At 42.5% G+C, this 72,089-nt stretch overlaps 1 protein-coding gene across 1 annotated transcript; it reads left to right on the top strand.

Moving 5' to 3' along the window:
- Positions 1-15,370: 15,370 nt before the first annotated feature.
- Positions 15,371-70,195, top strand: LOC120918614 (protein-glutamine gamma-glutamyltransferase E-like). Its single transcript, XM_040330288.1, has 13 exons — positions 15,371-15,648; positions 26,773-26,913; positions 28,445-28,687; positions 31,689-31,807; positions 33,484-33,612; positions 36,369-36,546; positions 44,811-44,946; positions 47,205-47,308; positions 51,915-52,157; positions 55,358-56,551; positions 63,023-63,180; positions 66,929-67,062; positions 69,399-70,195. Exons 1-13 carry the CDS (start codon positions 15,642-15,644, stop codon positions 69,544-69,546), a joined length of 2,934 nt encoding a protein of 977 aa, XP_040186222.1. The 5' UTR covers positions 15,371-15,641; the 3' UTR covers positions 69,547-70,195.
- The last annotated feature ends 1,894 nt before the right edge of the window (positions 70,196-72,089 follow it).

The following is a 72,089-nucleotide window of genomic DNA, read 5'->3' as shown; positions in this document are numbered from 1 at the left end:
TTATTCTGAGCATGTGCGGGTTTTTAAGCATTCACACGAACGTGTTTCTCGTCGTAAACCAGCCCAACGAGAACCACAACAAGAAAATTGAGACTCCCTAAGGCCCCGTACACACGACCGAGTTTCTCGGCAGAATTCAGCCAGAAACTCGGTTCAGAGCTGAATTCTGCCGAGAAACCCGGCCGTGTGTACACTTTCGGCCGAGGAAGCCGACGAGGACCTCGGCGAGGAAATAGAGAACATGTTCTCTATTTCCTCGTTGTTCTATGGGAGAACTCGGCCCGCCGAGCTCCTCGGCGGCTCCAGGACTGAACACGCCGAGGAACTCGATGTGTTTGGCACGTCGAGTTCCTCGGCTGTGTGTACGGGGCCTTAGAGAAAAAGGAGAGCATGTTCTCTTTTTTTTCTCGTCGAGATCCACGACAGTTTTCTCGACGAGAAACATACACACGACCGTTTTCCTCGACAAAAAAACTCTGCCAGCAGAGTGTGTACGAGGCATTAGTCAATATGATTTTTGCATTTTGAAAAAAAAAATGTATAGTTTGAAAGGTCTAGTGAATTGTTAAAGCGGGGGTTCACCCTATCGACGAAAAAAAAAAAAATTTTTTTTCTTTTACCATAAAATCAGGCATTGTAGCGCGAGCTACAGTATGCCTGTCCCGAATTTTTTACCCCCGTACTCACCTTGTACGCGTAGATCGAAGATACCGGGGAATGGGCGTGCCTATGGAGACGGAGGATGATTGACGGCCGGCTCTGGCGCGTCACGCTTCTCCGGAAATAGCCGAAATAGGCTTGGTCTTCACGACGCGTGCGCATAGCCTGTGCGCAGGCGCCGTGAAGAGCCGAGACCTACTCCGGCTGTCTTCGGGGAGAGTGACGTGCCAGGGCCGGCCGTCAATCATCCTCCCTCTCCATAGGCACGCCCATTCCCCGCGGGAGCCGAAAAATACGATCTCCGATTACAAGGTGAGTCCGGGGTTAAAAAAATCGGGACAGGCATACTGTAGCTCACGCTACAATGCCTGTCTCAATGGTAAAATCGTGTCGGGGGGGGGGTGAACTACCGCTTTAAGTTCATGTAGTTTTTATTGCTGTATGAGGAAAATAGAAACTATAGTTTGGCCATGTAAGGGACAACAAGTGAGACAGCCTCTGGCAAAAGTATGGTTACAAAAAGGGTCCAGTGCCATTAAAGGAGTGGTCGTGTTGTGTAATAGAATCTACATGCAAGGACTGAGTAGGATAGAATAATCCTAGCTGTACTGAACTAGCTTTATATTGTGTTAAGTGACTCAAAATCATGCATGTATTTTGCCAAGCTCACAATAGTCTGATAATCTCAAAATTCACTGCTGACAGAGTCACAGTGCTCCACCTACCGCATAGATCTAATCTGTCAGTGCTAAATAGTTTATCTCTGTGTGCAACCTGCTAGTGCTAAAACATGACTCTAAGGCCGAGTACTCACGACCAAACATGTTCGCTCGAAATGTCCGACGGGCTGTTTCCGGCGTACAAGGCTGTTTTTTCATTTGGCCCGCTGGCTTGTACACACCAGCGGACCATATTTCCCTGCGGACCTGAACGCGTGCACGTAATCCACGTTTGACGTCACTATAAAGGGAAAGGCCAAAGTCAATGGCGACGCCCTCTGTTCCGCTTTTGCTAGTTACGGCTTTGCTCGTGTTAGTGAAGGTTTGGTTAGAGCTGATTCGCGCTTCTCGGTCTCCAGGCTTTAGCAGGTAGTATTTTCTCGTTCAGTGCGTGTGCTTGTGGGTACGTAGTTGGCATTCGGGTACAGGCGTGCAGTTCGTTCTGCTTTGCAGATTCGTACTGTGCGTTCGTATCTGTGTGTCGTGCGTTCTTTGCAGGTACCGCTGGATTTGATTGTGCTTTCTGTTGGAGTGTGTTCTTGACTGACCAGCCGGCCGGTTTGAAGCCATGATGGAGCAGCAGCGTCAATTTTCGCGAGTTGGTGCTGTTTATGGGATGGCTGCTGGATATGTTCATTATTCCAGTACTTTGGCCAGAAACAGGGGGCGGAGGCGTTTCTGGACCAAGAATTGGTTGCGCCAGCGTGACCAGTTCTCTCATATGCCTCTGCTTAGGGAAATCCAGGAGAATAATCCTAATGACTATAGGAATTTTCTCCGCATGACGGACCCCGTATTCAACAGTCTGCTGGATCTTCTGTCCCCCTATATCACGAGGCAGGACACTGTGATGCGCCAAGCCATCACGGCCGAGCAGAGGCTTATTGCCACGTTGCGGTACCTGGCGACTGGGAGGAGCCTGCAGGACCTCAAGTTCTCGACAGGCATCTCTCCGCAGGCGCTTGGGGTCATCATACCGGACACGTGTGCTGCCATCATCAAAGTTCTGCACGAGGAGTATATTAAGGTAAGTTACCTCATTTGAACCTCACAATGTGTCTTTAATAATGTGGCAAACTCACTTTTTATTTTATTTCCCAGATATGCTGTGTGTTTAACTAACGTTCCCTTTTCTCCCTATGCATGTTGATATCAGCTTTTACATGTTCTTTTTATTTTGGCCTACCTGCATATTTTGATCTTACCCAATATTAACCTGTCCAGCATGCTATCTTCGGGCCAACCCCCACCTTGCCACTTTTTTTTGTTTTTTTTTGTTTTCTAAAAACAGTTTAAACACCCCCCACCCCCCCTTCAAAGTGTTTTTGTCCCCATCAGAGGGCTGTGGAGTCTCTTATTAATTAAGTGGGCCTATATATTTGTGCCCCGAAATTCTCCCTTCATAATTTGAAAATGCTATTTTAAAAATGTAAAGTTGCACAAGGATGCTTGTAGGATTATGTTTGCAATGTTTATGTGCCAAAGTACTAAATCTCTTTTTTTGTTTGTCCCCACAGCTACCCTCCACACCACAGGAATGGCAGTCTGTGGCTTCCCAATTTGCCGAGCGGTGGGATTTTCCTAACTGCGGTGGAGCAATAGATGGGAAACACGTCCGCATAGTGCCCCCACCCCACTCGGGGTCCTACTATTATAATTACAAGGGTTATCATAGTATCGTGTTGATGGCGGTGGTGTCGGCACAGTATGAGTTTCTATATGTGGACGTGGGGAAGAACGGCCGGATGTCAGATGGGGGAGTGTTCTCACGGACTGATTTCTATGATCGTCTCCAAACTGGTGGTCTGGCATTGCCACCAGATGAAGATAATGTGGAAGGACTTCCGTTTGTGTTCCTAGCGGACGAGGCTTTCGGCCTTGGACCTCACCTAATGCGGCCTTTTCCCCAGAGGACCCTCACCTTAGAGAGGAAGGTGTTCAATTTTCGGTTGTCCAGGGCTCGGAGGGTAGTCGAGAATGCCTTTGGGATCCTCAGCAACCGGTTCCGCCTGTTCCTGACATCGATACATTTGGCGGAATATAAATTGAACACCATTATATTTGCCTGCTGCATTTTGCACAATTTTCTACGCAGGCACTCCCAGACGTACCTAGCCTCCATGGGCTCTGAGGCAGGACTACCCTCAGAGAACATTCCTGGCCTGGACACTGGTCGCGCTGGCTTGGCCCCCCAATCTGCTCGTGAGGTACGCGACAAATATGTTGAGTACTTCATGGGTCGGGGGGCCATTGCTATGCCAGATCATATTTCTTTCTAATTCGGCCCCCCAAAGAAAGGAATATTCTCACAACTAATAAATAATTAGACCATTGGACTTTATACAGTTGTTTGTCATTACTGCTTTTTCTCTATTTTTCTGTCTTCCAGGTTCTCTCCAAAAATAGTGCACTTCTAGTGCCAAATTTACTTACTCAGATGTATTAACTAACCACATTTGCACATTATTCACTCATCTACTAACTGGGTATTCAGTCTAGAAATAAGAAGCCACTCATTTTGCTGCTTTTGATGTCACAATTAAATTTTTTTATTTTAGTCATTTTTCAACAAGAAATGTGTATTTTTTTGCTGAAAACATTTCCTGCAAATATTTGGTACAAAATATTGGCTTTGAATTATTTATTTTTTTGTCTTTATTGACAGTGATTAGCAATAATACTGATCGAAACACAATGTAAGAATAATTTCACTGAAACTATACGCCAGAATTTTTGGGCTTGTCTCCTATATATCTATCTCTAGAGATAGATATAGATATATATATATATATATATATATATATATATATATATATATATATATATATATATATATACACACTTCTAAACAGAAGTTTTTTAGACTTTGGTTCAAAATTAAAGTTATTATTTAGTTTGGTTTTCAATAACCCAGAATAATTTATGTAGAAATTTTTTTGGTTATTTTTTAATGTTTTTTATTTTTTTTTTTGTATTTGTTTCGAAGACATTTATTTACATTTAGAAATGTTTGGGTATTGTTTTTATACAAAACATTTTTTGGCTTTGTATTTGTTTGTGTATAATTTTTTCAACAAGATTTTAACACAACAAAATTTTTTTTTTTTTTTTAAAGAAAATTCGTTAACTTATTTCTTTAGGTGAGATTTCTTGTTCGTTTTGTGATCTGAAACTGTAAACATTTACAAACCAAAAAAGATCAACACCAAACAAAAATTTAAAAAAAGAACAGCAGTCAGTCATGGATGGTGTGCTTTCACACTGGAACACGCCAAAATTTCTAAATGCACACATTCAGTGAAAACTCGCCAAATGTCATTGGTTAAACAGACAAATGGCCACATGTGCTATCTGACATCATGGGTGATCAATGTCTGTGTTTTGTGGGAGCAAACCCTTCTTCCTCTCAACTACTTGAGGATCGAGGAGGGGTTTGTACCCACAAAGCACAGACAATAGATAGTCTGTGATGGCAGATAGCACATATTGGCACACTGTGTGTGCATTTAGAAATTTTGGCGTATTATAAAGTACAAAAATTAAAAAGGGTTTTGTGGGCGGGGGATGGGCGGGGGATGGGCTTCTGTGGTTCAGTCTTTGACACGGCCCATCATGTCAATGATATTTTTGTAATTCTGTTCGATGACTAGCATCCTTTGGCGCATGTTGTCCATTTCCGTGCTACACTCTGAAATGACATTTCGCACATTCTGCTCCATGACTAGCATCCTTTCCCGCATATTGTCCATTTCCGTGCTGCACTCCATTACTTGCTGTACAATTATAGAAGCACTTGCACGTGAAAAATGTGCTACACCATCTTCATCCCCTAAAAAGAAACAAATTGGCATTCAAAATATGTAAATAGTTTCCAGCCTATCTGCATATGTTTGGCCCTATTAATATAGGGGTGACACTGACCTGATGGCCTGATAATTTTCACATCCCCAATTTCTTCATCTTCTATCACTCCTCCTTCTTCCACCACCTCCCCATCATCTTCTATCACTCCTCCTTCTTCCACCACCTCCCCATCATCTTCGACTCCTCCTTCATCCATCAATCCACCTTCTTTCAATTCGCCAAATTGTTCTTCCGCCACTTGCCCTTCATCTGCTATAAATTCTAAGTCCAAAATTACTTCTTCCTCCTCTCTTCCTTCCTCCTTTCTTCCTTCCTCTTCTCCTTCCACATCCTCTTCTCCTTCCACATCCTCTTCTCCTTCCACATCCTCTTCTCCTTCCACATCCTCTTCTCCTTCCACATCCTCCTCTCTTCCTTCCACAGCCTCCTCCTCCTCAACATGTGGAGGTGTTTGATTTTGCGGGTGTCTGGCCCTCTCTGCCTCCTCCAATTGCTGGCGTCTTCTTTCCCCTATAAGAAATAAGGAAAAACAAAAGGTATACTCATCAGCACACAGATATTGGATATCATAAATCGCACACATTGCATAGACGATACATTTATGATGATTTTTGTTTGTTTATTCTTTCAGCAATCCTCCATTTTTGGCATAGTTCTAGGCCAAGCTCTGATCCTGCCCCTTTTTTGCAAAGAAGTGACACACATGGATGTCCCCCCAAAACGTTAATTCTCGTCGACCCTCCAAATAAATATACTTTGATTATTGAGACACAGGTGGTTTGCATTTCCAGATGTTAAAACATCAGCTTTATTTGCATTTTGGAGAATGAATCTTGTTTGCCTGTCACATGCACTCAATTTAATTTCTGTGATTTTGCTATTCAACAATGTTGGAAAACCAAGTTTGGGGCCAGTCAGCCATGTCCAGGTGTGTTGTTCCTGGAGTAACGTCGCATTTTTGCTAAACAATGTCATATTACGCGTGTTTACTATTTCACGAAATTTGGTAAGGGTTGTTATTTGACATAAACACAATACAGTATCTACACGTGTTCAAAAGTACAAGCAGGCCAAGGAGGCAGATGTGAAAAAATACATGTCAACACATTATTGCAGACATTCCCCCCCCCCTTAAATAATATGGACTTACTTTTACGCAGAATTTTGAGGATCTTCTTCATGTGATGTGGCTCCCTCAATTTTAAATCGGACCAACGCTTCCGGAGTTGCTCCTTGGACCTGGTGACACCAAACATTCTCCTCATTCTCCTTGCCACCTTGTCCATTATGTGTGACTTTCTACGGTTCGGTGTTTTGTAGGGCCCACATTCACCATCATAATCCTTCCTCCTCATGATGTAAACCAACTCCACCATTTCTTCAAACGCCATATTAGTGGCTTTATATCTTTTAGGCCTGGATCGGGACGGTCCTGCCTCTGTCCCTTCACTTGCGCCATGAGAGCTCCGTGCCCGCTCTTGTGACATCGCCATCTTTCCTTCCCACAGAGATTAGGGGCGTGGAAACGAGGAAATGTCCCGTCAGGGGCGGAGATGAGGGCGGGGATTCTTGCATATGCGGAGTGTCGCGAATGCCAACAACGTATTGACGTAGGTTACGCGGAGAATATTCGCGCGATTCCAGAACCTACACAGTTAACGCCATATTTACTTTTTCAATTGATTAGGGGCATGGCAAAGGTGACGAGGGCGGCGTTTCATACATACGCGGAGTGGATAAAAGGCGCTTGACGTGATTACGTAGGTTACGTGTTAATTCAGCGAGCGTAACAAACGAGGATTTTGAGAGAGGCAGGTAAGAAATTTAAACATGGGATCAGCAGCGGGCTATAAAATGTAGAGCCATGGGATGGGGGTTTGGTCTGTTGGTTGCACAGTTTTATTAAGCTATTATGTCTCTTGGATACCAGAATGTGATTTTCGTACCCAAATGCTTTTGTAGACATCACAAAATAGAGAGGTCAAAAATGCTGTGACTCATTATCAATTATGTAGGGTGTATTCAGATCAGGCCAAGTATTGTTCTGTGTTGGTTGGACAGAGGTCATTAGGAAGTTTCTTTCATGTAATCAATGCTGAGGGGCAGGATATCTACACATGCAATAGTGCCTTGATGAATGCTGTCATTTGTAATAATTGTGTATGGTTCTAGATTTCAATTATTTACTGCAATGTAACCAAAGGGGCGGCATTTATAAAAATAATGTTAGCTACAACCAACCAATGGGGCCAAGCTGGCCAGCATTTTCTAAACAAGAGACACTGTGTTTGTATTTCTATATAGGTACTACTTTTTAAACAACATATTCTATCAATGTAAATGCTGAGGCTTTTTTTAATTGTGTTTTTGGTTTCTTTTTATTTTTTCAATCTAGAATAAAAATCACTAAATCATCATTTCCCAATGGATCTCCTGCAGACCCAAGAGATTATCCAGCACTTGCTGGATAAATTTAGGGAAATGCCCATCCTGTGGGATTCAAAGCAGCCCACCTACCACAACAAGGACGTACGAGCGGCAGCACTTGAACAGCTAGCAGCATACATGAGGACATGGGTGCCAGAATGCAGTGCCAACATGGTGAAGGATAAACTTGCCAACCTCAGGGGCACATATAGGAGAGCGTACAAAGCTCACCAAAAGCAGCTAAGATCTGGAGCAGCAGCAAGACCACCAAAGGAACCAAAGCTGTGGTATTACAGCCAGATGTCATTTTTGCGGGATCAACTGGAAGGCAGGCCATCAATGTCAAGTCTGAATCCCAACCTTCCCTCCACGCTACCTTCCAGCGGGACTTCCCCAGATCACAACAGCCCTGCAGAGTCGGATGAAGAGGGCCTGGCTGACAGAGAGGCAGATCTGCGCCTCTACGATGATGAGGTATAGTAGTTTCATAACTATTTATGTAATAATATTAATTATTGTTTGATTCTTGACTTGATATTGGTTAATAAAATACAAGCTGGGAAGTAAAAATCTAAAGTCGTGGGCAAACAAATAGGTGTCAGGGATGACAACTGCAGGGGTCAGAGGGTGAGTCTGTTTTCAAGTTTAAATTCAAGGCAAAAAATAAGATTCAAGCATGAAAATGTGAGTGATTATATTCCTAAATATATTACAACATGTCCCTTTTTTGTACACAGGAAGAAGAGACCAGCCAGGAGGTGGCAGATCCTCTCCTCACTGACAGCCAGGCCGAAGGGGTCAGTGGCAGCCAGGAGGAGGCCGGGCCCAGTGGCGTTGAGCAGCTCCCCAGGACAAGCACCACCAGCCAGGCTCCTCCCCTTTATATTAGGCCACCAGGCCGTAAGAAGAAATTGGGGGCAGTGGAGGAAGCCAGCCTCCAAATGATTAGGGAGGCAAGTGCCATCATGAGGGCCCCCCTCAACCCCACTGAGGCCTACAGTGCCTCCGTGGCACATGATCTCAATAAAGGCACGGAGGAGCAGAGGCAATTGGCCAAGGGCATCATCAACCAGGCCCTTTGGTGGATGCAGAGGGAGCTGCTGACCCCAGACACTGGGCTATGTGACCCGGCCCGGCTTGCTGAACATCATACTCCTGCTGCCACATCATCCCCACCTGCAAGGGCCCAGGGAAGACCCGCTGTAAGGCAGCCTGGAAGGAAGGTTGCAAGGAAGAGGAGACGTTGATGCCCTGCCTTCCATTCGATCCCCCACAAATGGCATCTTGTTTGGACTACCACAGCTTGGGTTCCTTTGGTTATGTGCTGCTGCTTCAGATTTTAGTTTGTGTGCCTCCTGAGGTTGGCTAGTTTAGCCTTCACCATGTTTGAAATGCAAGTTTGCATGTATGTTGCTAGCTGTTCAAGTGCTGCCATTCTGTTTTTGTTCCTTTTTATCATTTGCTAAAATAAAAGCCTTTTTGTTGATTTGAAAAACGTGCCTATTGTTTGTAATACTGTGGGTATTATTTTAGGCATCAAACATTACAAACAAATAAAATGTTTAATCTAAAATATTCACTAACTCATGGGGGGGGGGGGGGCATTTGGTGTGCCAACATGGTAGACAATTTAAACAACCTTCAAAATAATCCAGTTAAATATACAAACAAAAGCAAAATCAAAACTATTTCCTATTAAAATATTCTAAATGGTGACATAACTATAAACACATAAATAAAGTGGGAAATATAAACATTAAACATTAAAAGCAAAAAATTAGACATGTGGAGGACCACTAAAAATATGATACGTCGGGCCAAGAAAAGATTGCTAAAATCTTACTACATCACAGCTAACAAATGTCACTTTTCAGTATGGAACAATTCAGTTGAAATAACATGAGCTAAATAACTGATTATTTATAGCAAGAGAAGAATGAATAAAACGACGGCATCAAGCGTTGTTTATTGTGTGGTTTGCTTCAGTGTTCTATTGCTAGAATTAATCTTTCTATTGACGAATGTGCCATATCCCAAACAAACGTGAGTTTTACCTGAACGAGCGCTCCCGTGGCCTCATTTAGTCTGAGCATGCGCGGGGTTTTTGTACGTTGGTTTTGTGTACTCACCACCAAACATGTCCGTCCGGACAGGATTTGAGCGGACGGTTTTAAAACAAGTTTGCAAATAAATGTCTGCTGAAAAACGGCCCGGCGGGCAAATGTACGGTGAAATTCTGTACGCTCGTAACTACACACGACCAAACATGTCTGCTGAAACTGGTCCGCGGGCATGTTTGGTCGTGAGTATGGGGCCTAAGGCGTACACACGACCGTTTTCCTTGGCAAAATCCATCAATAAAATTGCTGGCAGAGCATTTTTGCCGAGAAAAACAATCGTGTGTATGTTTTTCGTCGAGAAAACTGTCGTGGATCTCGACGAGAAAAAAAGAGAACATGCACTCTTTTTTCTCGTCGGGAGTCTCAATTTCCTCGTCGTGTTTCTCGTCGGGCTGGTTTACGATGAGAAACATGTTCGTGTGCATGCTCAGAATAAGGTATGAGACGGGAGCGCACCTTCGGTAAAAGTAGCGTTCGTAATGGAGATAGCACATTCATCACGCTGTAACAGACTGAAAAGCGCGAATCGTCTCTCACCAAACTTCTACTTAACACACAGTAACATGAGATTAGCAAAAGCAGCCCCAAGGGTGGCGCCAATGGAATTGAACTTCCCCTTTATAGTGCCGTCGTACGTGTTGTACGTCACCACGTTTGAGAATGACGAGATTTTGTCTTGACAGTGTGTACGCAAGGAAAGCTTGACAAGATAATCGACAAGCCTGTCAAGAAACTCGTCGACGAAAACAACGTTTCTTTTACAAAGAGATTCTCGGTCGTGTGTACGAGGCCTAATGCTCAGCAGTCCTGTGCTAGTCTTAAACCCAGCCGCAGTGTCAGAATACTCCACTGTTGTCAGTATGTGATAATGGCAATGTAAGCCTCGCCCTCCATAGTTTGCCGGACAACAATCTAAGCGCCAGAAGACTGAGAGTGACTGAGATGGTCTGTTAACTCTACAGTAAAAGCTTTACACACACAATAGTTGCTACCCTGTGTTTTATCAGATACACGCTGTCTCGTCAGACAGGTTTATGAAAGAGATTAAGACAAAGTAGCACTATTTAACGTGTTTCCAAAGGCTCAGGTTTTTTAAAATAATAAATATGTTATACTTGTAAGGTTAGGGTGGTAGTTGTTTGTCACATACTCAATGTTTTCCTCCTTGTTGGGTGCCAAGCAAGGGTCACATGAGAGCCCTACCCCGTGGTGGGTTCTTCTGGGCTACGCTAGGCACTTTGTACAGGGTCACCTTAACTACACATGGGGTACCGTTACTCAGTCTTGTGCCATTTTCATCAATGTCCTGGGACAAGGCTGAGGCTGCCATGAGAGAATACTCAACTATAAGGCGGAGCTTTACTCTCAGAGATGAATGTACACCATGTACACTTGAACTGATAGACCCCTTTCACACTGGGGCAGATCAGTAATAATCTGCCCCGTGAACCTCCGCTTGCTCAGCGGGGATCGCTCCGTTGATCCCCGCTGAGCCGGCGGATGACAGGGCGGTCCCCGCACACTGTGCAGGGACCGCCCTGTCTTTTCTCCGCTCTCCCCTATGGGGGGATCGGATGAACACGGACCCTATGTCCGTGTTTTCCCGATCCGATCCGCCAGGCGGATGGAAAAGTAGGTTTTTCCTCCGTCACACTTAGGCGGATCGGATGTCAGCGGGCATGTCACCGCTGACATCCGTTGCTCCTTAGAGGAGCACGGAGCGCCCGTTCAGGTCCGCCTAAAAAACTGGCAGGTGGACCTGAACGGTCGCCCGTGTGAAAGAGCCCTAACTGTTCTCTAGTTAACCTGCCTAGCGTTATTCTCGAGTCAGGCCCGGGTAAGGAATTTCAGTATATTAGCGGTATCCCCAAGCCAGACTCGGGATCGCATTGCAGGATCTAGGAATAGTTACTTACCTTGTTCCCTGTATCCTGCAATGTCTCCCCGCTGTGTGAGCAAGCTGTCTCCTCGCTCGATTCACACAGTGCCCGTGTGCCGCCGAGCTCTGTTCCCTGCGACGTTGGAGGCAGAGAAGGTTTCAAATAAAAAAAAAGTAAAAACACACAATACATACAGTATACCGTAATCTTACAGATTACAGTACTGTATAAAATAATTACACACCCCCTTTGTCCCTAGTGGTCTGTCCAGTGTCCTGCATGCACTTTTATATAATAAAGACTGTTTCTTCTGCCTGGAAACTGGAGATTGTCCATAGCAACCAAAAAGTTTCCCTTTATGTCAAAAGTGGTTTTAGACCAGCTAGAAAACAGAGATAATAAATTAGAATCACTTGTAGAATTGAGCGATAGTGATTTGTGGGGAAATTCGTCTTCAGACACTGAAAGTAATGACAGCGACACTTCTGCAATTGAGCAAATTTCAGTGTTTTTGATTTGATTACATTATTATTTTTTTATTATTATTATATTATTATTTGTTATAATTATTTATAGTTATTTATTATATTATAATTTATGATTTTGTGGTTCAAACTTTATCATACCAGGGATGTCTACTAGACTCTTGTTTGGACAGATTTAAGTGAGTTATTCCTAAGAATTACAGGCCTACAATATAAAACGTAAAATTTCCATGCAAAATAATGGTACCGCTTTCAGCACCTAAAATCTGACATAATCATACCGCCAGGGAGGTTAACTCTTGTGTCCCCGTGACAATGTACACCTTCTCTGTCACTTGCATTTAGAAGTAACACGCTGAGCTCTGTCCACATTCACCTGTCCCGATTTTTCCACTACTATTTCCAGTAGCGGAGTAGGTCCTGCCGTGCACCCTGCGCGGGCACCGCATGTGTACAGGGGAGCTGTGCGGTGCAAAACTGCTACCATTGCTCTGGGAGACAGACTATTGGCAGAAGGAGTGCTGACAACATCTCTCTTCCTGCTAGAGGCCATTCCACCCATGGTAATGAGTTGCGTCTTTAAACTACTACTCTACACCGATGTCTTCATACCCCAATGTGTTTAAGACCCACTCAGTAGGCTATGTGTGCCAGTAACTTGCATTACACCCCTTTCAATAACGTCAGACCAGGCAGGGACAATGTTCAAACGCTTTACTTGGAAAAGTGCAGAGTCCAGAGCACAAGGTAATTATTGTGAATTACATTCACAGACAGAATCTTCCCTAATTCCCACAGGCTGTGTGCTGCCCTGGCTTATCTGCAAAGGTATTGTTCATGCAATACAAAGTCCAGCAAAGGCATTCCTCCAGGGCTGGTGTCTTCAGGGTGAACCCCAGGTTATGATGATGTCACATCCAAAGGGTGATAAGCAACATCCTTTTGCTCCTCGTGGGTGTCATTCACCATCTCCCTTGCGGGCCTCGGTCTTAACTCTCCATTAGGCCTTTGTCAGGATTATGCTGCTGACCTTAGCCGACTCTTTTAGGGCTAAGGCCCACACTTGGGAGCAAGTAAGTTTTATGTACCGGACCACTGTCCAATTTTATATCACAGGCTTAGTAGGCTGGACCCAGAGAAGAACCCACCATCCCCTGCATCCAAGATGGCCACCCAAATTTCACAGGATTTCACCTTTAAATAAGAGCTGCTGGCCTTCCAAGGCTGGCCCAACAGAGCCCATGCCAGGGGACTACTTAGTCCCCTATGGAACCTGACAAACCCGATAGAACAGTGTAGTGTCACCTTTGTCAAACAGTGCCGTATAGGAAGCGATTAAAACCTTTGTCAGTTTTTTTTGCTGTCTGTGTGCCTGCTGGTTAGATTCAACCTCTTTATTTATCCTGATGACTACTGTGACTACATTATGATAGTAAGTGATGGAAAATCCTAATTTTGACAGTTTTCACTGGAAGAACTGTAAAGGTTTTCCTGTACTTTCTGGTGTGCTTTAAGACCAAAAATGAAGAGAAATCTCTCCTACAAGGCAAAGACAAAATAAGGGTTTAAACCGTTTCCGATTCTGTATATAAAGATAAACTTTATTGGCTTACCGTATTTTCCGGCGTATAAGACGACTTTCTAACCCCTTAAAATCTTCTTAAAAGTCGGGGGTCGTCTTATACGCCAGTAACCTAACATCCTTACCTTATCCTAAGACATGTAGAATCGCGGCCGTACGTTTTTTCAAAAGCCGCGCCTCCTACGTCTTCTGTTCCGTGATAGGCAGAATACTCAGCTTCCCAGGAGACACTGTGTTTAGTGTCCGCCTATCACGGAGGCCCTCTCGTCCTGTGTTTAGTGTCCGCCTATCACGGAGGCCCTCTCGTCCTCGGACGAGAGGGCCTCCGTGATAGGTAAACACTGAACACAGTGCCTCCTGGAAAGCTGACTGTTCCCGCCTATCACGGAACAGAAGACGTAGGAGGCGCGGCTTTTGAAAAAACGTACAGTACGGCCGCGATTGTGCATTTCTTAGGATAAGGTAAGAGCACAGCAAGTCTGGCATGTAATGGGGCACAGTCTGGCATGTAATGGGGCACAGTCTGGCATGTAATGGGGCACAGTCTGGCATGTAATGGGGCACAGTCTGGCATGTAATGGGGTATAGTCTGGCATGTAATGGGGCACAGTCTGACATGTAATTGGGTACATTCTGGCATGTAATGGGGCACAGTCTGGCATGTAGTGGGGCATAGTCTGGCATGTAATGGGGCACAGTCTGGCATGTAGTGGGGCACAGTCTGGCATGTAATGGGGCACAGTCTGGCATGTAATGGGGCACAGTCTGGCATGTAGTGGCACAGTCTGGCATGTAATCGTGGCACCGTGAGGCGAGGCATGACTAGTAGGAAGGGGTTAGTCTTATACGGCGAGTATATCCCAAAACCAACATTTTGGCTGGAAAATTAGGGGGTCATCTTATACGCCCAGTCGTCTTATACGCCGGCAAATACGGTACTTAAATTATCAAGTAAAGTATATCTCTTTTTACCAATTTTACCAAATTTCCCACAATTATGCCATATCAAAGTGGAAACTCACTGGGGTCAATTTACTGAAGGATGGAAATTTTCACTTTAAAGGGGAATTTTAACTTAACTTTGTGAATGTGGTGAAAAATCACTGGGAGGGAAATACCTAATAAAGCGCAAATAAAATGTAAAAAAAATTGGATGAGGGAAGTCAACACAGCTTCACTTTATTCACTAAGCTAAGCAGAAATTCCCTTACAAATTCCCTCTACTCTACTTTATTAAATCAACCCGTATTTTTAACTAAATGTCAGTTACAGTAAATTAATTCAGCTTTGGCTAACAAATTCAGCCAAACCTAGAAGACACCGTGATGTACAGGTTTTGAGCAGCTAGATAAACTTTAACAGCAACATTTGTGTCTGCAATACAACATGCCTTTGCACCACCCTAATAATTTTAGTGTAAAACAAACTGCACAGCATGTCCCCAGCTGTAAAAATTAGCTGGGACATGTGCAAAAACTAGGCCAGGCATGTTTGAGGGTTTAATCTGAACTGTCTGCAAGAGCTTGTAAACATATGATTTACATCATGGAGCAGTTCATACTGATAGACGGGTTCCCAGTCACAAGATAAGCATTTACATAGGAACGTTCCAGACAGATTTCATTTGTGGATGTTGAAGTGCGTGCCTAGGAGATGGTAGACTGGCACATTCTTCAGTTTGGCACTTCTGGATCTCATGTGTGCACTGCACTAGACCAGGAAGAGAGTGTACAGTGTAAGCATTAAGGCATGTCCCATTAACACTCTCATAAAAACATTCAGTCACTGGAATTTTAATAGTAAGGGCAGTGAGTGATACAAATAATGGTTGATTCACATTCATTCAGTAGTTTGTCCCGGCACTATCTAAACCACAAAGCAGACAGAGAGGACATCAAAGCACCATGGACGGTAAGTTAACTGATTATTTTCTGACTTTGCTATTTAGTTTTATTTTTTAAAACCATGTTACAAAGATGAATTTAATATTCTATGGTAATATAAAGCCAAAGGCAGATTATTGCTTTAAAAAAAAAAAAAATTTTTGTACTGCTTTATTGAAGCAAAGTTTCAGCTTCTAATTGAGTGTCTTTTTATAACTGAAACCACAGTGTAAATACAATATACCATAGTATTTAATTAACAGCCATACAAAATACAATGCAGTACATAGTATTACAATAAAGCAGTACAAAACACAATACAAACCTTAATATAAACTTCAGTAAAGCAATATACTTTGTACAGTGATTCCAAGGAATCGGTCTTATTTTAGGTGAAATCACATGTTTAGTTATTAAAGTGTATGCAAAGCCAAAATGTTTTATTTTTTGGTAACATTTTGGAATGTGTAAGGGACAGAATCTCAGGTCTGATTTTTATTGCTGTCTGGATCTGCACTGGGGATATTCATTTTCCCCATTGAACCTGGCGACCATGTCTTTGAAAGTAATTGGAAGTCCAATAATTTGAAATTGTTACAGGTACAGGAGGTGCCCAAAGGGCAAACCTGTTATAAGGAAGGGGCTTACCTACTGCTGTGAAGGGGAAAAAATTGGACATAGGCCCTTAACCATTCACTACTCTACTATATATATATATATATATATATATATATATATATATATATATATATATATATATATATATATATAAAATCAATTGTTTTACATACACTGTAACACGTAAAAGAACCCCTCTAACAATTGCACCTACAAAGAGGACATTTGCACTTCAGGTTAACGGGAATTATTTGGTAAAGCTGTAAGAAAACTTTAAATATTTTAATCTTTATTTTATCTTTAATCTATGAATTACCCCAATGTTTTGAACTATTTATACAAACCACTACTGTGCTCTATAAAATTGCAAAAATAATTGCAAATTAAGAAACAGAGTACCGTATATATTATATGTATGTGGCCATATTGAATGTAATGCTTCAGGCCAGCCCCATCCCCATATACAAACGCTTCATTATGGATCTTTAAAATACATTTTTAACATTTTTAAGCTTTTGCAATGTCTCCAAGCATATACAGCTTCAAAAGGGAGCAGTAAACTTTGGAATGTTGCAGAAGTCTATTTTTTAAGAGTTTTAAAGAAAAGGTGTTTGTAGTATGAATGTTAAAGGACATTAATAAAGAAGTGCTTTTTTTTTATTGATGGTGCCGGTCTGAAGTATTGTAAAATGAAGGCCACCCATCAAGTGTTGATGTGGGTACTTGGACCATAGCAGAGCCTGCAACTGCTTTGATCCCTTTGCATAATATATTCCAAACTTAAAGTGGAATTATATGTGTGCATGTGTCTTGTTGGGGGGTGTGGATGTGTGAGCATTTGCCATAATGTGCACGTAATGGAGCGACTTACCTCTTATATTTCCCTCATCCAGAGCCCAACACATTCTCAGCCATTGGACAGCCACTGATGATGGTTTTACTGTGCATATGTTTGCTATAGAAAAAAAAGTGGAGCTTGTTGGCAAAAGAGACTTACAAAGTCTTTTCTACCAAAAAAAAAAAAAGAAAAAACTCTGCCAATAAGCATATTTATTTTTTAACTTTCACTTCACTTACATAAAGTTACATTGAATGTAGACTGCTCACAGTGTAGAATTCAGTAAGATGACCCAAAGCTAACATTTTCAAAAAATTGTATGAAAATGACTATACTTAGCATCTATATTATACACAGAAATAACGTGTCGCTAAACCCAAAAACAAACATGTATATATGTCACAACTTACCGGTACCTAGACATGGTGACTGCATTCATTTTTATCAGACTTTTTACATTTATTTTTGCCTGGTGATGCTGCCAGTAGCACATTTAGAAATATGCTACCGCTACAGAGCCTCCATCCCTTCTACTTATTTCGAATAACATAAGAATTTCAGTTGAAAAATCAGCATTAACAGCAATAGGGAATAATTGGCTTCATAATATTTGCCAATCCACTTTTAGACTGTGTGCACTGCTAGGCCCCACCAAGACCCTTTTTGGCCAAAATTCAGAGCAAGAATGTTGGAAACTTTTCCAACAATTGTCTGACGATAACAGACTCATCCAGTGCTTGTTTTTCAGTTATTTACTGCATGACTGTGGCAATAAATGCCCAATTTGGTCATATTACTTGTGAAGATTGGCCCACATATGTACTACCTGAAATGGGTATTCTACACAAAAGAGAGAGAAAAGAACTGTAGAAGTGTTTGTAGAAGCAAAGAGTAGTCAAAAATTAGGCTGATTAACTGATTGCCATATGCATCATTTCCACATTTCCACTTTTTTCAATCCATTAATCGGGGAGAGGATAAAATTGATAACAAATACAAAACATGGGACTGAAAATGCATGGAAAATTCATAGTCAGCTAATAATCCTAGTATACAAAGAAATTAGCGTTCCTATGCAATACTCAGGCCATTAGACATACATTTCATGTGTCTGATTAGTCGCAATAATTATCTGTTGGTAATATAATTACAATACATTGTATTCTTAAGAAAACAGAAAACAGTTCATAAACAGTTCATGAAAACAGAACTTCTTAACTCCATGTCCTTTCTTTTTTTGTGACAATAGTACCTTAGCTAGTGATTTTAATCCCAAAGTGCTAAGTGGCCATGTAGGGCCAAAAGTACACATCGGCTTCAGGAAATCCTGACCATAAAAAAGTCTGTTCAGCAGTCTATTGAAACCATGTGTTTCTTGTTTTGGTTGTTTCCTCCAGCTTGTTGGAACCCCTGTTATGTTTTTATTGCTGTGTCCTTACTGTTTTTTATGGTGTTTTTCCTGATAACCATTGTCATTGGGATAGAAAGTGATAGAAAAAGAAAATTTTTACAGTTGTCACTAAAGCAGAAAATGTGTTTCCATTGGTTCTGGTAACAGATGTCTAAAGGCCTATACACACGATCGGATATTCCGACAACAATTGTCAGATGGACGTGTTTTGTTGGACAATCCGACCATCTGATTGCTCCATTGGAAATTTTTTGTTGGAATTTCCGACAACAAATGTTGGCTGTGCATGCTCTCAAATTGTCAGACGAAACATGTGTTTCGTCGGATCATCCGATCGTGTGTACACAAATGCATCAATGCTAAACATCAGACAACAACAAGCAGGAGTTGCCCAAAGGGTGCCGGTAAAGAGCTGAAAAACCACGTGGTTTGGTGTATGTTGGCTGAAAATATTCTGCTGTGTGTATGCATACCAAGTTCACGGCCAACGCCCCTTCGCACAAAAATACACGGATTTGTCCAATCGTGTGTACCAGGCTTAAGAAAGGAATTTCTCTTAACTTTAGCTATCCAAACACTTTCTGCTGTGGCTTAGGAATTATAATGTAAATCCTCCCAAAAGACCAAGATCATGCAAACCAACACACACATCTACCAAACAACAGTTTTTAACAGAGTTTTCAACCTTTCCCTGCTCTACACAAAATGTTAAAAGGTTTTGACTTTCGATGTATATTTGTTTCATTTTGGATAGAGCAAGGGACTGTTATAACCCCTGTCAATTTTTTTTTCCTAATCTGTTTTCTATTTTGGAAATGTTCATTCACTTCCTGTCTCATAGGCAAAAGGAAAGTGAGTGGATATCCCTGCAAATAGGGAATACCTTGGGGCTAAAACAGAAAGTGAGAGGAAATCCATCCAAAGTAGGTGAATTCCTGGTTGTCGCCAGAATCACCAGAACTGGTGCCCCCAATGGAAGATTTCTTCTCTATTACAGCTCTGGGGACAACCCTAAATTTGGCATTTGTAATGGAGAAAGCACATTTGTCACGCTGTAACAGACTTAAAAGCACGAAGACTGAAAAGTGCGAATTGTCTTTCACCAAACTTTTACTAACACACGGTAACACGAAATTAGCAAAAGCAGCCCAAAGGGTGGCGCCATTCGAATGGAGTTTCCCCTTTATAGTGCCGTCGTACGTGTTGTCGTACGTGTTGTACGTCACAGCGCTTTGATCGGGCATTTTTTTTCACAAACGTGTGTATGCAAGGCAGTCTTGAGAGGAATCACGACAAATCACGTTGAGAAAAGCGTTGTTTTTTTTGCATGACATGAATAACGGTCGTGTGTACGCGGCATTAGACTTTGGTGGATCACCCTTTTAATGTGGCTTGTAACCACAACTTGGAAATCTGCTTTATACCTTTTTCCCAAGCCAACGGTTATCTAATACAGTTTATGTTGTGGTTTTCAAGGAATGAAGAAACTGTAAAAATAGAAAGAGTAGATCAATATCTCTCAACCAGGTATCCTTCAGAAGTTTATAAGAGTTTCCTAAGCAGTGAGAAGTGATTGATTAAAGACCTAATGGTGTTTTCATAATTCTGGGGAAAATGTCTCTCTACAGAATTAGTGGTATGGCACCAGTGAAGCATCTCATATTTCAGATAAAAAAACCCTGACCACCAATGATCACCAGTCTTCCTACCACTATCAACCAATATTAGTGGGCCCTCCTTACACTGGCCACCAGTGTAGCGTAGGCCCTTACGCTACGGATTAAGGGGGCAGTTCTCTACTGACCCCCAATATAAGTAGAGCCCTTATCCTCTGACATCCAATGTAAAAGGGCACTTCTCCACTGACTTTCAAAGTAAGGAAGGCCCTTCTCCATTGACCACCAATGAAAGAGGCATTTCTTTCTATCATGATTATTACTGAAAATATTTTGTAGTATACAGCAAGGGTGGCATTAAACGTGATCTGGATTTGCGTGTCAAATTCTCTCTTTACAACCTACTGATCATTCTAGTGTACCTTGAACTGTAGATATAATCATTTTTAGTGGGTGGTTCGCTGACACATACAAATTATTTTAAGGGTTCTTCAACCACTTAACCCCCGGACCATATTGCTGCCCAAAGACCAGAGAACTTTTTGCGATTCGGCACTGCGTCGCTTTAACTGACAATTGCACGGTCGTGCGATGTGGCTCCCAAACAAAAATGGCTTTTTCCCCACAAATATAGCTTTCTTTTGGTGGTATTTGATCACCTCTGCGGTTTTTAGTTTTTGCGCTATAAACAAAAATAGAGCGACAATTTTGAAAAAAATGAATATTTTTTACTTTTTGCTATAATAAATATCCCCCAAAAATATATAAAAAAACGTTTTTTTTCCCTCAGTTTAGGTCGATACGTATTCTTCTACATATTTTTCGTAAAAAAAAAAAAAATGGCAATAAGCATTTATTGATTGGTTTGCGCAAAAGTTATAGCGTTTACAAAATAGGGGGTATTGTTATGGCATTTTTATTAATATTTTTTTTTACTAGTAATGGCGGCGATCAGCGTTTTTTTACGGTACTGCTACATTATGGCGGACACTTCGGACACTTTAGACACATTTTTGGGACCATTGGCATTTTAATAGCGATCAGTGCTTTAAAAATGCATTGGATTACTATAAAAATGCCACTGGCAGTGAAGGGGGCGGGGAAGGGGTTAAGTATGTTCCCTGGGTGTGTTCTAATTGTAGGGGGGGTGGCCTCACTAGGGGAAATGACTGATCTCCTGTTCATACATTGTATGAACAGAGGATCAGCATTTCTCCCCCTGACAGGAGCGGAAGCTGTGTGTTTACACACACAGCTCCCGGTCCCCGCTCTGTAACGAGCGATCGCGTGTGCCCGGCGGCAATCACGCCCACCGAGCACGCGCAGGGAGTCGGGGGCATGCGCCCCTAGTGGCCTGCGGCGAGAGCCGACGTTATATTACATGCTCTCGTGCAGGGGAGCCGACTTGCCGCCGTAAAACGACGACGGCTGGTCGGCATGTGGTTAATGGATCTATTGGGGGTTATTTCCGAAAGGCAAATCCACTTTGCACTACAAGTGCACTTGGAAATGCAGTCGCTGTAGATCTGAGAGGGAAATGCAAGGAAAATAAAAAACATAATTTTAGCTTGCACATGATTGGATGATAAAACCAGCAGAGCTTCCCCTCATTTCAGATCTTCCCCTTAGATCTACAGTGCCTGCACTTCCAAGTGCATTTGTAGTGCAAAGTGGATTTGCCTTTCGTAAATAACCCCCATAGTGTATGGTTAGCTTAAGGTACATTTTCACTTTACACTGCTTAGAAACTGACTGGAAATACCCAATGCTATGAGATATTCAGTGGCCCACACCTTACGCCAACAAGCAAAAATCCTATCCCTATTAGGAGTGATCTACCTTTACTATTTGCACCCAATGCCAATTGATCTAGTGTGATTTTTCCCACATATTTCAGCTTTATAATATTGGAAAATTCCATGAAATGACAGTAATGTGCTGGAACTGGTTACACAATAATTGCACGGCTGTAACATTTCCAATAAAAACAGCCTCAGTAATTTGTATATAGATTGTACAATTCAGCAGCATGGCAATCAACGGGATGGCATATAACACAAGATTTATATGATTACCTAATTTTTAAGATTGCAACTATAAAAATTCCTGCTAAAATAATCTGGGCAACATGAATGATCGAACATAAAATAATTATAGGGCACATAATGATTAAAAAATATTTGGAGGCAGTGCAAACAAACCTAGCAATTATGTAAAAGAAGTCCATGTGGTAACCCTTTGGATGTTAGACATGTATAGTAGCAGGACTTTTATGATATGGTTTCACAATGATTTGATGTTTTAACTGGAGCACTGGATTTATTGTGATTACGCATACAAGTTTTTAGATGTTTTTTGTGTGCGTATTCTGGTAACCATATTAATAATCTGTAATGATAGCATTCAGCATATGAATTCCTTTTTTATTTCACATGCCATTATTTATATCAGACCCCCACCTTTGCATTCACTGGGACAGACCAAATTTCCCTATTGGAAGAGCTTACAATGATCAGTTTTTATATAGGAATCCAAACTTGAATATGCTTTTTTTTTAACCAGAATTTAGTGACGCTTTAAAGCAGCCTTTCTCAACTTTTTTACCCTCTAGGAACCCTGTAAAATATTAGGTTTAAGGTAATGTCTATTAACCGCTTCAGCCCCGAACCATTTTGGTGGTTAAAGACAGGGCCACTTTTTGCGATTCGGCACTGCGTGGTTTGAACTGACAATTGCGTGGTCGTGCGACGTGGCTCCCAAACAAAATTGACGTCCTTTTTTTTCCCACAAATAGAGCTTTCTTTTGGTGGTATTTGATCACCTCTGCAATTAAATTTGTTTGCGCTATAAACAAAAAAAGAGTAACAATTTTGAAAAAAATTCTATATTTTTAACTTTTTGCTATAATAAATATATTCAAAAAATATATAAAATATTTTTTCCACAGTTTAGGCTGATACGTATTCTTCTAAATATTTTTGGTAAAAAAAAAAAACGCAATAAGCGTTTATTGATTGGTTTGCGCAAAAGTTATAGCTTCTACAAAATAGGGGACTGTTTTATGGCTTTTTTAGTAATACATTTTTTTTACTAGTTGTGGCAGCGATTTTTATTGGGACTATGACATTTTGGCGGACACATCGGACACTTTTGACACCATTTTGGGACCATTGTCATCTTTACAGCGATCAGTGCTATAAAAATGCACCGATTACTGTAAAAATGACACTGGCAGTGAAGGGGTTAAGCACTAGGTGGTGCTGCAGGGGTTAAGTGTTCCCTAGGAAGTGATTCTTACTATTAGGGGGCGTGGCTACACGTGACACGTCACTGATGGCCGTTCCCGTTCACGGGAAATGGTCATCAGTGACACTGTCACTAGGCAGAATAGGGGAATGCCTTGTTTACAAAGGCATTCCCCTGTTCTGCTTGCGAGGCACGTGGCGGGCGTGCGCGGGACCGCTGGGTGGCAGATTTAAATGGACCTACCTGTACGCCAATCTGCCTGCCCGTGCCATTCTGTCAACGTAAATAGGCGTGCGGCGGTCGGCAAGTGGTTAAAACTAATTTATAAGGCGACAATGGCAAAAATGTTCCTTACATTCATGGGCAGTGGAAAAAATTACCTTATTATAGTGGTAGTCAAAAAGCCACCCCCTCCAGACAACTAAAATGATTATTGGTGTCATGCCACTGGCTCTTTCAAGTGGTTTTAGCTTCAGAACTATCTAGGCACCATCAAATGGGAGATGAATCAAGGAATCTCTAGCAACCTCTGAAGAAACCCTAGGGTTCCACTGAATTCTGGTTGAGAAAAACTGCATTAAAGTGTAGTAATCCATACCAACCAATCAACTATCTCCCTTTATCAGTATAGGGCAGCCAGAACAGAAACGATTGGTTATATATACCTAGATTCAGGTAGGTCGCCACATCTTTAAGGCGGCGTAGCGTATCGTATTTACGCTACGCCGCCTTAAGTCAGAGAGGCAAGTACTGTATTCACAAAGTACTTGCCTCCTAACTTACGGCGGCGTAGCGTAAATGCGGCCGGCGTAAGCGCGCCTAATTCAAATGAAGATGGGGGGTGTGTTTTATGTTAATTACTCGTGACCCAACGTGATTGACGTTTTTTACGAACGGCGCATGCGCCGTCCGTGTACATATCCCAGTGTGCATTGCTCCAAAGTACGCCGCAAGGACGTATTGGTTTTGACGTGAAGCCTCATTCACGGAAGACTTACGCAAACGCCGTAAAATGTTCAAATTTTGACGCGGCAACGACGGCCATACTTAACATTGACTACTCCTCCTAGGGGCAGCTTTATCTTTACGCGGCTTATCTCTTACGGAAACGGCGTATCTTTACTGCGATGGGCAAGCGTATGTTCGTGAATCGGCGTATCTAGTCATTTACATATTCTACGCTGAACTCAACGGAAGCGCCACCTGGCGGCCAGCCTAAAAATTACACTTTAAGATACGACGGCGTAGGAGACCTACGCCGCTCGTATCTTAGCCTAATTTTAAGCATATCTGGTTTCCAGAATACGCCTAAATTAACGCCGGCGTAGATTCAAAGTTACGACGGCGTATCTACTGATACGCTGGCGTAACTCACTCTGAATCTGCCTAATATTCTCTATTTACATTATTATTATGTAATAAGCCTCTTTCTAAGAACATCTGTAATGAATTTAGCATGTGAAGGCTGCATAACTTGTGACATAACCAAGGCCAGCATGATAACACTGTCACGCTGCACAATGGCGTCACTGTGTACTTACGGGATTTAAACGTATTTTTGTTCATGCAGTGTGTACCAACCACATGTAAATAGATAATGTTTTCATTGTGATAAAACTTCCCTTTTAAGTGAGTGTGCTTGTACACCTCGTCTCTGCCATGTGTTCAGCAGGCCTGGCTGATCGTACTCATCCAAAAATATTATTCTTGTGACATCAGCAAGATCCTTAATAATAGTTTTCCATTTAGAGGAATGACTTGGGCATGTACATACAATCACATTAAAATGAGACAGATTAACATGTGAGTAATGTAACATTATGAGCACGGGCCGATTGGTACAGGATATTACCCACATCATTATATACATTCAAGTTTGTTAGTTGATTTAAACATACTGTATGTTCATGATCCAACGGCATTCCTCACATCACACAGTTCAAAGTGACCTGTCATCTTCCCAGATGAAAGAAGCAGTAAAACCTATTTTAGGAAAAAGCTGTATCTTGCTGTGTCAATCACCGTGGAATAATGGACGTTTAATCACAGGTGGAAGTAGAACTACTCAGTTTGGTTGGACAGCCATAAACCAATCATGAAATTCACGAAAGAGTCAGATGGACCCCTCCCCAATAATGATATACTGATTACATTGTAAAAGACAAGTTTCTGCTGGAAATGAACCTGCCAAGTCCTACTTCTTAGACCCCATACACATTATACAACTTTTGTTTTCTGATTTCCTTTAGATTTACCAAAACCATGTAGCGCAGGGGCCTGCCTGATTGCATACAAATTGAAACTCTCAGGCCTTGTACACACGACCGGTTTCCTCGGCAAAAACCAGCAAGAAACTTGCTGGGAGATATTTTTTTGCCGAGGAAACCGGTCGTGTGTACATTTTCGTCGAGGAAACTGTCGAGAAACTCGACGAGCCAAAAAGAGAGCATGTTCTCTATTTCCTTGACAGGAATGGAGAAATTGGCTTGCCGAGTTTCTCGATCGTGTGTACGAGGCCTCAAAGGGGTTGTAAAAGTAAATGTTTTTTCACCTTAATGCATCCTATGCATTAAAGCGGGAGTTCACCCGAAAAACAATTTTTAACATTAGATTGAGGCTCATTTTGTCTAGGGGAATCGGGTGTTTTTTTTTAAATCGAAGCAGTACTTACCGTTTTAGAGAGCGATCTTCTCCGCCGCTTCCGGGTATGGTCTTCGGGACTGGGCGTTGCTATTTGATCGACAGGCTTCCGACGGTCGCAAAACCATAGGACAATGCATACCCGGATTATACTACCGTTCCTTGACGCAAGTCTCGACATGACACTGGGCGACACTATGATAATACATAGTAAATACATCTTCATAAAATTTCCACAAAACCCCTGACCCTGGGGGAGACTTTGTTGTCTCCCACACTGGGAGGGGTCTCTAAACTAAAAGCTGGGAGCTCTGAGCAATTCTCAGACCCCTTTATACCTGTGTAGTCAGCCAGGTTGCAGGCATCTAGCAAAACCTACAGAATCCGGGTGGAATTTCTGGGTAGGGTGGAGAAAGCCAAAGACAAAGCTTTCTCCACTCAGAAATTATAGTTCTGAACCACACATTAACCCTTAATGCGAATCTTGTGTCACATTTCCTATGTACTTACAATGATAATGCGTCCCTCTGTCACAATATATATATATATATATATATATATATATATATATATATATATATATATATATATATATTGCACTTTAAGGGGGTGGTACATATCTTATATTTATTTACACAATGACAATGGTCATTGGACCATGCTATTTATTTATTTGTTCTATTGGTTAAACAAGATGGACATTTTTTAACCTAAGTATGTAAATATGTAATTTCCTTTTGTTCCCTTTCCTGCTTTTAATTCACTTCTTTCTTATTTCTGCAGAATCCAATAAAAAAGCCCACCATACGGATATGTTTAACAGCTCTGAACTGATACTGCGTAGAGGGCAATCCTGTAGATTAACTCTGGAATTCAACAAACCACTACGTGACTGGCAAAGCATAGTGTTTGTCGCACGCACAGGTATCTTTCACTGGCATCTCCTGTCATTGGTGCTATGTTTGCTCTAATTCATAGTATAGGGTTGGAGTTGTACTGTTCAGATTGATGGGAAGACACTCAAAATCTTGAACTGAGAACCTGGATATTTTCTTGTGTTTGTAGGTTGTTTTTCATTGGCATCAGAAGAAGGCAAAGGCATCAAGGTCCCTGAATACATATTAGAAAAAAAACACATTTAATTTATAGCTTTACAAAAGAAAACCCCCAAAACACAGACCTGAGGACATTTTGACCATAACCACCTCAAATCCAACATGGACACCAATTTTGAACGTAGCTAAATAACATCATGCATGAGATGGTTGTTCTATCCCCATTACACCTTATTAAATAATAGCCTTCAAAGAAATAATAAAATCATATTTAAAAACAAAATACACCCCCCCCCCCTCTTCTCAAGGGACTGGATAACTGTGCACTTGAACTTTAATATAGTATTAAGAATAGTCCAATCTGTTATGTAAGCATCAAAAAAATGATCAACATGATGCTTTGAGTGGTAAACATGCCTGCACAGTTGCAAAACCATCATATATTAGAAATAGGAAACACAATAATATATACACTGTATATGCAAAACCATCAGAAGTGTGTAATTATCCAGGACATCTCATCCAACAGGAGCAAACACAAGAGTTGTCAACAACTAAGTTGTTGAAAATGACTAAATGGGCATCCGAATCATGAGCAAATTAACAGTATGGCTGTCCAGTAGTATTGCACAGCAAGGGTTATGCTCTTGGGAGGCATTAAAAATTCTTGGTAGGTGGATCTTAGTCTGAAGGAGTTGGTGATCCTAGGTTACATTTACATGTAGCCCCAGGTATCAGCTAAAGTTGATGCTGGTCCTCCATGATTGAAAGAACTGAAATCCAATAAATTAAAGTGGTGGGTCATGGAAAGTAAGGCTGTGGAGGTAAGGACTATATGATGCTGACCAGGAAAGAAGGGAACTTGCAATGTAAAAGCTCACAGTGTGCAGTGAAATCAGAGTAAGCACTTTCAGTACAGGCGAGGATCATGTACAACTTGGCAAGACTCAAGGTAATGCTGGAATTCAATTCTAACAAAAAATGTTGTACCATCCATCCAACCACCTATCATTTGAGTTGTTATTTGGAACACCATATGAAAGAAAAGTAGTGATGAGAGAAGCACTTTTATTTATGAGTTTTTCTAATTATCTTTGCATATTATTTCTTCATGGGTTGTTTAACTAGGGATGTAGCAGGACAGCGTCCTTTACCCTACATACTTTGTACTAAACCTTGTCTCTCTCTCATCTCGGAAAGTTTGAGGATACGAAAAAGACACTTTGGTATACCGTTATTTTCCAGTGAATAACTGATTCAGAATATTTTAATGACAATATAGTTTTGAATAAATACTTTTCTTGTGATTTCTACATCTATCCTGGTAAAATATGCTTATATGTTTCCCTCTCAGATTGCATACTAATGCATTTTTTTTGTCTTTTGTGTGTCCTTGAAAGGTCCACCAAACTCAGGATATGCCAACACAAATGTGGAGTTTCCTCTTTCCAGCTCATGGAGCAGTGGCATGTGGAGTGCAGTCCTAGAGTCCAGCCCTGGCAATTCCCTGAAGATAATCATGTCTAGTCCTGCCACAGCGGTCATAGGGAGATATGACCTCAGTGTTCGGATTGCTGTGATGGGTCAAACAGTTACATATTCCCTTGGCAAATTCATTCTGCTTTTCAACCCCTGGTGTCTAGGTAAGGTCTAACTGACTGAAGCACTGACAACAATCTGTTTACTATATAGCAATTTACATTTTCAACAATTTATGTGAACATTGGTATACTCATCCGAGGAGGAGTTAGGAGACATCAGTATTACTGACCTTAACAGTTTTTTTTTACAAGGATCTCTACGTCTATGAGTCTCATGTGATTAACAATGAGTATTTTAAAGCAGTGACAATCCTTTGCAGCAGTCAGAAAACTCTAACAGACAATTTTTACTGGCTGTAAATTTGAGGACACTGAAATACTTTTTCAAGATTAAAACATCCCCTGACGAAACATGTCAGGACAATCACTCCAATGCTATTGTTGAGTGATCAATTTTTCCATCTGTTTTGAATTCTAGATATTTTCCCGTACATGTGCACATAAATTAAAGGCCAATTTTTTAACTATGTTTTGTATGTATGTAATAACATCTCTGTTATTTTATATTCTGGAGTATTAAAATTACCTCTTTTTGCTGGCATCCCCAAAAATCCCCTAAAAAAACCTCCCTTGTCTACACTGAAATACTTTGTTAAAACTAAACTCTAGTCATCCTCACTTGTTCCCTGTTCACTCCACCAGCAAAAAGAATATTCTACTCACACTGTGTTGTTTTGATATATAGAATATTTTTGTCTCAGTCACATCATCAGTGTGTCGCTTCACCTCTGCCACCCGCTGGAGCTGGTGGAAGGGGCTGGCAGGGTTACAGGTGTCAGTCACGATAAGGAGGCATTCCTAGCATGTAGATCGCCAATGATTACACCCACTCAGAGGGACAAGGACTGGATAATGCTGATTGTCATCCACTGACACAGGGGTCATAGGGAAGTGGACAGCTTCTAATGTACACTATGAGCTTTTCAGAGTGTGCAAGATACAATAGTAAAGCAAAGGTAGCTAGATATACATTGGCCACAGATTTTAGTTCTGAGCTTCAAAGAAGGAATGAGTTATAAAAATGAATAGACATGTGCACACTGAAATATTTTGTTTCGGAATTTTGTTTTTCGTCCGAAAAATAAATGTATTTAGTTACTCCCGAAATTCGTTTTTATTTGTTTTGTTTCGTTAAAAAATGCATTAGTCCGAAAATCCAAATTAAGGTCGAATCTGTCAATGGAAGCTTATGGTGTCTGTCGAATGTTCTAAGAAGATTCGAAGAAGCAGCTAAACTGTACGACACTGCAATTGTACATGTTTGGTCGAATGCTCCGCCCACAAGCTATAGTATAATTGTAATGTTTTATGAATAGTAATAATTATATTTATTAATTATTATTACTAGTCAACCAACATTAGAATTCTTCTATAGCCTATTGGCGGAGCATTTGACCATAAATGTCTGCTCGCGGCGACTGCTTCGTCGAATCTTCATGTCAAATCTTTTCTCTCTGTGTTGAATAATCTTGGACTAATAGAGTTAGAGCAAGTTCGATAGACACAGATTGCTATTGTCACCGCCATGTCAAATCTTCTATCTATATCGAACTGTTGTCGCAATGAAACGAAAATAAAGCATTATTTTTTACGGATCTTTCGGATTTCGGATTCTGTGCGTTCGTTATCGCTTGTTAAAACGAACGTGAAAATCCCAGAAATTCAGACAAAAATGCATTCGGACGAAAACGAATGCACACGTCTAAAAATGTATATTTAAAATACATGACCTTTAACATTCACACAATTTCTATGTATTGCATAGCATTTTTTTTTAGAGGGGGGTAGATTTAAACTTCCTACACCCCATGTCCAACTGTCTTGACACTCTTCTTCCCTATTGTAATCAACTAACTAGCCATAGTACACTGTCAAGTTTAAAGCATATATGAAATAAAGAAAATAAATCATTTGGCAAATAATTGAATATGTTAGAAAGTAACATATACAAGATACTGTATAAAGTGTGTCAAACTGCTTATCAAAGTAGGTATGTAAAGTATGTATTCTGTAAATAAAATATGGGAAAGAAAATCTAGGTTTCTAAAATCATGAAAAATAAAAAGTGACTGTATTAGCACTTACCAATCTCCCCTTTTTCTAGCATGATAGAAGGAAAACTTAAAGCCCAACATAAATCACACAAATAGATATGTAGTTAGATAGATTTTGTACCAACCATTTCCAATTTTCAGGATTAAATAGAGATTAAAAAAGTGTGAGACTTCAACTGGACTCTAAGGCCCAGATTCTCGTAGGAGATACGACGGCGTATCTCCAGAAACGCCGTCGTATCTCTGAGTCTGAGCCGTCGTATCTTGGCGCCTGATTCAAAGAATCAGATACGCCAGAATTTGAATAAGATACGACCAGCGTAAGTCTCCTACGCCATCGTATCTTAACTGCATATTTACGCTGGCCGCTAGGGGCGTGTATGCTGATTTACGCATAGAAATATGTAAATCAGCTAGATACGCCGATTCACGAACGTACGCCCGGCCGTCCCAGTCCAGGTACGCTGTTTACGTAAGGCTTTTTCCGGCGTAAAGTTACCCCTGCTCTATGAGGCGTAGATGAGGCGTTTTCACGTTTTACATCTTTGCGTAAGTCGTTCGCGAACAGGGCTGGGCGTCATTTACGTTCATTTCGAAAGCATTGACTATTGCGGCATAATTTGGAGCATGCGCACTGGGATACTTTCACGGACGGCGCATGCACCGTTCATAAAAAGCGTCATTTACGTGGGGTCACATCAAATTTACATAACACACGCCCACATCTTTCACATTTGAATTAGGCGGGCTTACGCCGTCCTATTTATGCTACGCCGCTGCAACTTTGCTTTGAGAATACAGCACTTGCCTGTCAAAGTTGCGGAGGCGTAACGTAAATAGGATATGTTACGCCCGCACAAAGATGCGCCCTCCTACGTGAATCTGGGCCATAATACATATATTGTATGCTTAGCTAAATGTTGCTATTCCAGATATGTTCCATAACTAAGCTTTCAATGAAGATTCTGTTTTTAACTTCTTTCCAATAGATGATGATGTGTACATGGCCAATGAAGAAGAAAGGAAAGAATATATCCTAAATGACCATGGTGTCGTTTTCATGGGAAATGAGAAACATGTAACAGGGATGGGATGGAACTATGGTCAGGTAAATTCCTCAGACATTCATATATATAAAGCAGAGTGTATTTCACCAATGTCATATTTATTTATGATTTAATATCCAGTCCTTTTAAATGCGTCTATCAACAACCACTTATAAATATATGCAGCAGAAAATTCCCAAATTTTAGGCTCATATTGTCATGGTTGTTATTATGTAACCAATAAAGGAGCGAATACACATAACGGTAATATGAGGCAGAACTAAAGCTGACCATAGATGAATTAAAAATCGGCCGGTTCAGAGGGGAGCGGTAGATTTTCTATCCATCTATTGGGTTCCCATTCCAGAGAAGTCAATCCAATGATTGTTTTCTCTTGAATGGGAATGTTGGAAAATGTTCACTTGATCTGCTAATCAGAGTATTTTGACAGCTGAGGAGTCCCCCCCCCCCTATTTTGACTCCTCAGTGGAGTCAAAATACAATAGCATAGTTTGGAGGATTCCCTCTTCCACCTCACTTGTGTTGATGGGGGAATCCTTTTGTTTTTGTTTGTTTTTTGATCAGCCCACCACTGTTAAAAAAAAAAAAATATGAATCTATGGCCAGCTTTAGTTACCCTATCTGCTTACAAACTAAACTGCAAGTCTACCATGTGTTCTGAAATCAGACCATGCACAATTCATTTAAAGGGGTTGTATGGCTTTTTTTTTTTAAATAACAAACATGTTATATCTACCTCCACTGTGCAGTTCATTTTGCAGGGAGTGGCCCCGATCCTCATCTTCTTGGGTCCCTCTGTGGCTCTCTCGGCTCCTCCCTGCAAGAGCTAACCCCCTTCTGGGAAGCTCTCTCCCAAGGGGGTTAACTTGCGGGCGCGCTTCCTGTAATACACGCTGCGTCCATAGTCACATCGGGTATGACTCTGTCCTGCCCCCCAGCGGCCGCGTCATTGGATGTGATTGACAGCAGCGCGAGCCAATAGCTGCGCTGCTATCAATTTATCCAATCTAGCCAATCAACGGCAGACTCTGTGGAGAAAAGGACGCGCACAGCAGGTGAATGAGCTCAGGTAAGTAAAACGGGGGGGCCGACATTTCCAGGTGTTTTTTCACCGTAATGCATAGGATGCATTACGGTGAAAAAAACACGAACCTTTACAACCCCTTAAAGATACTCAACATAACTTGTTGTTGAAAATGGGTTACCCAGACTTTTCTTGATTTGGTCAAGCAAATGCAGTCAATGCTCTGAAAAAGGGATGAAGGGATGATGGTGAATATATCAGGCCCCGTACACACGACCGAGTTTCTCGGCAGAATTCAGCCAGAAACTCGGTCGGAGCTGGATTCTGCCGAGAAACTCGGTCGTGTGTACACTTTTCAGCGAGGAAGCCGACGAGGAACTCGTCGGGCCGAAAAGAGAACATGTTCTCTATTTCCTCGTTGTTCAATGAGGAAAGTCGGCCCGCCGAGCTCCTCGGCGGCTTCCACACTGAACTCGACGAGGAACTCGATGTGTTTGGCACGTCGAGTTCCTCGGACGTGTGTACGGGGCCTTAGTGAAGTAATTGAAGGCAGTATGGACCTCATGTACCTTATTAGTCTTTTTTATAAACTATATAGCATCTTCTTCTACATCCGTTTATAGTATTATATTTGATGATTGTGCCCAGCTTACATGGCTTTGATCTTTTATCTGTTATGTTTGACTTGTCTAGTTTGAAAATAATATTCTGAATATCTGCTTGGACATCTTGGATAGAAGTCTGGACCATCAGAAAGACCCAGGTCTAGATTGCTCCTTGAGGTACAGTCCCATCTATGTGGGAAGAGTCATCAGTGCAATGGTAAGAATGGATCATTTTGTGTACAGAGATCCTTGGAATACAGTGAAGCTGATTTATAAAGACTGAAGAGCATTACAACCTCAGTGTTGTCCTTTTATCAGATGACCTAAAGTACGCATGCATCTGATGTCTCCATAAACACAAGAAACATAAGTCTTACCATATCAGCACTAAATGCTGTTGGGATTTGTACAAAATCATAAGTCAAGTCTAAAATTTGAATCTCGTTATGAGAAAATAACACATCATACACACTATACTTTTCAGTTGGTTTCAATCACTCTAAGCAACCTATCATATACCTTTGATGGCATATTGCAAAACTGGTTAAAAGTATCTGAGATTGTTTGAAAATTGTTGTGTCTGTTTTTTATTTATTTTTTGCAATTTAACTGCTATCGACAAACTTTTCATTACAAAAACGGCCTGATGTATCAGGACAAATTATTATACAACATTAAACATTATTATTGTTGATCCACTATGCCCAATATGTGGAAACGCCCAATAGCCTTTCAAAGTCTCAAGCCCTGTACACACGGCCGGGATTCTCGTCAGGAAAAAAACTTAATTTTTCCTGACGAGATTCCTGGCAAGATTTTCTTGCCGGCCGAGTGTACAGATGTACGATTCAAAAGAACTGCCGTTATTTTGAATGGCACAAACGCCGTGACATGTTCGACTGTGCGCTCGTCACATTCGATGCCGTCGCCGCCATCTTGCTTCACCCTACCTAAGCTTTGGAAGCTACCGCGCATGCGTCAAAGTCATTTCGAGCATGCGCGGGTTTTCATGGAGGCAGGTAAGTATACAGACACTCGGGTTTCTCGGCAGGAAAACACTGGCGAGAATCACGACGAGAAAATAGAGAGCAGGTTCTCTATTTTTCTCGTCTAGATTCTGGGCAGTTTTCTTGACGAGAAACCTCAAAGCCTCGTACACACACACGGTTTACTCGGGAAGAAAACTCTGTCAGCAGTTTTCTTGCCGAGAAAACCGTGTGTGTGTACGAGGCTTTAGAGCTCTCATTGGTTTACTAACACCTTCTGCACCACCATTAGTTTTGTCAATGCTTGTATTCAGCACTTATTACTTATACTATATGGGGCTGGAGTTCCAAAACTTCTTTACTTGGCCAGAAAAAACAGTTAAAGTTATTGTAAATGATCACCTTGTAAAACAACCCATTTAGTTTAAAAATTAAAGGGATTAGCAGGAACACCAGGGATTTCACATAAAGTAAGAAATCCAAAGAGAACAGGAGACTTTCTCATACAAGTACATGGCACAGCAGACACATATCAGGAATTAGAAGTGTTGGAGTAACAAACTCTTTAACCGCTTAAAGCGGGGGTTCACCCAAAAAATAATTTTTAACATTAGATTCAGGCGAGTTGTTAGAAGCACAATCGGGTGTTTTTTTTAACCTCGTTGCCGTACATATCGTTTTATAGATATATGTTCTCCGCGGCTTCCGGGTATAATCTGCGGGACTGGGCGTTCCTAATTGATTAAAAACTATAAGAATCCGCGCTTAGGAAGTGATGGTGCTGCTGCCTCCCTGGAAGATCTCAGTGAAGGGATCAGTGATAAAGTCGCATACAGCGCGTCATGAGTTGCCGAAAGAAGCCGAACGTCGGTGCGCAGGCGCCTTATAGAGCCGACTCGCAGTCCGGCTTCTTTCGGCAACTCCTGACGCGCTGTATGCGACGGTCGGAAGCCTGTCAATCAATTAGGAACACCCAGTCCCGCAGATTATACCCGAAAAGCCGCGGAGAACATATATCTATAAAACGGTATGTACGGCAACGATTTAAAAAAAAACACCCGATTGTGCTTCTAAAAACTCGCCTGAATCTAATGTTACATTTTTTTGGGGGTGAACCCCCGCTTTAAGGACCACCGCATGCCTATTTACATCGACAGAATGGCGCAGCTGGGCAAATGGGCGTATATATACGTCCCCTTTAATTTTCCAGCCGCGTGGTCGTGCGCACGCTGCTGGATCGCTCGCGACCCTGTCATGAGCTCCGTGCCCGTGGGACCCACGGACTCGATGTCCGCCAGTGTCCCGCGATCGAGTCACAGAGCTGAAGAACGGGGAGATGTCAGTGTAAACACATCTCTCTGTTCTTCCTAGTGACATGTCACTGATCGTCTGTTCCCTGTTATCGGGAACAGCGATTGGTGACGTGTCCTGGCAAGTTAGAAGCACTCCCTAGGTCACACTCAACCCCTTCAGCGCCCCCTACAGGTTAACCCCTTTACTGCCAGTGTCATTTTTACAGTAATCCGTGCATTTTTATAGCACTGATCGCTGTAAAAATGACAATGGTCCCAAAATGGTGTCAAAAGTGTCCGATGTGTCCGCCATAATGTCGCAGTCAAGATAAAAATCGCTGATCGCCGCCATTACTAGTAAAAAAAAAAAATTATTAATAAAAATGCCATAAAACTATCCCCTATTTGTAGACGCTAAAACTTTTGCGCAAACCAATCAATAAATGCTTATTGTGATTTTTTTACCAAAAATATGTAGAAGAATACGTATCGGCCTAAACCGAGGAATTTTTTTTTGCCCTTTGGCCAGCCTAATGGTCCGGGGCTGAAGTGGTTTAAGGATCACCAAGGTGATGCTACGGGACTGAGAATTTTTAACAGTTTCTGTAGACACAATTGGATCCCTCACCTTGATTATATCCGTTATGCAATGAAAGTAGAAAACAACAGTAACAGTATTCTGTTTGTGGTTGAAGGTCAACAGCAATGACGACTTTGGTGTGCTTGAAGGGAAGTGGGAAAAAGACTTTTCAGATGGGGCTGACCCAAACAGCTGGAATGGAAGTGTGGAAATTCTTTGGAAATGGAAAAATGACGAATACAAGCCAGTAAAGTATGGGCAGTGCTGGGTCTTTGCAGCGGTGATGTGTACAGGTGAGGTGTACATTTTCTTGCTATTGTGCAATATGCCCATAGTTATATTTTGTGTGCAGTTTGGATTGGTTGTTCCTCTTATGGTAAAAGGAAAAAACCAAAAGGTTGGCGCTGCGCTAAAAAATTAATGATAAAAAAGTGATGAGTGATGTTATGAACAAACAAACAAAAGAAAGATATGTAGCAGCTAGCACTAAAATGTGTACAACAAATTAAGAAGCATAAATATAAAAGGCAGTGCAGCGCTATTAATAGTGATAGAATACTTAAATACAATTAAGTAAAAAACAGTGTAAACAAAAATAAAGTGTAAACAAAAATAACTCTTTGATAAGAGAAGGAATCCAAATAAATGAATTAAATTAATAAGTGATAGAAAAAACAGCAAAGTCCATTTAAAAACCCAGAAATTAAAAAGTGTCTCAATCTGGTGTGAAAACAATTCCTTAATTAGCAAGATGTGATGATATCTTGATTGCTGTGAGAAGGTGTTCACCCATGCAATTCGTGAAGTAAGGATTAACCGCTTACCAGAGATAAAGACTGTTTTCCACCAGTCTTATAGAGCCTATGGGAAGTCTGGTCTCCCAATACCCTTTCAGCAATATTAAACCTCAGCAATCGATCCGGGTATGTTTAGTAGAGGCCAAAGACAGGAACCAGATGGGAGGAAGGACAATCCTAAATGAACCAAGTAGTGGACCAAGGCAGAAATACACAGGGGTCAACCAGAAGGCGGCCTTGGGAACAGGCAGGGTTGGCAACAAGATCAGCGTAAATCCAAGAGGTAATCCAAGAAGCAAAGTCAGCAACCAGAAACACATTAACATACACCAACAAGCATGCACAGGAACCTTATGGTAGTCTATATGTGCAAAAGCCAGGAGGCCATGCCGATGTAGGGAAAATTGACAGTGTCTCTGCCTTTATACTCACCTTACCTGCACTTCCTTGGCAGTGCCTGGGCCTAGCAGCCAATCGGCCAAACACTGTCACATGGCCAACGCAGTGAACTCCTTCCTCTCCAGGGTCGCTGACACTTGATTTTACTTGATTTGAGTTGATTTTAGGAGGAGAGGAACGCTAAGGTGACTATATGGGGGTAGGTGTATGTCCTTTGCAGAGAATGTCACTTTGCCCCACATTTGAAAACGTAACAGAGCAGAGTGGCAGAAAGTGAGCTCCTCAGCGTTCTACTACTCTTTTCACTGTCCAGGCACAGGCTAGAGAAGGGATATGAACTAAGTGAGTGTTACTTAAAGTCAAACTTCACCCAAAAGGGGAAGTTCCACTTTATGTCCTCCTCCCCCCATCCTCTACCATATTTGACATATTATGTTTTTTGGAGGGAGAGCAGGTACCTAGTTTTGACAGATACTTACTCCCACTTCTGCTTGGATTGCCTAGGCGATCCAAGCAGAAGTTCTCCAACCCCCCTCCCTTCCCGCAACCTTTTGTGATACGTCACAGGTCCCAGAAGACTGCAGGACCATTCACAAAGTGCCACATGGCTCTCGCATGCACAGTGGGCAGCCTGCTATGAAGCTGAGAGCAGCATAGTCAGCTGCCCACAGTTAGGATGCCGGCACCAGGAACCCAAAAACGAGTGAATAACTAGTCTGGTTGACAACGGCACTGGATCCCTGGACGGTAAAGTATCCTTTTAAAAAAGTCAGCAGCTACAGGATTTTTTTAAGACCCCTTTCACACTGAGGCAGTTTTCAGCCGTTTTAGCGTTAGAAATAGTGCCTGAAAACTGCCTCCCATGCCACCCGAGTGTGAGAGCCCGAGTACTTTCCCACTGGGGCGGTGTGCTTGCGGGACGTTAGAAAAAGTCCTGCAAGCAGCATCTTCGGGGTCCTGCCCATTGCAATGAATCGGCAGCGCTTCCGAAACGCCGCAACATGGGCATTTTTAACCCCTTCATTTGGATTAAAAACGTGGCCGAAAGGGGCCGCTTAAACAGCAGTAAAGCCCTGCTAAAACGAGCGGCTGTTTACCACTAGCGCACTTAAACTGCAGCACAGAAAAGTTAGGTTCCTTTCCCTGCTAGGCATGACTGTTGTGTGATAGAGCTTTGTATTCACCTTTAAACTTTGTCACTACCCAGGGGCGGGCTGACCATTCGGGCACTCAGGCACTGCCCGACAGTGGCGGCCCGCCCATAGGGGGCGCTCGGGCGCCGCCCCCCCAAGCTGTGGAAGGAAAAAAAAATTTTTTTTTTTTTTTTTTTTTAAATGTCACTTTAAGAGTGACCAGGCGCCGGACATGCGGCGGTCTATGGGAAGCTTCCCAGCCTGCAATCAGCTGATCGCAGGCTGGGAAGCTGATTTGCCCGTGTTTAGGGCGTGTGCAGGGCGCAAGCTGTGCGCCCGCACACACTCCCACTTCATTTGATTTGCTAGCATGTCCGCTAGCTATCATGGGATTGGCAGGACCGGAGCAGAGGTCAGTGGGCGGATCGTCACATGACTTTCGGCGGCATCTCTCTGTAGCGTGTGGGGGCATTATTGAGGAGCGGCGCCAAGAAGGTAAGTGTTACTTCCCGTCTCCATCCCCCGCATCAGCACTCCCGAGTCCCGCCGCCGCTAGTACTGCCAGCCAGCTCCGCCACCACCAGCATAGCTGTGTTTGTGGCCAACCGTGAGCTCTCTTCCAGCAGCGGCACATTGAGATGGAGGGGGGAATTTCAAGCACGCACTGTGCTCCGGACTGGTGAGTGCTGTGGCGGCAGGACTCTGAGTGAATTGCGGGGGGAGGCCGCTGCTGGATTGTAGCTGAGAGCCCACGGCCAACACAAACACAGGTATGCGGCGCTGCGAGGGGAGAGGAGGGGGGGGGGATTCCAGCAGCATACCTGTGTTTGTGTTGGCCGTGGGCTCTCAGCTACAATCCAGCAGCGGCCCCCCCCCTCCCCCCGCAGTTCACTCAGAGTCCTGCCGCCACAGCACTGATATTCACTCAGCTAATGGGATCTCTAAAGGGGGGGGGGGGGGGGGGGCTGCTAATGTTAAGGGACTCACCCCCCAGCCCCCAGGCACTCATCCCACCCCCCCCCCAGGCACTCATCCCACCATCCCTCCCCCCAGGCACTCATCCCACCATCCCTCCCGGGCACTCATCCCACCATCCCCCCCCGGGCACTCATCCCACCATCCCTCCCCCCAGGCACTCATCCCACCATCCCTCCCCCCGGGCACTCATCCCACCATCCCTCCCCCCTGGGCACTCATCCCACCATCCCTCCCCCCGGCACTCATCCCACCATCCCCCCCGGGCACTCATCCCACCATCCCTCCCCCCAGGCACTCATCCCACCATCCCCCCCGGGCACTCATCCCACCATCCCTCCCCCCTGGGCACTCATCCCACCATCCCTCCCCCCAGGCACTCATCCCACCACCCCCCCCCCCGGGCACTCATCCCACCATCCCTCCCCCCGGCACTCATCCCACCATCCCCCCCGGGCACTCATCCCACCATCCCTCCCCCCAGGCACTCATCCCACCATCCCCCCCCCCGGGCACTCATCCCACCATCCCTCCCCCCCGGGCACTCATCCCACCACCCCCCCCCGGGCACTCATCCCACCATCCCTCCCCCCGGCACTCATCCCACCATCCCCCCCGGGCACTCATCCCACCATCCCTCCCCCCAGGCACTCATCCCACCATCCCCCCCCCCAGGCACTCATCCCACCACCCCCCCCCCCCGGGCACTCATCCCACCATCCCTCCCCCCGGCACTCATCCCACCATCCCCCCCGGGCACTCATCCCACCATCCCTCCCCCCAGGCACTCATCCCACCACCCCCCCCCGGGCACTCATCCCACCACCCCCCCCCCCGGCACTCATCCCACCATCCCCCCCGGGCACTCATCCCACCATCCCCCCCCCCAGGCACTCATCCCACCATCCCCCCCCCCGGGCACTCATCCCACCCCCCCCCCCCCCCGGGCACTCATCCCACCACCCCCCCCGGGCACTCATCCCACCATCCCTCCCCCCAGGCACTCATCCCACCATCCCTCCCCCCAGGCACTCATCCCACCATCCCCCCCCGGGCACTCATCCCACCATCCCCCCGGGCACTCATCCCACCATCCCTCCCCCCCCGGCACTCATCCCACCATCCCCCCCGGGCACTCATCCCACCATCCCTCCCCCCAGGCACTCATCCCACCACCCCCCCCGGGCACTCATCCCACCATCCCTCCCCCCCGGCACTCATCCCACCATCCCTCCCCCCGGGTACTCATCCCACCATCCCTCCCCCCAGGCACTCATCCCACCATCCCCCCCGGGCACTCATCCCACCATGCCTCCCCCCAGGCACTCATCCCACCATCCCCCCCCGGGCACTCATCCCACCACCCCCCCGGGCACTCATCCCACCATCCCTCCCCCGGGCACTCATCTCACCATCCCCCCCCGGGCACTCATCCCACCACCCCCCCCCGGGCACTCATCCCACCCCCCCCCCCCCCAGGCACTCATCCCACCACCCCCCCGGGCACTCATCCCACCATCCCTCCCCCCCAGTGGCGGTTCGTCCATAGAGGGCGCTGGAGCGCCGCCCCCTCTGGCTCTCACCGCCACTGAGTGAAATAACATAGATTCATCCATTGCACGAATCTATGTTATTTTCGCCGCTGCCGCTTTTATTCAGATGGTCGGCGCTCAATGTCCGGCCATCTGAATAACGCCAGCTGGTTGGCTGTAGGGAAATGTCTATCAAAGCCAACAGCTCTGATAGGCTTTCCCAATACAGCCCTCGGGTCCCGGAAGCTTATTCTCGGAGCGCACAGACTGTACGCCCCTTGAATAAGATGACAGGCGCCTCAGCCAATCAGGTTGGCCGGTTCTGGCTACCAGTAACCTGATTGACTTAGACGCCTGTCAGTCATCGAGGGCGGGAGAAGACATCGTGGGACGTGGATGCCTGACTCCAGTAACGGTAAGTGCCGGGCCGGGGGGGAAGAAAGCAATTTACAGGGCACAGTGGGGACAATTGGCACAGCGGCGACCATTAAAGGGCACAGTGGTGACAATGTATGGCACAGTGGTGACAATGTATGGCACAGTGGCTGCGTTTAATGGCATGGCACAGTGGTGACAATGGATGGCACAGTGACTGCGTTTAATGGCATGGCACAGTGGTGCAAATTGATGGCACAGTGACTGCATTTGATGGCATGGCACAGTGACTGCGTTTAATGGCATGGCACAGTGACTGCGTTTAATGGCATGGCACAGTGGTGCGAATTGATGGCACAGTGGCTGCATTTGATGGCATGGCACAGTGGTGCAAACTGATGGCACAGTGGCTGCATTTGATGGCATGGCACAGTGGTGCAAATTGATGGCACAGTGGCTGCGTTTGATGGCATGTAACAGTGGTGCAAATTGATGGCACAGTGACTGCGTTTAATGGCATGGCACAGTGACTGCGTTTAATGGCATGGCACAGTGGTGCAAATTGATGGCACAGTGACTGCGTTTAATGGCATGGCACAGTGGTGCAAATTGATGGCACAGTGACTGCGTTTAATGGCATGGCACAGTGACTGCGTTTAATGGCATGGCACAGTGGTGCGAATTGATGGCACAGTGGCTGCATTTGATGGCATGGCACAGTGGTGCAAATTGATGGCACAGTGGCTGCGTTTGATGGCATGTAACAGTGGCTGCGTTTGATGGCATGTAACAGTGGCTGCGTTTGGGCACAGTGAGACTGCAATTTTTTTTTTCCTTTGCGCCCCCCCAAATATTTTGAGCACCAGCCGCCACTGCTGCCCGAGGGCCCCATGCCACTAGGGGGCCCCATCAGGTTTCCAGCCTCAGTAAAACCAGGGACTGTATGTAAAAAGCTGTGTTTTATTTTTAAATCCCAAGATTATAGCTGCCCCGCCTCTCCAGTACATTTTCAGTGTGTGTATGTATATTCTGTGTGTGTGTATACTGTGAGTCTGTGTGTGTATACTGTGTGGCCCCATAATCTATTGTGTAGTATGGTTAATCCGCGCTATCCCCAATCACTAGTTATTTTGTTACATACATACACATTTATACTCGCTTTTAATGTGATTTGTCAGGTTGCGCATTATTTTTACTTTATTTTAACCCCATAATCTATTGCCTGGGGGCCCCATAATCTCCTATTGCATGGGGGCCCCATGAGTTGTCAGTCCGCCCCTGTCACTAACCCTTATATGTATTAGAAATAAATCTTAAAATATGAAATGACTAATTGCAACGAGGGTTTGTGCTTCCCAAAACTGGTGCTGAAATGTGGAAATGAGATGCAGGAATATGCGATAATGTATGTAGGATTAAACCTACTAACCACGCGATTATGAATCATAATTACTACTGTGAAAACCATTTACATACCTGAAGTACCACATGCTGCCAGACCTACAGGGTGTCTGCTGTGACTAGCATATATTAAAAATATAAAGTTTTTTTTTTTTTTTAGATGATTATAACATAAAATAATAAATCCATGGATGCCAAGATGTGTAATTCAAATACTGCACCTAAAATGCAGAATCAGCTGTTTTTTTGTTCTTGGCTGTAACCAGGGGTCAAGTCCTGGGGAAAAAAGTGTGGGAACTCCCACCCAAGATCCACCCCCCCCACCAGAAAAAAAAAATGATACGCTTAGATGCATAATTTCTAAACCGCATGTTTTTTTTTCTTCGATCCACTGTACCTTAGTAATCCTTTATGTTACTGGCTGTTTCCTGTTATCGCGGGATTTAAAAAGCACTTTAAGCAAGTTCTTTATAAATCCCGCCATAACTCGCGGCAGACCTCCACAATGTCTCCTGGGAACAATGACAAAAGCTCCCAGAAGACATTGCGCCAAGTGACGGAATACCCGCACACTACCCAATGAATCTATATACAGGAAGTTGCCAGTGACATAAAGGATTACTAAGGTTGGCCTGCCCCTGACAGTGACTCGAGCTGGGCATCGCCGCTTAGTGAAGGATTGGCTTGGGCGGCTCGGGCGGCTCGGCTGCTCTAGTCCTGCAAAGGGAACTGCGTTCCTGCTGTGAAAAATGTGCAGGGACCCTGTTCCCACGCGTTCCCGCAGGACTTGAGCCCTGGCTGTAACGGAACAATACATAAACTAAAACAGCATAGTCCTGCTACAAGTTTTTTGGGTGCCAAAAGAGGGGTACCACTGAGGATCCAATCTGGAAGCTTCACAGAGGAGTCTGTCTGAGTCTGAGGGAGACATCCAAGCCCCGGGGACACTGAGTACAGACCTAAGGGAGAAGGATCACAGTGACTGTCGCTGTTGTTAACCACTGGTGCACTGGTTTTAGCCCGGGTTCACGCTTGTGAACGCTGTGATTCAGATAGTAAGCGCACTGCATTCCTATTCAAATCACATGCGATTCTTTGCAGTACGATTTAAGCCCATTCATTTCGGATGGTACCACACTGCACAAAAAAGGCGCAGGCATCTTTTCTTTGCCGCACTGGAATCAGATCACATGGGTGTTCACACCCATGCAATCCGAATCTTGCAATTGCACAACGTTTTGTGATGTGTTTTGGGGTGTCAATCATTTAACATTGCCACCGGTGGCAGATCGCATAAAGGAAGTGCAATTTCAATGCGGTGTGGTAAACGCTCAGGATTCGCCATGTTTCCCTGCACCCCATATATGTGAATCAGGGGTTAAGGCGTCCTGGTTTGGAACAATAATGGTGTCCCAGTGTTGTCCACATAATCCTCCTGTCCAAAGAACTTTGTTAGGCCCCTTTCACACAGGCTCCTCCGCTAAACAGAATCTGCTGCTCCCACAGCTCCCTAACCCCCCCTAAGCTAATCTGCAATAAACTTTTAAAATGCCAACCCCTAGTTTTATGAGCAAGAAGATTGAAAATCGATGTTTGCCTGGCTTCCTCTATACAAAGGGAAAATAACCTGGGACACAACTCAGTAGCCCTTGCGGAGCTAGTGCTACAATTATATCATAGTATGTAATTTTTTTGTTGTTGGGTTTGGATACACTTTAAAGTCAACCTGTCAAAATAACTTTTTAGCCAAGAAGAAAAAGGGAGTGCCAGGTTTTGCTCCAAGCCAATAAATGTTATGCTGAATCTAATAAACCTTATCACTAAGAAGGTAAACATAATGCACTAATGCACTCTTCTCAAAATATAAATCATTTCATTACTCTCAACCTTTGTTGGAAATCACCTTGATATATGCTAATTATATGATTGTCTCTTGTTGCATCAGCTCTCAGGTGTCTGGGCATCCCTACCAGAGTCATTACAAATTTCAACTCCGCCCATAACACAGATGGAAACATGGTCATAGACATGCACTATGACACAGACGGGAAGTTCTTGGAACTCTCTGATGACAGCATTTGGTAAGTTGTGTTTTACAGTAAACGATAGAGTGACCTAAGTAGGAAACATACAACATGTGTGATCGCAGAAGTCAGTTATTTTTATAAAGTTTATTATACATAAATTATACATTGTAAATACTGTATTTATCGGCATATAACACGCACAGGCGTATAACACGCACCCTAACTTTAAGAGGGAGGTTTCAGGAAAGAAACTTTCCACCGCCCCCTGCGTATAACACGCAGGCACAGTTTACCCTCTATTTTCAGGGTAAAAAAGTGAGTTATACGCCAATGAATACAGTATATACACTGTATGTTTACAGTGTATAACTTATGTTTATTGAACAAAGTAAGTTAAGTGTAGTAAGAAAGCAAATATAAATGTTGCATGAGAAACTCTGCACAAATATGGTATTCATTATTATTACATCCCTGCATGCCCCCCCTCCCCCTGGAAAGTATAACGTTTTTTTTATAAAGGTTTTTTTTTTTCACTCTTTTGCTAAGGGCTGGTTCACACTGGTGCAACAAGTGTTTCGATTTCAAGAGCACAAGTCACATGAAATGTCAAAATCAATGGTTCCCTATAAGAGCCATCTTAACTGGTCTGTCAGACTTCTGACCCATTTCAGCCCATAAAATTGAAAGGAAGTAGCATTCAAGTCGGATCAGCATCTTAACTGTTTCAACTTGTGACATGCGACTTGTGTCCATCTGTCACAGTATTTATGCTCATCTGTTATAGATATTACCCCCCTTTTCCCCTTACATTCTGGACGGCACAGAAAAGGGAATGTGGGAAAATTTATAAAAATGTAACTCCTCTTTCTAATCCTGGAAGCATCTGTGTTTTTAAAATGGCATAGTCGTGAAGATGTAAGACTTGTCCAGACTCTGGTAGATGGCAAAATCTCCCCGCTGAACTCTTGGGGTTTAGAGTTTAGGACTAAATGGATGCAATATCAACAACTTCAAACATATATTACATTTTTGACACAACATTTTCCATTAGACAGACCATTAACAGAATTTGAACAATTAATATTACAAGAACAAAGACCAACTCATGTCCTATCCACCATCTATAAATATTTGCTTCCTAAAAATTTAGGTGAAGAATTAACATATTTAACTAAATGGGAAGAATAACTAGAGACAACAATTCCCAGTACCAATTGGGAAAAGTCGTTCCTTTTAACACATAAATTGTCCTTATCGGCCAGACATCAGGAAAGAAACAATACAATTTTAGCAAGATGGTACCAGTGTCAAGTAGATATGCACAAAATCAATGTTGAGAATGAGGAGAGAGGTTGGAGATATCCTAATGCAAGTGGCACAATGTCGCACATATGGTATTACTGTTTTTTCATTTTGGTCCAAGATTTTTTGTATATATCGGTAAAAATTACAGACTCTACCATGCAACCAGATATACTTATGTCTGTGCTATCAATTATTCCTGGATCAATAAAATCTATTCAAAAAGATATTCTAGGACATATGGTCATAGCCCGTAACCGACGGAAAATTATAGGTCCCTTCATGGTAGAATGGGTGTGTTAGATGAGCGAGATGCAGTCCTTGGTGCAGAAGATGGTTTTAAAAAAAAACAAAAAACTTAAGGACATTGCAAAAATGGGAAGATTTCCGAACGTCTTTAATATTATCAAAATATTTATAGTGTAACTTGACTTAGTTTTGTGTTGGTTCGGTTTGTTCGTCTTTAGAGTGTTAATTTGTAAGTCTTGGTCCACATGTGTGTGTAGAAGAAACTTGATATTAATTTTAGGATGTGGTCAACAATGCCTGAGGTTAGGATCAAGATAATTTTAATAAATATTACTTGAAATATAGGTATAATTATTGACATATAAATGGGTTAGAGATACCCTATTTAGGCATGTAGGGAAACATACTTTTTTATGGGTATATATTTAGATTGAGAGAATGAATTTCTTGATAGGGGAGGTCTTTGAAACTGAGACATAACCTTAAAATACATTGAATTATAAGAAACTGTCCCACTGTTGGACTTTAATTGGGTAATGTAAAATGGACAAAGGAAAGGGATATCTATAACATAATATGTTTATTGTATGAAATGCCCATTTATTTTTTGTCAAATTTCTTGTATGTATGTTGTTTGAAATGAAAACATAAAAAAAAAAAATGTAACTCAAAATCTTGATCAATCTACGCTAATAAAGGAGACATTCCAAATTTTAGGATTGGTGAGTGTCAACGTGTTCTAAATTCTCTTTACAATGCAGGAACTTTCATGTGTGGAATGAATCCTGGTTCTTAAGACGAGACCTTGGCCTTTATTACAGTGGCTGGCAAGTTCTGGATTCAACACCACAGGAACAAAGCCAAGGTAAGAAAGATGTGATGAGGTGGACAGCTTTACTATCAAAGCTTTATTCTATTCTTTCTATAAAACTCGACCCCAGCAGTTACAAAAACAAACTTCTCTTTGCTTTTGTACTGTGAGGTGCTCAGGTAATGATGTTTGGGTACTAGTGTGCAGTCGTTGTATTAAATCTAGGCCAGTGCACCTGTGGGCAAGGCTAGCAATTAAGCTGTGGCTTACAGAGTACAGACAAGACAATAGGTTTGATTTACTAAAACTGAAGATATCTGGTGCAGCTGCACGTGGTAGTCAATCAGCTTCTAACATCAGCTTGTTCATTTAAGCTTTGAAAAAAATTGTTGAAGAGCCACTTCCTGTTTTGGTGACGTCACATTAATGACATTTTTGACTTTTGGTGGTTTCCCTGCCGGTTTAAGAAAGTGGGTATTCTCCAATTGTTCTTGGCTTTTTTAGGCCGAAATGGAAGCTGATTGGTTTCTATGCACAGCTGCACCAGATTTTTTACTAGTAAATCAACCCCACTATCTTTCCTGATTTTGTATTTATCGAATGAATAGTCAGTACTGTAGTTACAACAATGTGCTTAGTTTCGTTGCACTGTGGACAGTAAGGCACCTTTGGACATCCATTGCAATCCCATGCAAGACTTACATATGGCAGGGTGCTTGTGGAATGCTTCTTCAGGCATGTACCCTTGAGGTTAGCTAGCTGGGCACAAGGCCCTTCCCCAACGCCAGAGGTCTCCAAGAGCATAGTTGCCAACATTGCAAAAAATAAATCCGGGACACTTTTTGGCATGTAGGCGGAGACTTGCTATAATTAGGGGGCGTGACATTCGTTTAAATCAGAGTCCCCTCCACACTTGTGTCATCAGAGCCCCTCTACACTTGTGCCCCCCCCCCGCACATTCCTTTCCCCACTATCGCCTGCTATAGATCTGTGTGAAAAGCTTACCGGCCAAGTTGGAAGCCCCGCGAATCCCGCAACTCGACCTGAGTCCGTACCTGCACTAAGTCTGATGACTCTGCAGGCCGGATAAAAGCACATAGCGGGCCGGATGATCAATCGTACCTCTGGGACCCATGAACTTTGCAGACCCATGAACTAGGTGGCGGCAGCGGCGGGTAGAGGAAGATCGCATCCCATCCACATGTTCAGTGGATATCGGGGAGGGGCCGCCAAAAGAGAGAAGCCGATTGGCTGCCCCTCTCCTCTACACTGAACACAAGAGGACTATAGGAAACAACACAGTGGCGGCGGCGGCCATTTTGGTGTACCTGTTGCCGTTTTTTGGCAAAAACATTTTTGAATTTCCCGGGACAAAGTCTCGGGAAAAAAAATCGGGACAAAAACAATCCAGGACAAGGGTTCTAAATCCATGAATGTCCCGGGAAATCCGGGACTGTTGGCAACTATGCAATAGGTATTTAGGACCATCCCTTATCTATCTCTCCTCCTCAGGAACCTTGCTGTAGGTTTTCTCTACTTTTAACAAACAGGTGTCTGTACCTATCTATATAATTTCCACACTCTGGGCATGCCTAAATGACCCATCAGAGGTTATATATAGCCTCTCTGAATCCAAAATGGCTGCCCACATCTCTGGAGAGCTTTGGGTTCAATCAGACACGTGTTTCTACATGTAAGCTGCCTGGAGCCAAATGCAGAGAACGTCACTGCTCTGAAAGGTTCCTGTAGTGCCAGAGGTAAACAACAATCATTTGATCACTGTGTTTATTTCTGGCAGCTAATGCCACGTACACACCATCACTTTATGTGATGAAAAAAAACAAAGTTTTTAAAAACGTCAATTAAAATGACCGTGTGTGGGGAAAACGTTGTTTTATGTTATGTGAAAAACGACAAAAAAAAAATTGAAGCATGCTTCAATTTTTTGTGTCGTTTTTAAAAACGTTGTTTTTTGTGTCAATTAAAATGACCGTGTGTAGGCTAAAACGACATTTAAAACAACGTTTTTAAACCCGCGCATGCTCAGAAGCAAGTTAGGACGCGAGTTTGAATGAAACAGAGTGCCATTGTACGTGCTGAACGTAACCGCGCTTTGCTAGAGCTTTTGGAAAAAATGATGGTGTGTATGCTACATCGTTTTTGAAAATGCAGTTTGAATGAAGTGAATGAAGTTTTTTTATCATCACATAAACGTTGTTTTTTTCTATCACAAAAAACGACCGTCTGTACGCGGCATAAGAAGTGCATGAGTGAACTGTGGATCGGACACAGTGACAACTGCACAATACTCTTCTAGATTTGATTCCCTTATGGTGGGCATATAACAGATTGGGTTTACAGGAAGTAGGCTGAATGATGTTGGCCATCATTCAGTTTGGAAGACTGGTGACATCTAGTGGCGACAAGGAAATACAGCAGAAATGTAATCTGGTCCTGGATTAAAGGTGCATATTGCAAAGAAAAAGCCTCCTGTAAACTCCAAATTGGTCTGGTGAGACCTTATAATTGTCCCCGTGCCAGCACTTGGGCATCCCAAGCATTTCCTGTTCTGGAGGTGTGATGACAAGGAAGAAATTTGTTTTGCCAATAAGAAAAAAAATCAAAAACAGAGGTTCTAGCCACCTTCACGTTGTTCTAAACTTTGAATAAAATGTTTTAATTCAAGGTGGTCTTTAACCATGAACAATACACACATACATTTAACTAAAATACAATGAAGTCAGGGGACATGTTGTTACCAATTTTCAATAGGTTCTCTCCACTCTTGAAGCAATCTTTTGAAATATGAGGGAACTCCTTAAAAAAGACAAAACTTCCACAAAAATTATAGCAAAAGGAAAGGTATTCATTTATCAGACAATAATTCCTAAAGGATACTTTTAGCCTCCTCAACCACATCTTCTGTTGAATATTTCACATAGTAATGGTGGTACAGTGTAAATTATCAGCTGTAGCACCACCTGCTGAGTTTATTTTGCATTGCGGATCGATAGTTTAGTCCATCGGGGAAGATGCTGTACAGAGGTTTGTTTTAAACCTTGCTTGTCCTAAATATTTGGACTTCTATATACCAAGCCATGTAAACAGCTGTTTTTGGGTGGGAAAAGGCATTTGGAAACCTTCTTTAATGAATTTCCTATTTTACATATACAGTACATCTCAGAACCCGTTCTGAAACCTTTATTCAATAAGAAAAGATAAAAGACTTAAACCATCAAGGTATATTGATTGTTATTTTCCATATTCTGCACTCCTGCAATCTGAGCCAATGAGAGCTGAAAATGGCTAAAATCCTATTATCATTGAGAAATAACAAACATGATATAGCCTAATTAATTGAGCCCAAAGTTTGCAAATTATTAAGGGATGCCGCTCATGGTGCTATGGTGGGTGCATTCCTGGCAATGGTGGGTGCATTTCTGGCAATGGTGGGTGCTGCATTCCTGGCAATGGTGGGTGCTGCATTCCTGGCAATGGTGGGTGCTGCATTCCTGGCAATTGGGGGTGCTGCATTCATGGCAATGGTGGATCTGCAGATGGGCATTTGTGAGGTTGCAGATGGACACTGACCCTTATTTTGCTTCACAGTTCTTTATTTAATTTTTTTCCCTGAAACTTTGCTCTTAAAGTGAAGGTGCGTGTTATACGCCAATACGGTATATCCAAATAATAAGCCTGAGCTTATCTCTTTACTCACACACAGCCACAAAGGCAAGATAATTCTTGTTGGGCCGTGTATTAGTGCTCCAAGTCACTTAGACCGAATTTTAATGGTTCAACGAATGTCACGCATGTTCACTTCATCAAATCTGGACCTCTTTGAAAAAAGTTTGGACACCCCTGATCTAAGAAGTTCAAAATCTTAATAGTGACTCAAGCAGAGTAGACATGAACCACTCCACCATCGAATAAGACTGACTGCTCTGGCTGAGTTACATTTGGCATCATTTGGAAGTTTTGCTTTGTTTAAAAGCCAAAAAAATGTATATTTAGAAAAAAAATCAACATAACACACAATCTACAAAATTCACATACATACAGTGTATTTTGTTAATCTATAATAAAAATAAGCAATTAACAATTAAAGCATCAAAACTTAAAAAAAATTACTCTGACCATGTTATCTTGGAACTACATGAAAAGAGCTTTACTGTATACGTACAGTACGTTTTATAATAAATCTATGTTAATTATATAACTAGGATACTGTACATAAAGTACAATAGAAAGTTTGAAGTCATTGCCTTTCCTGGCAAAAAAAAAAAAAAAAAAAAAACGCTCCTGGCTTCCTGCAGTTCTCCTTATATAATAGGCAATCTAAACTCCAACATGACCCAATTTCTAGGCTTTATTTAACCAATACCCAAAGGAACTTGAGAATTTGTCCTTGAAAGGTAAATATAACAGCTATTCTATTTTCTCCTCATCCAATACAACAAAGCTGTATGTTAACATTCACGTAAAGGTCCATTTAAATGAATTATTTAAAATGCATTTTATGAATAAATAAATAAATAAATTGTACCTCCAAGATGGTAGACCTATATACAAGGTGTACATCTAAAATATGTAGAGTACTGGAGTATCCAACACATTGATAAGTAGAAAAGAAAAACAAAGTAAAATTTCTGTCTTTCAGGAGTACATCGGTGTGGACCAACATCTGTGATTGCGGTGAAAGAAGGAGATATACACCTGAGTTTCGATACTCCTTTTGTGTTTGCTGAGGTTAACGCTGACCGAGCTACATGGGTTGTTCAGAAGGATGGAACTAAAGAAAGAGCCCACAGTGATAGTAAATATATTGGCCAAAGCATCAGCACCAAGGCAGTGGGAAATGACTCCCGGGTGGATGTTACACTCAACTACAAATATCCAGAAGGTAAGATACAAATTGGAAGACTAGTAGTGGGCTAGAGTAGAAAGTGTATCTCATTTTAAAGTGTATCTTTCCTAAAATGTAATGCCTTGCATAATATATATCATGATTTCGAACCAACCACTCACATAACTGTAACCACAACAATGACTTGTGATGTGATGCTCAAGTGGGCTATTTTAAGGCTTTTTTTTAGCCAGGCTTTTGCTGATAAATGCCCTTAAAAGGAATTTAAATAAAAGCTATAAAAGCTACAAATGCTGACATCGATGTGAAGACAAGTTTTTGACAATTCCTTTATTAACCACCTCCTTCCTAGGCCTATTCTGACACTTCACTCCTACATGTAAAAGTCTACTTTTTTTTGCTAGAAAATTACTTAGCCCCCCAAACATTATATATATATATATATATATATATATATATATATATATATATATTTGAATAAAAATATATATTTGAGTATATTTGAATAAAAATGGTGGGTGTTTCAATATTTTATGTCACACGGTATTTGCACAGCAGTTTTTCAAACACATTTTATTCAAATATATATATATATATATATATATATATATATATATATATATATATATATATATATATATATATATATATATATATATATATATATATATATATATATATTTGAATAACATGTGTTTGAAAAACTGCTGTGCAAATACCGTGTGACATAAAATATTGAAACACCCACCATTTTATGTCACACGGTATTTGCACAGCAGTTTTTCAAACACATTTTTTGGGGAACAGTAAAGTTAGCCCAAATTTTTTTATATAACGTAAAATATGATGTTATGCCGAGTAAACAGATACCTAACATGTCACGCTTTAAAATTCCGTCTGCCTGTGGAATGGCGGAAAACTGCGGTACTTAAAAAGCTCCATAGGTGACGCTTTAAACACCTTTATAGGCTACCCGTTTAGAGTGCTAGAATTATTGTCTTGCTCTGACGTTCCGTGACAATACCTCACATGTATGGTGAAAATCACCGTTTACCTATACAGTACATGCAAGAGTAACGCATGCATTTGCATGTGCGCGTAAGCACGGTGAGACGTGGGTGCTTAAATTTTTTTTTAATGTCTTTATTTATTTTATACATTTTTTTTTTACACACACTGTTTTTGAATTGTCAGACTCTGTTTTTTTCTGACTGCGACGCTGTTATTCATTTTTTTTTTTTATCGTTTTTACATTTCTGTCAGCATCAGTCCTCAATTTAAAGTGCACCAAACACCACTTTTAATTAAATAAAGTGCATCCAATTACACATTTCCCAGTATCTATTAAATTTGGGTAATAACCCCCCCCCCATCATGTTTGTGAGGTCAACAAAGGAAGGAAGATGTTCCCATGCCACTATGAGGGGGACAGCAGTGTCTGATCCCCACAATCAAAGGTGGATGTGGTCCATCCTCAGGCAGGGCAAGCTATTCTCTGTTTAGTGATGTTGTTCGTGCCATACAGCCACAGCATTCAGAGGAGGTGGTGAACTGGCTTACCAAACCATTCTCATCCTCCTCATCCTTTATCAACCAAGCAGAGACTAGTGTGCAGTCCACTGCAGCTGCCAGAGTGGCTTATTCTGCCTCTTTGTTTACAGCTACTCCTGCCATAGCCCCAGCATCATGCATGGAAGAGTCAGCTGAATTTTTTAAACACAGCGTCAGCTACTTGCTTCTTGAGGATTCACAGACATTTCTTCATTCTGATGTTGGCACTGAGGTTGAAGAAGGGAGTAACATGAGCCTACAAAGGGGGGAGAACACTAATTAACAACAAATTGGCAATCATGCTCCCCTATGAACTTGGGCCTGAGTGTACTATAATATGCCTTTTTCACATAGGGCTTGCTTACTGTGGTGCAAAACTTTGTTATTTCCATCCAAAGTCTGCCAAAGGGACACCATCATTTACCCAACAAAATCTCTAATCTTGCTCCAGGTGTACTGAATTGTGGCCTCATCATACAGACTGGCTCCCCAAGCCATTGTTTACAAAAAGAAAGCTTGCAGGGAAAATCTATTTAAATGTCATTTTATTTTCTTTATATATGTCATTTTTGTTGCAGCCGGTTTTATACAGGGTACAGAAGCCCCACTTTACAGGTAGACTAAGGGGACACCCCCCCCATGCACTATATTCAAAGACATTTTTAATTAACAATTTTTAACACAACATAGCACAACATCAGCGACCCGCTCCCAATATGATTGGACACAGCGGGAGCCAATCAGCGGGACTCACCAATCGATCCTGAGGCAGACAGAATGGTGGTCTGCTTAGGTAAACAAGGCAGATTACTGTTCTGTCACAGGGGAAAATTTAGATCTTGTGTTCCTGCTAAGCACTTCCGGAGCTGAAGTGGTTAAGCATCATTATAATCACTGCTCCTTTAAAAATTATCTTTTGAAAAAAAAAATTTGCATTGATTCATGTCCCCCAGGGCAGTACCCCCATATCTTTTATATGGCCAATGACTTGCATATAAGCCTTCAAAATGGGCACTTTTGATTTTTTAAGTTCGAGTCCTATAGACTTTAATAGGGTTAACCCTTGCGCAAACCGAACTGGGGTATATTCGGCCCAACTCTACTGCCAGTTCTACTGACATTAACTGACAATTAACTAACCCTGCCACTAACTGCCACTAACTTCCATTAACTGATATTTACACTGCCACTAACAGTGACACATACACTGCAAATGGATTATACAGTAGCTCAAGTTCTGAATTATTTTCAAAGAGGCCATTCACATGGAGTTTGTATGTTTCCCCCATGTTTATGTTGGGTATTACAGTTTTCTCCCACAGCCTCAAATCATATTTTTGGACTTCTCCCAAAATTGGTTTCAATGTGCATGAGTGCATTTAAATTAATGTGATAGGTTCTCTGTACTCTGTAAAGAGTTGTTTAATTTGGTGGCCACTATATAAGTATGGGACATTGTGTTTTCTTGTGCCGTTTCCATCAGTGGCCATTTGCCAATGTCTGCTGTCAAGTGTGTGCACTTGTAATTTTTGGGGTTTTATAAGGAATAACATAACATATTTCCCTGTAATAAATTAAACAATTCTGTAAAATGTGTCAATGTATATGGCTTTAATATTTTAATTCATTAAAACATTGCAAAAGCATATTTAAAAAAACATGTTTTTGTATGTTCTTTAAAACAGGCTCTCCACAAGAAAGGCAAGTGTTTGAGAAGGCCAGCAGGAGCATGCCTAATTATGTACCACCAAAAGAAAATGTAAGCCCAGAACCCAATAATATGATGAACAGAAATAGCTCCCCAATGCGATCATCAACTCCTACACCCATTTCTGATCTCAACGGAAGATCTTCATCCCCTTCACCATCCTCAGGTCGTACAGTGCAACCACGAAGTGAATACCGGTCAGCATCTCCATCACCAAGTTTACCAGCTGCAGAAAGGGGAAGATCATCAACACCTACAAGGTACTTAGGTCGTCCATCAACTGTCCAGCCTTCAGAAAATGAATACCTGCCAGCAATTGCAAGACCAGCATCACCTGCTCTGTTCTCAGGTCGTTCAGTTCAACCACGTTCAGGAAATGAATACCGGGCTGCATCGCCTTCACCAGTTGCTGAAAGGGGAAGATCATCATCACCTGTGCCTTTCTCAGGTCTACCATCATCTGTTCAGCCTTCGGGAACTGAATTCCGGCCTGGATCACCTTTATTGGTTTCACCAATTGCAAGACCATCATCACCTGCACTGTTCTCTGGTCGTTCATCCCCTACACCACTTTCAGGAAGCAGATACCGGCCTGCATCACCATCACCAAACTTCCCAGTTGTAGCAAGCGGAAGGTCATCTTCACCTGTGTCTTTCTCAGGTCGTCCATCATCTGCCCAGCCATCAGGGATTGGATACAGGCCTGCATCACCCTCACCAAATTTAATGGCTGCACCAACTGGAAGACCATTATCACCTGCTTTAGGTACAGGTCATGCATCCCCTGTCCCTCCTCCAGGAATTGGATATCGGCCTGCATCACCTTCACCAGCTGCTCTAACTGGAAGACCATCATCGCCTTCTCTGTTCTCTGGATATCCGTCACATGCATCAAATTCAGTAAATGCTTACAGGCCTGCACCTCGTACTTCAGGTGTACCCCAACCTTCTTCTTCTGCATCTCCAGGGACTGATGTTGCTGGGAAATTTAGACTCCTCAGCCCCCTAGTGGTGGGAGATGACATTAACCTGCTTCTGGATCTTAAAAATCTTACACCTTATCACAGACCAGTAAAGGTTATGCTTAGCGCTTCTGCTGTTCTCTATACTGGAAAACGAATGAATGACATCTTCACAGATCAGAAGTCTCTGATTATCAGCCCAAACCAAGGTACGTCAAGTAGCATTCTATTGCATTAAATGTAAGCTAGAAGGATGTTCTTGGAATTAAATTAGTGTCAATAAATTCATCTCAACAGACTAGATCGCCAATACTCATATACCTTACTAGCTCCATAATTTAATTATATACACCATTACTGTTTTAATCATTTTAATGCTCAATAGTGGCCACGTTCCTGTGGTAGTAAGTTGGTTTAATTCTTCTAAGCATCACTGATTTATATAGCTTTATCACACAAATTTTAAGCTCTAAAAATTCCATCACAGCTATTTTTTTATTAGGTAAACTGTTCACGTGTTACTAGAACATGCAATACTAGGACTTCAAAAATGGCACTAACCAAAATAATTCTGCCCTGCATAACAATGAGAACAATTTTGATGCCAAATAGAGCAAATTATTGTCATGAAAAATGTGCTGAAATATCCACAATAAAATCAACTGAATTTATAGAATATACCTTCTGTTTATTACAATCAGTGGCATCACTAGCCCCATGCACATGGGTTGTATGCCTGCATCTTTAACCGCATCCCGCTGGATATGCACATCTATGTGGCCTCTCAGTGGGTGGACTTCAACGCTGAGATGGCTTCATATATGTGGCCCTATGTAAACTCATTACCGTGCTGAGAGCGTGTTCCCTGTATGCTCCCAGCACAGGAACCGGCGGGTACCGGAAAGCTCCCAATGCATACTTTCGATGAGGAGCTTCTTTCTGAACATGTGACCACTGTGACTGCCAATCACAGTGGTCACATGATCGGAATGCCCGCCTCCACCTCCCGGCCTTTAGAACCTCTTAAAGGACCGGAAGGCAACAGCAAGAAGGGGTTAAAGATTATATTACAAATTTAGTTTGTTAAAGCCTAATTCCAGCCTGTGACAAACACAGCAGAGAGAACAGGAGTGCCGGAACTGCATGGGCCAAATTCTCTGCCCGTCCCCACACCCGCTCAGCTCAAAGTGGGAGGGAAGAGAAGGACTCTTAACACCGCAGGCTTCGCTTGTGTAGTTGAGTTACTGACAGCTCACATCCAATATTCCAGGTCAGAACTGGCAAGAATTTGCAGCAGTTTTCTGTAGTGTTTATGTTGCGCCAGTTTCTATTTCACTCTGAAACAGTGTTATCAGTTTAACATGGTGCACAACAATTTAATGGCACAGGAAGCTTAGTTAATTCCACAGATTGTCTGGAGTTCAAACCCGTCTCCATTGTACTAAAAACATGTTTTTGTCTGTGTCCCCGTTGAAGATATTTCAAGAGGGATATCAGGGGATGAGCAAAGCCTCCCCAACAGAGACACAGATGGACAAATAAACTGAGACTCTGATGCTTCCCCACTCTATTCAAAATAAAATAAAATAATTTGGTTGGAGTTGAGCTTTAAAGTGTTACTAAACCCAGAACCTGCATTCACTATATCTGGTCTCCCACAGTACACAGAACATGGAAATACAATTATTTTAGTAAATATAAACTGCTAAATACCTTTTATCATTAGCAGTATATAACAGTATTGTGACTTCTATTAGTGTCCGGCCGAGCACTGGTTAAAGCTTGTAGGGAGTTTTTTCATTCTTCTCTGACCTATGAGGCTGCAGGGCCCCTGAACCTCTCTGTCTGGACAGTGCTGAGTGGCCCTGTGCTGCTCACATGCACTCTCCCAAGAAAAAAAAACTCTCTAGCAATGCACACCAAACTGAGCATGTGCAGAGTGCCCTTACGGCTCTGTACTATTGGGAGATGAATTGGGGACAGTGGAAGAAAGGGGAGGATCAGAGAAGAGACAATGAAGAGAATTAATCCCTTAGGTCCCACAGTGAGTATAATAAGCATGCTTTACTGCATACAGTATACAGACTGATTTTACTGTTGTGGGTTTAGTAACACTTAAAGCACTACTGAGCAGGAGCTTACATATAGGTTGTGTGTCCCTGTTAGAACCAAATCTCCAGTGCACTGTGCAGAGTGAAGGACATCTTCAAACATTTTCCCTCATCTCTGCATGTTTTCTTTTAAATAACTGACCAAAGTGTTAAGTTCACACACAGGCGGCATTACTTTGGGGGCGACTCGGCAAGGCGATCTCAAGACGAGTTGAGAGGCAACTTGCAAAATGACTTTTGTATTGAAGTCAGTGCAAATCGCTCCGAGTCGCCCCCAAAGTCGTACAGGAACATTGTACTCATAGTCGTGCGCACAGGGTGTTATGGGTGTGCCCAGGCACACTCTAATCACCCTGTGCAGCACAGATTACCCCTACTGCCCTGGCTCCCCCCTCCTTCCCTCTGCAGTACTACCGCCTTGCCTCCTTTCCTCTCCTGCCGCTGTTGCTGTGGGGATGTTTTAGGATGAGTGAGGAAAGGGGCTGGTAAATATGTATTTATCAGCCCCTTCCCTTTCTGAATGAACATGGTGAGTGATCGGTAGTGTGTGTGTTAAGCTTTTGGGTGCACACCCTAATGCAATAGGCTGCGCACACCTATGCTTGTACTTGCGTCGCTCCTATTAGAACGGTTCAAGTGAATAGAGCGGACCTCGACTGAGTCGCCTGACAGGTCGCCCCTGTGTGAACCGCCTCTTAATATGCTATTGCCATATTAATCCAAATATGACATTTCCAGTGTCCTGGTTTCACTCCACATGCATTGAAGTACAAAGCAGTTGTCTGATGTACCGTATTTATCGCGGTATAACGCGCTCCCGCGTATACCGCGCACCCCTAAAGTGCCCCCGAAATTCCTGTAAAAAAAAATGTTATATGATTGCATCACTTACAGTTTTGGTGTCTTCCCAGCGTCCATCGTCCGGTCCGGCGTCTGTCTGCGGCCTCGATGGTGTCCTCCCGGCTTCTCCTTTGCGCGCCTCACGTCAAGGCTCGGCGTCGCTCGCGCTCACGCTCTGTGACGTTTATGCGTGAGCACGAGCGAAGCCGAGCCAGGCCGAATGTACCCGAGTGTACTGCACTCGGTATATGTCGGCGCAGGATTTCAAACTGAGCGCGGGAAGCGGCTATCGGCGTATATCGCGCACCCACGATTTTCCCCTTATTTTAAGGGGAAAATAGTGCGCGATATACGCCGATAAATACGGTATGTGTTGCACTGCCTTGCCTGTATCATGTACATGTTTGGTACAGAAGTTAATGTTGGGGGCCCCAAAAAATAAATAGACACATCCCTAAAATTCATGTATGCAACATGCATTGACTCGCATTACAAGTTTCATGGCAATACAGTAGGTGTAAATGCCTCCCTAACATAGCTGACTCTGAACAATTTTAACTGCAGTTTTAAAAGTGTCCACCAGGCCACACTGTTTTACTTTATATAAGTTGGGAAAGACTCAGGAGAAAATAAATCAGTCATCTCTATTTTTCTTGTTTTAAGAGACATTTAAAAATACTAACAATAATAAAAAAGTATTAAAAAAAAATTATATATATATATATATATATATATATATATATATATATATATATATATATATATATATATATATATATATATATATATATATATATATACACACACACACTAACAATGCCACATTTAAATTGGTTTTAAAAAATTTGCAGAAATTGATTCTCCTAATTGCGGTCCATATAATGGGATTGGCATGGAATTATGGAAAGACAGATGAGTAACTAAATGCCAGTGCTGATTCTGAACAAGGGTCACACTCATATATCATACAAAAAAAAAAAAAAAATTTAATAAAAAGAAAAAAAAATACAGTATATATATATTTTTTAAATGTTTTAATAATGTGAATATTTTTTAAATGTTTTAATAATGTGAATATTTTTGAATTATATACATAACTGATGTTTTAATAGTATGCCATCAATAATGAGCTAATAACACAAAGAAACAGGAACGTCAGGGAAAGGATACTACAGAATACTATACAATGTAATAATGTGACCAAGAATTGGCTTTTTGAACCATGGGATAAAGGTTGTTTTCAGTTCATGGGCCAGTTCAATGGGATCATGCATAAGAGTATGTAGTTAGTAAGTATGTCGTTTCTGACAGCACACTTATAAAATGGATGTACCGTATATACTCGAGTATAAGATGAGTTTTTCAGCACATTTTTTTGTGCTGAAAATGTCCCCCTCGGCTTATACTTGAGTCACTGTTTTGCGCCTAATTTCCCGGACTTTGGGGACCTGGTACCGGCTGGGCGTAGGTCCTCTGGACCCCAAAATTGGCACATATGTAGTTCTCCTCTACAAGTGTGCAAAGTTTGCTGTCTGGGGGACCTATGGCCGGGGAGCACCGATTTTTCAAAGCCGGGCACACCTTTTATATACTCCCATGTTAAACGTAAGTCTAGTCATGGAAACAGTGAGGCATGGACACAGTGAGGCATGGACACAGTGAGGCATGGACACAGTGAGGCATGGACACAGTGAGGCATGGACACAGTGAGGCATGGACACAGTGAGGCACAGTGAGGCATGGGCACAGTGAGGCATGGGCACAGTGAGGCATGGGCACAGTGAGGCATGGACACAGTGAGTCATGCACATGGACACATTGAGGCAAAGTGAGGCACAGTGAGGCATGCAGATGGACACCCTAGGCTTATACTCGAGTCAATACGTTTTCCCAGTTTTTTTGTGGTAAAATTAGGTGCCTCGGCTTATATTCGGGTCGGCCTATACTAGAGTATATACGGTATGTAGTTTCTGACAGCACACTTATAAAATGGACTCTCTGCTACTTTTTTTTTTATGTTTTGTGATGCTATTCTGAAGGATTTGGAAGGCAAAATTTACATTTTGAACGGAATATTATGTGGTGATACAGTATATTCTTTTTTCTAAGTAAAGAAAATATGTGCTGTGTATGATTGATTCTCTTAAAGAATCCCTTACTGGGAAGAATATTAACTCTAATGAAAGTCTAAAGAGTTTCAAAGCTGAAACAGACTTACTAGAAACAAGACTGAAGTGCAGACCTATTTTTAGTGTCACTGTGGGCCCCCCTGGAGTATGGGGCCCCAGAAAACCATGGGCCAGATTCATAGAAGAAATACGCCGGAGTATCTACTGATACTCCGGCGTATTTTCAAATTTGCCGCGTCGTATCTTAATTTGTGATTCACAAACAAGATACGACGGCATTTGGCTAAGATCCGACAGGCTTACGGCTTCGTACGCCTTCGGATCTTAGGCTGCAATACTTTGGCCGCCGCTGGGTGGAGTTTGCTTAGTTTTCCAGCGTCGGGTATGCAAATCAGCTTTTACGGCGATCCACGAAGGTACTCGCGTGCGTTACATCGTTGCAAGTTGTTTTTTCCCGTCGCAAAGTTAAGCCTGCTTTTTCAAGGCTTAACTTTACACCAGCCATGTTAAAGTATGGCCGTCGTTCCCGCGTTGAATTTTAAATTATTTTACGCACGTCGCCATTCACAAACACGTTGGGGGGCCGTAATTTCACGCAAAGCACGGCGGGAAATGTCCAAACAGGGCATGCGCAGAACGTTCGGAACGAGCCTAATTTAAATGGTACACGCCCCATTTGAATTAGGCGGGCTTGCGCCGGACGGCTTTACGCTACGCCACCAAAAGTTTACACGCAAGTGCTTGGTGAATCAGGCACTTGCGCTGAAAACTTGCGGCGGTGTAACGTAAAGACGATACGTTACGCCGCCGCATTTGTACCTGAATCTGGCCCCATGTATTTTGCCCTTATTATGACTCATCACTGAGTGTGACCTTAACTTGAATATGCCGAGGGGGGGTTCAAAAGGTAACTATGTTAAAAAAGGAAGGCATATATCAGCAAATATTTTTTTAACTGAATTAATTCTTATTTGAGAATAGGGGATATGAATATGTTGCATAGTAAGGGAACATTCCTTAGAAAATTGTTCAAACTGAAGTCACTTCAGGAGAAACGAAGGCGCTCATTGTGACTCAAAGAAAAATGGTTTACTTTTACATATGGCAAGAGTTCTTTACTGTAAGAGCAGGAACATTTTAAAATATTCTCCCATAGGAAGTAGCTCTAGCATACCCTGTAGGAAACTACTTTTCAGATATCATAATAGAACTAAGTGTACCAAGATTTAGGTTTTTCGGCCTTCCTCTGGTTAACAGGTTTTAAGGATGCCTCTTTTTTTTATAGCCGATCTCAACTGATTGTGTCCAATTACTGTATTTGAATATATGTGAGCATACTTCATAGCCTCAGTAGTGTTTGCATAATCTGCCTCCCCTGTAATTTCCCCCCAAAATATTGTACATCCACACTGCATAATTTAATGAAGCTAATATAGAACCTACCAGAGAGTCCATTTTATAAGTTTGCTGTCAGACAGTTTAAAAAGTGGACACAAAAACTTTAAATTAGTTACTGCACATTTCCATGGTTTATTTTCTAAGAAATACTATGTTTTCTTTTATTGTGAGCAAGTTCTTATCACTTATATTTTCTTTCCAGATGCACATATTTCCTTGCAAATACCGTACTCTCACTACAGCAAAGGTCTTAATGAAGGTAACATGATTCAAGTGGTTGCCCTTTGTGAATTACCATTTGGCGCAAAAGTCGTTGTCACTAAGGATCTTGTGCTGGAGAGCCCACCAATTATTATCAAGGTAATTAAAAAAAAAAAAGAGTATACATATATTGGACTGTATGTTGGACACAAACAAAGATTACCAAACACAAAGTCCTCATTTTGTTTTTGTAGTTGATTAAAATGGTTGACGCGCTGCTACCAATATCATTTATACATGTACGAAAAAATATATTTAGGAGAGTCTGGTGCCAGTCCTCACAACAGTTAGAAAAAAGCAATGTAAACATGTATTTTTATGTAATAAGAAAAAGATTTACAGGTTCAGGATATGGAGCTATAAAACATAGCAGAGAAGGTGTTTACTAAATATTCTGCTCAACGGGGCTTTCATGACCAAACCTCCCAACTTTCTGAGGTAGGGAAGAGGGACATAGTCAATGAAAAGTACAGTGGAACCTCAGTTTAAGAGTAACCTGGTTTGAGAGCATTTTGATTTGCGAGCAACTTTTTTTTTTCAATTCTGACTTGGTTTGTGAGTGTTGACTCGCAAGACAAGCAGAATTCAAGCTAAATAGGCCTGCAGTACCTCATTTGGCCTGAGGTACGGGGGCGCAGGAACAGAGCCAAAGTGTCCTCGGCCTTTTCGGACGTTTTCGGCACTCTCTGGTGCCCCCCACCTCTGGCAGCATTTGGTATTGCATCCCATTGAAGTCAATGCGGAACTAATTGTTTTCGTTTCCATTGAATTATTGATTAAAGCGGAGGTTCACCCTCAAAATTAACTTTTTTGCTAACCTATCTCTAGCCTTAATAAAGGCTTGTAGCGTTGTCATTTTTTTTTTTTAATGTGTACACTTACCTGTCTTCAGCCGCACTTCCGGGTCTTCTTCCTTGCAGGGTGTGGGCGTGTCACTCCTTTTCCCCCGACGGGGAGCTCTGCATAGATGATTGACGTGCACGTCATCGCCTTCTGAAAATATCCGACGGCTCTATACGGCGCCTGCCGTGTAGAGCTGACTGCGCAGGCGCCGTAAAGTGCAGAGTCCCCCTCGGATATTTTCGGAAGGCGATGACGCTCACGTCAATCATCTATGCAGAGCTTAGGAACGCCTACTCCCCGGGGGAGCGAGAACCCGGAAGCCGGGTGAAAACGACGGAAAAAGTAAGTACAGACCGAAAAAAAAAAAATCCAGCATACTGTTGATGTCAGCAGTATGCTGGATAAAACAGTCTATAGATATTTTAGGGTGAACCCCCGCTTTAAGCCTCCTGATGTTCTTTTCAACACTACTTTTCCTAAAGGCATAATTACAGCAATAGCAGCTTAGGCAGCTACTGTGGGGCCCAGGGATGAGAGAGGGCCCAGCAGGATTTTGTGAGTAGAATGAAATTGGCTAAAATTACTTTAAACATCTTTGTACAACTCCATGATGTATGTTATTAGACTCAGTGGCGGCGAGAGCCAGAGGGGGCTGTTTCTAAACCATGCAGGTTTAAGAGATATCCTGGGTAGCTACAGGTTAATTATATTATTATAGTCTTACCTGAAGCATAATGTTGTAAAATAGGGTTTACAACCACTTTAAACCAGAAAAAAACAGTTAAGAATAAAAGGGACTTGGTCTACAACAGTGGTCATCAACCCTGTCATCAGGGCCCACTAACAGGCCAGGTTTTATGTATTACCTTGGGGAGACGCAGACTAGAATACTGCAATCAGTGAGCAGCAAATTATATCACCTGGGATTTATTTCAGTTATTTGGCAAATCTGGCCTGTTAGTGGGCCCCGAGGACAGGGGTGATGACCACTGGTCTAGAAGATTGACTGTTGGAGATTATGCAGAACTGTGATGTAATTCCATTGCTCCTAATATAGAAATGTATATGCTCGTTGCTTGAATGGAAAGTCCAACTGGTAGTTTGTCAAAATAGATATTAACTAATAATTAGTTATTCGAATTAGTTTGTAAATTTATTCAATTAACTTCTTCAATCATAAATCAGGAAAAATCAGGAAAAAGATATTACAGAAAACAATTAAACCAGATAATTTGTCCACACCTATTCACAGGTATGCGGTTATACTTGTTTAGGGAGTAAGACATTGTTGCTGTTACATTGGAATCTTATCAATTCATATAGAAGTAGCAATTATGAAAATGCTTTTGTTTTTCAACACTACCTGTGGAATGCCAATGGGTGTTTATCTGTGCTTTGGCCCAGCAGAAAGACCATTTCTACCAAGACTTCGAAGCAATTGCTTTGACCACAGAATTCTCATTATTCTATAGTAAGACCCAGTGGCGGTGCGTCCATAGAGGGTGCCGGAGCGCCGCCCCCTCTCGCTCCCGCGCTGCCACTGAATACAATACATAGATTCATGCATTGCATGAATTTATGTATTGCCGCTGCCGCCGACTATTCAGATGGTCGGCCCCCTGGTGATCGCTGGCCATCTGAATAATGGCAGCTAGCTGGCTGTGGAAGTGCCTATCAGAGCCAGTGGCCCTCAGGCTATAATAGGCTTCCAAATACTTATCCAGGGATGCACGGGAGATGTGTTCCTTGGATAAGACTGACAGGCGTCTCGGCCAATCAGGTTCACCAGTTCTGGTTACCGGTAACCTGATTGGCTGAAGCGTCATTGAGGGCGGGAGAAGACATGGAGGGACCGTGGAAGGAGGATAACCGACCCCAGAAAGCTAAGTGCCTGGCAGGGGGGCAGCATTTTACAGGGCACAGTGGGGACAATTACAGGGCACAGTGGCGACAATTACAGGGCACAGTGGTGACAATTAAAGGGCACAGTGGTGACAATTGGCACAGTGGCGACAATTACAGGGCACAGTGGCGACAATTAAAGGGCACAGTGGCGAAAATTAAAGGGCACAGTGGTGACAATTGGCACATTGGCGACAATTACAGGGCACAGTGGCGACAATTACAGGGCACAGTGGTGACAAATAAAGGGCACAGTGGCGACAATTGGCACAGTGGCAACAATTACAGGGCACAGTGGCGACAATTACAGGGCACAGTGGTGACAAATAAAGGGCACAGTGGCGACAATTGGCACAGTGGCGACAATTACAGGGCACAGTGGCGACAATTAAAGGGCACAGTGGTGACAATTGGCACATTGGCGACAATTACAGGGCACAGTGGCGACAATTACAGGGCACAGTGGTGACAAATAAAGGGCACAGTGGCGACAATTGGCACAGTGGCGACAATTACAGGGCACAGTGGCGACAATTACAGGGCACAGTGGTGACAAATAAAGGGCACAGTGGCGACAATTGGCACAGTGGCAACAATTGATGGGCACAGTGGCTGCATTTGATGGCATGGCACAGTGGCTGCGTTTGATGGCATGGCACAGTGGTGACAATTGATGGCACAGTGGCTGCGTTTGATGGGCCCATTTGCTCCTACCCCTAATTAACACAGTCAGTTTTGATGAGGTAATTTCTCCTGTGGAGCCATTGTGTTCTCCCTGCAGGAGGGGGCAGGGGGAGCCATCCCACCCTGCAGGACACAGCGATTACTGCTAGCAGCTATAATAGCCACTAGCAATAGTCACGTGTAAAATCCGACAAGCTAGTTTTGCCCAAGTTGATCAACTCGGGTACGATTAGCCTGCCCATACATGTTTCGAATTGGCAGGGATTGGAACGGTCTATGGCCAGCTTTAGGAGCTGAGTACATTTCTGGCAGATCAATATTTTTCTGTCTTTGCAGGATCTTTAAATTTATGAGCATAAGAAACCATAGTAGACTGTCTAGAAACCTAAATGACTGAATGTCATCTTTTCTTTACCAGCCTCTATCTACTGCTATGCTGCACAAAACAATGTCTCTGGAGATCCGGTTTACAAACCCACTTCCTATGGCGGTTACTGACTGCACCCTGGTAGTGGAAGGCAGTGGACTGGTTGACAGACAACTTATAGCAGTGTAAGTATTACGACAATCCATACAAGTATATTCTGAAACCAGTCTTTGACTTTTAACAACTGTTGTAGAGTACATGTAATTGTTTATCAATGCAGAGTGTTACCTCATTTCTAATGTATACTTAATAAATGTTCAATACAGGATGCTTTTGTTACACCATGTTTGCTGAGGATTCTGGGCTTTCTGCACTTATATAGATTTTTGCAGAAAAGTACTTCTTTTGTGTTAATTGTGCAGTAACAGTGGTAGCAACCAGTGGCGGACTGACAACTCATGGGGCCCCCAGGCAATAGGAGAATATGGGGCCCCTGGGCAATAGGAGATTATGGAGCCCCCGGGCAATAGGAGATTATGGGGCCCCCAGGCAATAGATTATGGGGCCAGTATATACACACACACACACACACATACAGTATACACACACAGACACACAATATACACACACAGTATACATACACACAGAATACACATACACCTGTACGGTTTAGGAGATATTCCCCTTGCGATGCGCCGCTGATTACAGCGGCGCATGCGCAGGGGGGATCCTCGGCTGAATGGCCGGCCCCGCCGACCCATGCCGGAAAGGAAATCTCCCGCGCGCATGAAGTCATCGCCGCTCCAGCCAATCACAGCGCTGGAGCGGCGATACCCGGAAGACACGCTCGGCTCGGCGTGGACCAGGTAAGTTACCTACCTCGTTCCGAGGTAAGTATTTCCGAGGTAAGTATGCGGTGCATATTAGCTCATTATGGCTTTTTCCTTGCAGGTGTAGAAAAAAAAAATTATGCGGGTTTACAACCGCTTTAAGTCTCTTCTCATATGTTCTATTCCTGAGACATCTCACCATTTTTGCTGCTCACTTGGATGCCTCATTGAAATAGCTTTTTCCCTAGAATGCTAATTGGATTAAAAAAGGGGCCCACCCACTTGTGTGATATTAGCAAATTAAAGCGGAGGTTCACCCTAAAACATTTTTTTGTGCTTGCTTGCAACAATGACAGTATGCGTTTTTTTTTCCGCTGTACATACCTTTGTACAGCTATTTTTCCCCACGGCTTCCGGGTAGTGAATCACGCGGGAGTGGGCGTTCCTCTCCAGCAGGTGATTGACGTGATGACAAAAACTACCTCCCCCCGTCGCATAAGGAGCGTCACGAGTTGCCGAAAGAAGCCGAATGGCGGTGTGCAGGCGCCGTATAGCGCCGACTCGCCGTTCGGCTTCTTTCGGCAACTCGTGACGCTCCTTATGCGACGGGGGGAGGTAGTTTTTGTCATCACGTCAATCACCTGCTGGATTGGAACGTCCACTCCCGCGTGATTCACTACCCGGAAGCCGTGGGGAAAAATAGCTGTACAAAGGTATGTACAGCGGAAAAAAAAACGCATACTGTCATTGTTGCAAGCAAGCACAAAAAAATGTTTTAGGGTGAACCTCCGCTTTAATTTGCTAATATCACACAAGTGGGTGGGCCCCTTTTTTAATCCAATTAGCATTCTAGGGAAAAAGCTATTTCAATGAGGCATCCAAGTGAGCAGCAAAAATGGTGAGATGTCTCAGGAATAGAACATATGAGAAGAGACTTAAAGCTTTCCCGGAGACTACCCGGAAGCCAGGGAAGAAAATAGCTGTACAAGGTATGTACAGCAAGAAAAAACAAAAAAAAACGGCATACTGTCATTGTCGAGAGTCAGCTCAATGTAATGTTAGAAAATAGTTTTTAGGGTGAACCCCCGCTTTAATATTCACTTCAGTCTTCCTGCTTCTCCTCCCAGCCAATCAGGAAGCGGGTCCTAAGACCCAATTGGCTGGGAATCCTAAAACCTGATTGGCGGGGAGGAAAAGCGACCACTCGGTACTCAGGAGGAGATACGGGGGAAGCTGCCGAAGCCGCGACATTGTTAGGGTAAGTGCGGAGCTGGCAGGTAGATGGGTGAGCGAGCAAGCGCGCAATCGATCGAGCAGAGGGGGTGGGTGGGGGGGGGGTGTGAGGGGGCCAGGTTTGTTTGCTGCACCCCCCAAAAAATTGAGCACCAGCTGCCACTGCTTCAGAAATCAACTTTTATGGGAGTGTCAATCTCCTAGTCCCCTGCTGTGTATCTGTATCTTAAAGGGACGTGTGGTTTGGCAGGAGGAACTTGAGTCTTTAGACAGCAATTTCTCTTTAAACAGCTGCGGAAGAGGTAAGTATTAACTTTCTTCTTTGCAGTGAAACCCTGTTGGATTTTTAGTAAGAAAACTGCTTACCATTGCGCTTCAGAACCCAAAGGGTCTAGCTTTGGCCCAGTTTGGTGTTAATATAATGACTTCTAATTTTTATTTTCTTATGCTTCATGCAGGGTTCCTTACCTGAAGCCGAATGAAAGAATAAAGTTCAAGGTGGAGTTAACACCATACAGATCTGGAACACGACAACTCATAGCCAATTTTAAATGTAGATATTTCTCAATCAAAGGATACCAGTTGATAAATGTGGAGTCCTGGTAACCAACCGTCATTGTCTTCTAATCATGTTACATGTTTTATTTATTCCGTAAACTGGTAAATTCGAAGCCTTTTTCATTATTGGAGGCTAGAATTTAGCAACATAGCTCTACTGCAGCACGATACTCACTTTTTAATTACATATATTTTTCTCTGGGTACTTCTGCTGAAAGGGGAATTCTACCACAAGAAATTATTGATGCTTTAAAGTTTTGAAATCCACCTCTAGACTTTTTTTTTTTTAGAGAGCGAGGAAACATTTAAACTGTTGGGTTTTAATTGGTGCCCATGCCTTATACTGGAAAGATTTCACTTCCTGTTTGACAGAAAGTGAGGCCTCACCTCAAACAGAAACTCAGACTGCAATAAAATGTTGAAATATTTTAACCCATTCCAACTCTATCAAAAATATATTAAAAAAAATGTCAGGGCTTTAAAAGTATTAGCTTACTGTACCTATCCAAGTCATTTTATTTATAAAGTCATCTGGAACTTTTTATGTAATTTGTCAATTTCCTTATGTTTACTACAATAATTGCACTTTGAGTAGAAATGCATGTAAAAGGAAAGTACGTTAACCTAATTTACTGATTACCATACAGTATTAGTACAAAAAGATACATCAGCAAAAAGCAGAATGTTTTATTATATTATCAAATTTTTTATGCCAAAAAATTAAAGTTTTGACTTAAAGCGGAGTTCCGGCCACAATTTCACTTTTTAAATATAAATACCCCTGTAATACACAAGCTTAATGTATTCTAGTAAAGTTAGTCTGTAAACTAAGGTCCGTTTTGTTGGGTTGTTACAGCATTTAGACACTTTATAAAATAGAAATTGACTGGAGCCATCTTAAGTGTGGGCATCATGAAGCCAGACTGTATGACTTCCTGGATTTCAGCCTTGCAGATCTCGCACATGCTCAGTGCTGCACAAGCAGTGTCAGATCAGGTTTCAGCACCTGTGCTGTCCAAGTCACATGATTCTTTGAGACTGGGGAGTGCACAGACTCCTGGAAAGTTACACCCACTACATTGCCAGGAGTCTGTGCGGTGTAGGTTAGGAAGCATTAAGCAGCTAGGTGCAGGAAGTGGGAAGATTAACTATTCTGCCTAGCAACAACACTTTGAAGGCATCTAAAAAAAAAAATTGTTTCGTAAAGGACTAATGACATTTTTTTAAAACTACTGATGCAATGTTATATTTATGGGTGGAACTCCACTTTAAAGCAAAGTTATTTCACCCACTATGTTGATGTTAGTGCTATTGTGATTCCATTACATTGGTGTCAGTGCTATATGGCCCCCATTGGGAAATGAATCGTTGGTGTTCAGAGGTAACTGAAAGCAGAGGAGCACCATGTCCCATTCAGTTGTCTCTGCTGCTGCCACTCAAGCAAAACCACAGGTTCCCCTTTATACTTCAATCCCCAGCATAGGTGTGCACATCCTATTGCTTTAGGGTGTGCACCCCAAAGCTCAAACACACTTGCATGTGTGTATATATATATATATATATATATATATATATATATATCTATATACACACACACATATATATACTGTATATATATATATATATATATATATATATATATATATATATATATATATATATATATATATATATATATATATATATATATATATATATACACACACACACACACACACACACACACACACACACACACACACACACACACACACACACACACACACACACACACACACACACACACACACACACACACACACACACACACACACACATATATATATATATATATATATATATATATATATATATATATATATACACACACACACACACACACACACACACACACACACACACACACACACATATATATATATATATATATATATATATATATATATATATATATATATATAGCAGTAGGGAAATGGACAGTGTCAGTAGAGCAGTGGATGGTGTCAGTAGGGCAGAGATTGGTGTCAGTAGTTCATTTTTATTATTTTTATTTATTTTTACAATTTTATTTTTTTATTCTTTTTACAATTGTTTTTTTAAGTAAAAATGTTTTATTATTTTTATTTATTTTTTTACAATTTTTTGCTTTGGGGAAATATCAGGGGTCTAAACAGATCCCTGATGTCTCACTTTTGAGAGAGAGAAAGGAACTGAGGACAGAGATTCCCCAGCCCCTTTCTCTGCAGCAAAGCAGCAGGGGAAATCTGCACAGCACAGGGTGATTAGGGTGTGCCCAGGCACACCTGGCACACCCTGTGCGCACGCCTATGATCCCCAGCAGCACATATTTACCTTTCCTTCACTCCTCAAGGACCAATAAGATTAAACAAAATGCTGGGTACTTTCAGGTATGAAGGAACATGTGACTCACTCTATGTGACAACATTGGGCAAATCAACCAGTACCGTCACTTAGGATAAGACCATATCCCTATGTAAGTATGACTTGAGTACCTTGCAGCTTACATAGGGTAGCTTTGCCTGTTCTTGGCATCTGAACAGAACACCAGGGAAACAAATGAAAGGTGCATA

This window comes from Rana temporaria, chromosome 12 (assembly GCF_905171775.1).
Source record: "Rana temporaria chromosome 12, aRanTem1.1, whole genome shotgun sequence".
Taxonomy (NCBI): domain Eukaryota; kingdom Metazoa; phylum Chordata; class Amphibia; order Anura; family Ranidae; genus Rana; species Rana temporaria.
The sequence above is the reverse complement of the archived record's forward strand: the minus strand, read 5'-3'. Positions and strand labels throughout refer to the sequence as shown.

What these genes read in the sequence shown, in the direction of transcription:
- LOC120918614 (XM_040330288.1), top strand. An exon ending in TTTCAACCCCTGGTGTCTAG is followed by an intron (nt 28,688 to 31,688) that starts GTAAGGTCTAAC and finishes TCTTTCCAATAG; the next exon opens with ATGATGATGTGTACATGGCC. An exon ending in TGGGATGGAACTATGGTCAG is followed by an intron (nt 31,808 to 33,483) that starts GTAAATTCCTCA and finishes TGACTTGTCTAG; the next exon opens with TTTGAAAATAATATTCTGAA.